At 39.3% G+C, this 60,948-nt stretch overlaps 2 protein-coding genes across 9 annotated transcripts; both read left to right on the top strand.

The window, feature by feature from the left end:
- The first annotated feature begins 812 nt into the window (after positions 1 to 812).
- Positions 813 to 17,856, top strand: LOC311282367 (kinetochore protein Nuf2). 5 transcript variants are annotated; one of them, XM_084396082.1, is made up of 14 exons: positions 813 to 1,201; positions 1,410 to 1,543; positions 2,811 to 2,885; positions 3,280 to 3,356; positions 3,440 to 3,501; positions 4,160 to 4,257; positions 5,295 to 5,368; positions 5,442 to 5,535; positions 13,216 to 13,278; positions 13,566 to 13,703; positions 13,907 to 14,047; positions 15,038 to 15,213; positions 16,756 to 16,891; positions 17,628 to 17,856. In XM_084396082.1, the coding sequence occupies exons 2-14, from the start codon at positions 1,421 to 1,423 to the stop codon at positions 17,733 to 17,735; spliced, it is 1,365 nt and encodes a 454-aa protein (XP_084252208.1). In that variant the 5' UTR covers positions 813 to 1,201; positions 1,410 to 1,420; the 3' UTR covers positions 17,736 to 17,856. The 5 variants fall into 5 exon arrangements, with proteins under 5 accessions (XP_084252208.1, XP_084252209.1, XP_084252206.1 ...); XM_084396083.1 differs by having other exon boundaries at positions 1,114 to 1,201; positions 1,413 to 1,543; XM_084396080.1 differs by having other exon boundaries at positions 1,155 to 1,263.
- A 6,633-nt stretch (positions 17,857 to 24,489) lies between these two features.
- LOC311282366 (kinetochore protein Nuf2) lies at positions 24,490 to 41,990 on the top strand. Of its 4 annotated transcripts, none has more exons than XM_084396077.1 (14): positions 24,490 to 24,679; positions 24,888 to 25,021; positions 26,677 to 26,751; positions 27,668 to 27,744; positions 27,828 to 27,889; positions 28,579 to 28,676; positions 29,736 to 29,809; positions 29,885 to 29,978; positions 36,986 to 37,048; positions 37,336 to 37,473; positions 37,602 to 37,742; positions 38,726 to 38,901; positions 40,899 to 41,034; positions 41,765 to 41,990. In XM_084396077.1, the coding sequence occupies exons 2-14, from the start codon at positions 24,899 to 24,901 to the stop codon at positions 41,870 to 41,872; spliced, it is 1,365 nt and encodes a 454-aa protein (XP_084252203.1). In that variant the 5' UTR covers positions 24,490 to 24,679; positions 24,888 to 24,898; the 3' UTR covers positions 41,873 to 41,990. The 4 variants fall into 4 exon arrangements, with proteins under 4 accessions (XP_084252203.1, XP_084252204.1, XP_084252202.1 ...); XM_084396078.1 differs by having other exon boundaries at positions 24,618 to 24,679; positions 24,891 to 25,021; XM_084396076.1 differs by having other exon boundaries at positions 24,667 to 24,741; positions 24,891 to 25,021.
- The last annotated feature ends 18,958 nt before the right edge of the window (positions 41,991 to 60,948 follow it).

Raw genomic sequence — 60,948 nt, 5'->3', positions numbered from 1 at the left:
CACATTATAACTGTGGAAGGAGTTCTGACGTCAACATCCAGCCAACCAATCATCAGCCTGCATTTCAAAATGAAATGCGTTTGATCGTTAGTTTGATTATTATTATTATATCAACTTTCCCCTCACAATTCTGCTCTAATGAGGCTTTTATTCAGCTCTTTTTAAAATTAAATTGTAGTGTAAAAGGCATTTGCTTTTGTTGCACTTCTATATTTCTCTGTTGCACTACATAATATGAATAGATTTCACTTGTTCAAGAAATTAATTGGATGATTTCTGCGTTGATCAGCGGATCAGGGGCCGTGGAAACGTGTAGAGAAAAGCAGTGTAAAAATAAATACAATAAAATAAAATAAAAATATCTTTATTCAAATAAATAAATAAATAAATACAATAAATAGATCAAAATAAAATATGTTTTAATGACATAGTAAATAATGAAAGAAACATTTATACATTATTATATACATATATACAAACTTAATACATGATTTAAATAAATGACTAAAACTTGATTTAAATAAACAGAAATAAAAATGCAGAGTAAAATGTAAAAGTAAATAAATAAAATAAATGTAAACTAAATAAATATGTTGAATTCAAATAAATAAGTGACATTTGATTTAAATAATAAATTAATACATTGTATTAAATCAGGGGTGTCCAAACTCGGTCCTGGAGGGCCACTGTCCTGCAGAGTTTAGCTCCAACCCCAATTAAACACACCTGACCTGAACCAGCTAATCAAGATCTTACTAGGACTTGATTATCTGGTTCAGGTGTGTTTAATTGGGGTTGGAGCTAAACTCTGCAGGACAGTGGCCCTCCAGGACCGAGTTTGGACACCCCTGTATTAAATAATTAACAAACAATAAATAAATGAATAGAAAAATTACTAGAAAAACCGCAATGCTGAAATGTAATTAAAACAAAATCTTTTACACATTTATAATATTAATTTTCAACAGTATTAATTGGGTCTTTATACATGAAAATAAATCATTAAACTTTAGGATGTTGAGGGTTTGAAAACCCGCTGCACTAGTGGACACGTACTGCGCATGTCCAGTAGAGGGCGCCGCACGCGCTGCTTTTGTGATGACACGTGACGACGTGAGGAACGTATGGCGGAAGTGACGATAGAGGCGCGTAAAGTTTAAATTTGCTCCAGTTGACGACGAGGGACGTGAGCCTGAACTTGGTTAGTACAATAGTTTGGCATTAGTTGTTGAATAATGTCGGACCAACAGTGTGGAAAAGAGGGTAATATATAGTTCTTTGTCTCTGAATGGTGTATAATGTGGCGGTGACCGTTACTGTCCGTGACGGGATCTGTCGACGCTTCTGCTGTAAACATCGCCTGCCTGACCGGATACATGTGCTTATTAATGCCGTTTCTTCTTGTGCAGCAGCAGCAGCGATGAGCGAGAACACGTTCCCGGTGTATAAGGTGGACGTTATCGTGCAGTTCTACCGAACCGAAGTTCTGACTGGACAAGAGGCGAAACACTTCACCAAGAATGACATCACTCCCAACCCAAAGGTGATCACGTGATTACAATGTATTTAAGTGATGTTGTTACAGTGCTGTATATTATCATAATGTAAATCAGCTGTTTTCTATGTGAATATACAGTAAAGTGTAATTTATTCCTGTGATCAAAGCTGAATTTATCATCATTACTCCAGTCTTCAGTGTCACGTGATCCTCCACAAATCTCCCTAATCAGACACACCTGATTCAACTCATCAGCTCATTAACCCGTGTGATAAAGAGAACCACTGCTCTAATATGAGGATTTATGATCAAGAAACATTAATGATTATTATCAGTGTTGAAAACAGCTTCATATTTTTGTGAAAACTGTCAAACTTTTTGTTTTTCCGGATTCTTTGATGAATAGAAAGTTCTAAAGAACAGCATTTATTTGAAATATAATTCTTGTAACATTATAAATGTCTTCACTGTCGCATTAATGTAATTTAATGCATCCTTGATTAATGAAAGTATTAATTTCTTTCAAGAGAAAATGACTGAACCACCAAGAGTACTTAATGAGGAAGAGTTGTTGTTACCTGGTAATATGGCAAGTCGTTTGAACTTTTATTAATTTCCCGGATATGAATTCTTGATATCAACAATTAAATTTGATCGGCTGCCTCTGGTGATATTACACTAGTGAAAATACAATTACAGATATCAAGAATTAGCATTGTTACTAGTATAAATCTAATTCCTGATATTAATAACTATAATTTGAACTAGTGAAAATTAAATTGTTGATATCAAGAATTCATATCCTGGAACTAATACTAATAAAAGTTAAACGGCTTGCCATATGGTAATGCATAACTGGCAAACATGTAAAGTCCTCTGTAGTCAGTGATTGTATCCCTTAAAACTCCTCTTTGACACATTTAAACATTTTATCCTTGAAAAAATGTCTTCATGTCTTAAAATATCTTGACTGTAACTCGACACCCTTGCCTCATTTAGTATGTGCGGTTCTATGAATATGCAAATGAGCCCCGCCTCCACTCACTCACTCAGCTCAGAGATCCACTGGTTGACGATCACATGTTGATCTGATTGGTTACAAGGTAGTTTGTGACGTCAGAAACACCAGTGATTTCAAAGCGTGTGTTTGAGACTGTCTTTGGTTCACTGCAGTTTTAAGGAGGAAATACTCAGCAATGGTGTCGACTTATGAACTTACACATGCTTTGTCTTAAAGCAGATTAAAAACACCACATAGACACATAAACAACATTAAAAGCTGGATTTTCTTTAAAATCTGTTTGTTTTTCAGGCCGAATCCATTCAGAGACTCTACATGAGAGTTTTGCAGCTGCTGTTTCGGTTCAGACCCGAGTGCCATTACACGGTGAGTGTTTATATGCATCATCAGATCTGAGAGTCTTGGGGCCCGATCTCTCTCTCCCAGCGCAATTGACTTTGTACAGCGACGCATGTGTCATTCCTATTTTGCTGTGAACCGCTCCTGGCAAATCCGCCGTTATAATAGCAATCCGCCATGGAACAAGCGCGCCTGCTCTTAAAGGGAATGTCACGTTACGCCCAAACCACACCTATGAGTAATGAAGCTCTTCAGACCAACACATTTTAGATTAGCGTCGGGCACAAGAGTCATTTATCCCGCCGGTATAATAGCCGGAGATCCGCACACAGTTACTTGTGTTTCGCGTTTGATACTTGCGTTTCACATCGTTAAATTAGAGCCCTCTGTGTTTAATTAATGATGCTCCTGTGTTCCGCAGGTGCCGTTGTGTGAAAACGTCCAGTTCCCGATGCTGTACGAGTGGGTTGCTCCGATCATGAGTGTGTACAGGCGCATGTGAGTGAGAAGACTGCAGTGTGTTGTTCAGCATCTCTTCTGAAAGATCGCATGTTTACGTCACTGATCTGCGTGTCTTTCAGGTGCCAGTTCTTACCGCTCTGTCGTGTATATGATTTTTCCCTGAATGACTTGCTCAACCCCAGTGAGTATCTCGTTCTCTCTCTCAGGGAGAATTATTCCTGCTGGTGTTTAGGGTTTGCCCCGACAGCATTTTCATTGGCCGAGCCGCAGGAGAATGAGGATGTGGGGAATGTGTGGATGCTTTATTTTTAACGATGTTCTGGATTGCGTCAGACGAGGGTTTTTTACATTTCTGCAGTCAGTGAACCAGGCACACTTTACTGCAGGGCTCACAGAGAAACTCTTTAGAAAGATGGACAATTTCATAATGCTCTCTGTGTAAATAACAGTTTTATAACTTTTTTAAACACTCACATGATATCAGGGTTATTATCGTAAACTAAAACTATTAAAAAATATTATTTGAAAAACACTTAAATGAAAATTAGAAATGTTGCCTTGGCAGAAAACAGAAATAAGCTGTAAGTAGGGCTGCACGATTATGACAATCATAATTCTCGATTATTTCCTTTGAAATTGTAATTATGATTATTAATATATATATATATGGCAAGTTTAAACTGTGCTGTAAAGCAGCTCTGCAGAAGACAGTGTTGTTCAGCACTAGAGCGAAAGCTGTTCTGTCCTGAGACAGTTTCACGTTTTTATTGCATGAAGTTTAAAGCTGATATGAAGGTCAAGCTGAGCTGATCGTTGGTTTTTCTCACACCTTCTGCCAGAGCTGAAGCGAACGATCACTATTCTCAGCGCAATCCAAAACTTCCTCCACTTCCGGAAGCAGAGGCTGGAAATGACGGCCGTCCACCAGCAAAGTTTTGTAAGTTGCTGCTTGTCTTCAACGTTTAAAAGGAATGTTCATGTCGTATTTTTGATGTCCACAAATTCCTAATTAATTCAGCTGAAAATGCTTAACGTGTTACAATCATCTTCCAGAACTGTAGTCTTAGTTGTGCTAAACCTCTCTTATGTCAAGCTGAGATTTGAGGATCTACCGTGATGAATACTTGACTGCTAATCCCTTTGTGGGAGACTGAGCTTTGTGACAGACCCGTTACACACAGAAGGTCAAGATTAAAAGCATCATATGACCCGTTTAAGCACATATGTGTCAATGGCAACGTTTACATGCAACCAAATAATCCATTAGAAAAGCCTTCATGTGGTTTATTCCTTTTCTAATCCGATCGAGAGAACATGTAAACACTTGGTCGGATCGAAAACCGAAACTGAAAGGACTGCGCATGTGCAATGACGTGGAAATAGCGTAATGATGTAGAAATAGTGTAATGACGTGGAAATAGCGGAATGATGTAGAAATAGTGTAATGATGTATGACGCGCTGAACGAGCTGTTCTCCTGATGAATAAAGTGTGGTATAAACGAGTGTCTCGTCCTCCTATAATCCTCCTCTTCTGCGTGTGTGAAGTGGAGCAGGACAACAGCCCACCAGTGCTGCTCAGACGCTCATCCACACACCACTGGTTCTGGGCATTTTTACTGCGTGATCAATATAAGCAGCGGCACAACGGGTCATATGATCATTATCTCCAAATTATGACCAGAATTGGATAAATATTAAGTCTGCTGTTTTAAACAAATAAAGAACTGTAGGAGAATAGTTATTATGCGCAGACATCAGGAAACTCTGTATATTCGTGCAGTGAGCGCATGTCAAACAATCTATCCCGATCTGAAGCTTGTGATACAAACACACACATCAACCCGATCACATGTTTAGCTTTCATGTAAACACTATGTTCAGATTCATCGATCAGGATGAGTTCAGTCGGATTGAAACAAGAGTTGTGCATGTAAAGGTAGCCGGTGTGATTTAGGTGTTTTGTTTGTCAACAGCGGTGTGATATGGACCGACTCCAGACGTACACGAGAGAAATCAAGGAAGCTGAGAAGAAGATTGAGAAACTGACGTAAGTGCAGTGGTTTATTTAAAGGTCTTACTAAAGATGCTTCTCTCTGAGCGTATCCATCCTCCCTTCACAGGACCATTCCTCCGGAGCAGCAAGCGGAGGCTAGAGAGCTAGCGTCTGCCCTGGCAGAGCTCGGCGCTAACACACAGCGGGAATACCAGGAAGTGGTGAGACCTCAATGATTTCAGTTTACTAATGAAATATCACCTAAGGGTGTTTACACACACACGGCTCGCTTCAGAACCTGCTGTGTTTTCTCCCTCGGTTCAGTTCGTTTAGGCCTCTGAACACAGCAGTCGCTCTTGGCTCTTAGTGCTGGGCGGTATGACCAAAAATTCATATTACGGTGTTTTTCAAAATTATACTGGTTTTTTTGCGATTATATGACGGTATTTTTTATTTATTTTTTCAAGCATGTCTGGTTATTAACTACATTTTCTACTGATTGAGAGAGGAAATGCTGCAGTAGATTGACTTAGAATGCCCCAATTTTACTGTCATGAGGGAATATAGAGTTCGGGATCGTCACGTCACAATGCATTGTGGGAATCACGGTACGGAAGCAGATTTGCTGTATAGTAGCGTATAGTAGGCAGTAGGTAACGTTGGTCATTTGGTCATTAATTTAGGTTATTTTTTGAAAAATGGTTCAGTATTGCTGTATTGTGAACTGCTGTAATCGGTCTCATGATTGACAGGGCAAACGCCTCATAAATCATATTAGTTTTCCCCATTTTCGTCGGATGGCTTGGGTCGCCGCTGGTCGTCAGTATACTACCGGACGAAAACAGTGGATTATTGCACGTATGATAAATTACTCCTGAAGTGTAACAAACCCGCATAGACAAGCTTCATAGCTCACAGAATCAAGTGTGTGTGTCACCACTGATGCTTGGTTAACGATTGTTTTCTCCGCGTTTACTTTGAGGATCTGCAGATCTTGCACTCATCCATTTGTGAACTGCAAGTGAGCCTCCAGTGACAACTTTTTAAATTGATCGGAGCAGAGACTTCAAACAGAGAGCACAAAGTCTTTCAAAGTGAATTTCGTTTTGCATTAATTTGTATTTTAATTTTAATAAATGTTTCATCAACCAATTGCCTGGATTTAATAAATAAGAACTTAGCAGAGAGGTGTCGGCGCGTGAACTGGAGGTCTTATAAATTAACCGAAACTTAAGGTAGTCTTGCCTCACAGACCTGAAAAATATATCTATATTGAAATGTCTACTTTTAAACAAACAATTCTAAACGAAAGAAAACAGATCTGCTCTCTGCTTATATGTAATCCGTTTGAAATGTGCATTTCTCTGGCGAATGATGTTGCCGAGGGCACAGGAAATTGCTAATCCGTCCCTGGATCGGAGGTGTAAGCGCTCACTCCACCAGGTAGGAGAAAATATCAGGGAAACTGAGGCTTGGTAAACTTTCATAATTATTACTCCATACTTTGTTCATAGGGATCGATTCCGCCTATAAACTTATTTTTTTTTTTTTTTTTTTTTTTTTTAAGCACTGTTGTTTGGATTCATTTATGAAGTTTGTCCGTATATGGTATAGCCAACTTTTTTTTGTCACGGTCCATAACTCTTTCTGGAGACCGGCCGGCTACGCTCATGTCTTATTATAAACCGGCTTTTGTGGTGCCTCTAAAATGGCCACCGTTACCCACAATGCACCATTCCATAACATCTACGCCCGAGCTCTATTGTAGAAAAAATCCACACTAGTATTAAAGGGTTAGTTCACCCAAAAATGAAAATTCTGTCAGTAATTACTCACCCTCATGTTGTTCCAACCATGTAAGTCTTTCGTTCATCTTCGGAACACAAATTAAGATATTTTTGATGAAATCTGACAGAATTTTGACTCCTCCATAGGCTTCCAGTGTGACCGAAACTCACCGGCCCAGAATAGTTATTAAAACATCGTTAAAATAGTCCAAGTAACTACAGTGGCACTACATTAAGTTTATCATGCGACGAGAATACTTTTTGTGTGCAAAAACAAACAAAAATAACGACTTTATTCCACTTTTCATTTCCTTCTCTCTGGGCCTCGTAGTGTGTTTGTGCTGCGCGTCTGTGTTGCACGTCATCACGCAACACACACATGACCGGCGTCGGCCAATAGTGAGCCTACGTGGTGACGTGTAACACAGACGCGCTGCGCAAAAACACTACGCGAACCAACTAGAGGTCCAGAGAGAAGGAAATGAATAGTGGAATAAAGTCGTTATTTTTGTTTGTTTTTGCGCACAAAAAGTATTCTCGTCGCATGATAAACTTAAGATTGAGCCACTGGAGTCACTTGGACTATATTAACGATCTCTTTAATAACTTTTCTGGGCCAGCAAGTTTGGGCCACCTAGCAGCCTATGGAGGAGTGATCAGCTCTCAGATTTCATCAAAAAGATCTTAATTTGTGTTCCGAAGATGAACGAAGGTCTTACGCGGTTGGAACATGAGGGTGAGTAATTACTGACAGAATTTTAATTTTTGGGTGAACTAACCCTTTAATACAGGTTTGCAAGGCGGTTTATAAAGAGCTCCAGCAGGAGGCGCTGTAGGAGCGGCAGAAACAGCGGTTTCCACGGTAACGGCTGAACACAAAGCGGTTTCCACGGTATTGGCTGGACACAAACCAGTACATAAACGCTGCTTTATCAGGAGAGATAAAGAAAGATTCAATTGAAATAACATCGAAACAAGACCGTCAGTTCGCTTCAGAAACATTCTTATACAAACACCCGCCGCGGGACTGTGAAACGTGCAGTGCTCATGTTTATTCAACGATGTCAAAGCCAAACACAAATAGATTTTCCAAAAGGCAGTGTTGATATTGTGAACCAATGTATGGGAAACACTGTAATATAATGTAACAGCTATTAATTATAGTTTAACCTCTCCATCTTCACCGTCTCAGTAACGCACACAGCTGAGCATCACCAGTGAACAGTGAAGACCCTCTCACTCAGTGTCGCGCCGCGTTCCCAGCGCTGTTAAAGTGATATATGCTGGTTTATTACATTCATATCATAACAAAAATAAACACCGGTATGAACCGGTGTACCGCACAGCATTATTGATTCTGCACCAATAAAATCACTTCAATGCCTTTTGTGGTGAGAAGGCAACCTAACGAACCAGGCCCGTATCACAGTGCATGATGGGTAAATGCGCATGTTGCATGTAAAGCAGCAGTGTTTGTTCTGCTAATGCCTCTCAAAATGAACCGTAGGCTAACCCAGAGGTGAAGACCAAGTGAAAGCCTATTTGATATTTGGTCAGACTAACACATTTCAGAAAAATATGTTTTTGTTGCTTAAGTGACATCTGAATTATACAGTTCTGACCAGTTGGTCCACCAGTAGGGTTGGGAACCGTTAGTCTTTTTGAAAAACTCCTAAGTTCTGGTTCTGAAACCGGTGCGGTGTGTGTGTGGGCGACGTGCTGGGAGCTTATCCTTGAACAGCGACGTCTCATGAATATTACAATAGTAATGAATGCACTGAAAAGCCACTACTGACCCTCGCGCTACTGACCTCGCGCTACTGACCTCGCGCTACTGACCTCGCGCTACTGATAGACATTTTGCGTCCGATATCAACGCAGAGAGAGAGAGAGTATAAAGACAGTAGAGCTGCACCATTAATCTTTAAACAATCTCGATTCTTATTCCTAAATAACAAAACACCACACCGGAACATTATTACAATTTATTAGGATTAACCCCTTGAGATGTATCATCTCGTTTTCGAGGGGGTCCTTACAATGAAACACAATTACAACTTAAAGAACATAAGATTACAATTAACAATACATCAACAAACAAGCAAACAATAAAACACCAACAATAATAAAAAAAAAATATATATATATACACAGTATCAGTCAAAAGTTTGGAAACACTACTATTTTTAATGTTTTTGAAAGAAGTCTCTTATGCTCATCAAGCCTGCAGTAAAAAAAAAAAAAAAAAACAGTAATATTATGAAATAATATTACAATTTAAAATAATGGTTCTCTTTTTTTAATATATTTTAAAATGTAATTTATTTTTGTGATGCAAAGCTGAATTTTCATCAGCAAGTACTCCAGTCTTTGGTGTCTTATGATCCTTCAGAAATCATTCTAATATGATGATTTGATACTCAGTTATTATCAATGATGGAAACAGTTGTGCTGTTTAATATATTTTTTTGGAATACTTTTTTCAGGATTCATTGAGTAAAACGTTAACAGCATTTATTCATAAAAACAGCATTTATTCAAAATAAAAACATTTCTAACAATATAAATCGTTACCATCACCTTTTATCAATTTAACGCATCCTTGTTGAATTAAAGTACTAATTTCTTTAAAAAAGTTATTGTTCCCAAACTTTTGAACGGTAGTGTATATTGTTACAAAAGATTTCTATTCTAAATAAATACAGTTCTTTATAACTTTTTATTCATCAAATAATCCTGAAAAAAGTATCTCAGGTTATAAAAAAATATTAAGCAGCACAACTGTTTCCAACATTGATCATAAATCAGCATATTAGAATGATTTCTGAAGGATCATAAGACACCAAAGACTGGAGTACTTGCTGATGAAAATTCAGCTTTGCATCACAAAAATAAATTACATTTTAAAGTATATTAAAAAAGAGAACCATTATTTTAAATTGTAATAATATTTCATAATATTACTTTTTTTTTTTTTTTTTTTTTAACTGCAGGCTTGATGAGCATAAGAGACTTCTTTCAAAAGCATTAAAAATAGTAATGTTTCCAAACTTTTGACTGGTACTGTATATAACAATAAAAAAAGCAACAGTACACATAACAACGACAGTTTCAGTGATGGCTTGTGCAATCTACTTTAAAATAAGATAATAAAGATTGTTTAAACAACCGAAATGAAGTAATGGATCTAATATCTACAGGCAAATTATTCCAGTCTAATACGGCTTTAAACATAAATGCTCTCTTACCAATTGTTTTTTTAACACGAGGAACGAGAAAGTAAGTCTGGACAGAATGCCTAACTTGGTGGTTTGAAGAAAAGAGTACAAGGTATTGTTGTAGATCACTAGGATAATCAAAGTAAATACATTTAAATATAAATTGGAGCCAGTGAATCTGCCTTCTCACATTCAAAGATGGCCACTGAAGTGCATCATGCATACAGTGGTGAGTGGGAAAAGAACATCCTAAAACGAATCTGCAAATTCTATTATATGCCGAATTAAGTGAGACAAGATCAGACTTTAAGGCCGTCTGATAAACCACATCACAGTAATCAAAAACCGGAAATATTAATTGAGCAACTAGTTTCTTACGAACACTATAAGAGAAGCAATTTCGAGATCGATGCAAAATACTCATTCCAACATTGACTTTTCGTAAAACATGATTAATGTGTGTTCTAAAGGAAAGTCTAGAATCAAGCCATATTTAATAGTGTCAACTCTATGCAGAGGAGTACTGTCTTTACATGATATAACACAAGAACAGGTTTAGGAATTAAGTTTATGTCTAGAACCAAAAATCATAGTATATGACTTGGTTTTATTAAGCTAATAATAATTTATTAGCCAAAAGCCAGTCTTGTAAACTATTAAAATCCGATTGAAGAGATAATTGAAATTGTATAGGGTCAGAATTAAATGTATATATGACAGTATCATCCGCATAAAGTTGAACCTGACAGTTTTTAAGAAGTAATGGTAGACTATTTACATAAACTGAGCCCTGTGGCACACCTCTTTGCTGAATCAGAAAGTCAGATTTAGTCCCATTTAGGGCAACACTGTTTCCTGTTGTGCAGATATGAATTAAACCACAATTTTATTTTTTGAAAAACCAATCGCATGAAGTTTATCTAAAAGCAAATAACGATCAACCAAATCAAAAGCTTTAGTCAAATCAAGAAAAATAGCACCTGTGAGCTTGCCATTATCTGAGGCTGAAAACACATCATCTGTAAACTTAAGTAATGCAGTAGTTGTGGAATGATTAGACCTAAAACCAGATTGAGATGATGATGGAATATTAATACATAAATAATTTGAAAGTTGTTTATAAATTAATTTTTCAAAAACTTGAGATATAGAATATATAATAGATATTGGTCTATAATTATTGAGATCAAGTACATCACCTCCCTTATAAAGCGGAGTAATGCGTGCACGTTTCCAGATCACCGGCAGCTCACATGTAGACTAAAGAAAGATTAAATAAATCAGCTAGTGGATACATAAGAATATGTGAAGTTAATTTAAGATACCTATTTTCAATTCCATCTAATCCTTCAGCACTAGTCACTTCTGATTCATCAATGGCACTCTGAACATCAGTTGGAGCAATCTTCCCAAATGAAAATGAACTATTACATGATGCAGTCTCATTACAAATATCAGCATTCAAGTAAGAGGCCGATACTAAAGTAGACCAAACTGAAGAACAATGCTGATTACATTATTGCGCAATAGATAAGGAGTCATGAAGTATTGTATTATCAACTCTAATTTGATTAACTGAATGTTTATTTGATGTATTAATAATGTTTTTAATTTTATTCCAGAATTGTTTAGGATTTTTATAATGAAAAGACATTCTTTATAATAATTAGTCTTTGCATTTCGTGTTTTTGTCTTGCTCAAATTTCTCTAATGCCTATAGACTTCCCAATCAGCATTACTTCCTGTCTGACGGCATGTTGTCCATGCTTTGACCCTTTGCCTAAAGAGACTAATAAGTTCCGAGTTAATCCAAGGAAGATGATTGCCCTTAACCCTATCAATTTTCCAAGGTGCATGCTTGTCTACAACACTTATAAACTCAGTATTAAAAAATCCCAAGCGTCTTGTACATTAGGAATTAAATGATAGCTATTCCAATTAATAGAAATCAGATCATGGATAAATACATCTAAAATCAGTTTTATATTGTCTGATTTTAATTAATTTTGGTGGCAATTTAGGTACTTTAATTTCCCATTCACAGAATATAATCGAATGATCACTAAAGCAATCAGACATCACACCTGACCTTAAATCTATTTGGGTGTGAAACAAGTATCCAATCAAGAAGAGATTGTGTGCGAGAAGTAATTCTAGTAGGCTCAGTAATTAATTGGGTATTACATTTATTTTTCTCTTTATTATATGACGTATCCAACCAATTCTTATTGAAGTCGCCTAATAAGATTAACTGCCTGATATCCACTATCAATTCAGTTTTTGGTAAAAATGAGTTAAAGGAGTCCACTGGTGAAGAGGCTGGTCTGTATATGCTCCCGATGATTATACATTTATTTAAATGGAAAACCACCTTAACAAAAATACATTCAAAATATAAAGGATCAATCGAAGGTATAATTAATTCAGATACAAGACCTGTAGAAACACATATAGCCACACCTCCACCCCCGGAGCACCTATCCGATCTGTAAACTACATTATTGGTTAAGTTGATTTCATTATCTGAATAAGATAGGATAATAATAATAGGAGTGTGTATTTTCCCTCAGAAAATTGTATTCTTTTTGCAAAAATTGCTAAATATGTTGAATTTGTTGACATTGCCAGTCTGTTAAACTCATTTAAATAGTATCTGAAATAAACACAAAAAGGATTGTGCATTTTTCCCTTACTACAATTTCTAATAATTTTTATTGAATGAAAACCGAAACCAGAATCCTTTGGCGGAACCGGAAGATTTCTTACAATTCCCAACCCTGTCCACCAACATGATGCATTAACTGTTGTCACATGATGCATTAACTGTTGTCACGTGACCCAGTGTTTTTCAGGCCTTTTTTTCATGTCATATTAATCTTCAGTGTCCTCTCTTTAGACTGCGATGAATGAAACCGTTGCACAGTGGAAGACGGAGATTGCTGAGATCTCACAGAAGCTGGTATGTATCAGATAATGTGTTTGTTTAATCTACCACACTTCTAGTTTGGATGAGGGTTAGTCACCGTGTAGTGGAAGTAGAGACTGATATATGTCATATTACAGAAGAAGAGATCTGAGTAAAACAGATTAATGAGAAAGAAAAAAATGAAGGGCTGGTAATTGGTTTTAATCCATGTGTTATTGGTTGTATGGAGGCAGATCTGGCTGAGTGTGCTGTAGGTGTACTTCTGTGCTGGCAGTGCTGTAGAGTGACTGTTGTAATCAGACATGTGTCTTACAATCCAGACTCAAAGGAAAGTGGATGTGGTGACGCTGAAGGATGAGATCTCCAAGCTCAAGTCTCAGATCGTGGAGTCGCCCGAAGAGCTGAAGAACGAGATGGAAAGGATGAAGGAGAACGTGAAGAGCATTAAGATGTCAAAGGTATGTGTCGTTTGCATGTTGCTTAAGGTGTTTAACTGCCCAGATCAGCAGGTCTCTGTTCTGTCACTGAGTGTTGGTGGTGTTATCAGCAGCTGACCGTGTGTGTGTGTGTGTGTGTGTGTGTGTGTGTGTGTGTGTGTGTGTGTGTGTGTGTGTGTGTGTGTGTGTGTGTGTGTGTGTGTGTGTGTGTGTGTGTGTGACAGGATCTGGCTGACGAGAGGCTGGTGGAGCTGCAGATGCTGGTCCAGTGTGCTGGTCAGGTGGAGGCAGAACTACAGGTCCTGCTCAAACAACTGCAGGACTTACAGATTAGCATGTGCAAGACCAACCAGCAGAAAGAGGAGGTAAAGATCATCATACGTTTGCAAGGAGTTCTGACTTTTGATTGGAGAGTCACAGCAGCAAATATTGTTCAGTCTTAAAATACAGTCAAAAAAAGTGCATTTCTTCAACTGTACACACTAATGGGCAACAGAGAAGAGTCGACTTTAAGATGTCATTGGCATCAAGGAGAGCTGCACGATTCTGGATAGCCAACTAAACAAAATAATGTAATTTACTAAAGGTTCTGACAAAATGTTAATTACTGCAGTTTATTTAAGTGACCGTAAACAGTAGAGAAAGAAACCGTGCATCAGTATAGCGGATCCGTGTGCAGCAGATCCAGTTCTGTACATGAGATAATCCACACAGCAGACAGCAGGAGGGCTTCACAACCACTGGACTTACTGACCCTGGAGACACATGGGACAATTTGATCACAATACTATCCGTTGCGCAGACCTCTTTCCACGTTATACACTATTAACTGGAAAGAGCCTCGCCAGCGTCCATTTGCGATCTGAGGCTGATATAGCTCACGCACTCTCTAAAGGCATAGCGCGCAACACTGATAAGCGTCCCACTTAACCAAACACCTTAATTGATAGTTCCTAACCACAATAAAATTGCATGACTCACTCATACAAGTATTTAATACAAAATGAAACCGAAAGTCTTTTACTTAATAGGAGAATAGTTTTGGGAAGTTCATCATATAAAAATAAGATACAATTGATATTTCTCTCTCCCCGACTCGCTACATGTGCATCCGGTCTTAAAGTGACAGCAGCCTAATAAACCTGCTGACAAATTATGAGATATTATAAAACACATCTATATGGCAGTCCTATGGTATCGATGTCAGAATTGTGGCCAGTGAAAATGCTGAGTGGCTAGTAACTTTGGTAAACCAGTGGACACAGTGACTGGAGAACATATGAGTACAGTCGTTGTTTAAGGAAGGCATTTCCTGAGGTGTTTTTTCACCGTTTTAAATGATGGTTCCTGCACAGGTCCAGAGATTAGCAGCCATGAATGAAGCCTTGCAGAAAGAGCTGAAGAGCCTGAGCAGTGAAGAAGCCCAGATGAAGAGGGGGTTCGCCATGAAACTCGACAAGCAGTCGAAGCATCAGATCCGGCGGCAGAAGAAGAAAGAGGTCAAAGATCAGCAGGTCAAAAATATTTATGGGTAAGTAAAAAACAAAACAGATTCTACCTTTTTTAAAGGATCCTTTTGTACGACAATGCATTTGATAATACACTTCCTGTGCTTAATATGAGAAGATTTTTAAAATAATTTATGCAACTCCAGCGGTACTGGTGGATTTCTGCGGGAAATTTGAGCATTCCGTCACATCTGTCCACATCTGTCCACATAAAGAGGAGTCTCGGCTAGTCGGCTACGAGTGTGAGGATGCTGGAGATTTATAGTGTTTTCTCACAGCACTTGATATCATTAAACTACGCAATTTGATGGCGGATCCAGAAAGGCTCAAACGACAATCACCAACTGGAGATTCACCCGCTGTAAAACGCAGAAGACTTCGGAGTGACTACAGGAAACAGAGACTCTATGCGGAAACAAGGATGATATCGGAAGGGCAGTAAATGTAGTCACGCAATGCTGGTGTTGTTAACATTAACAATTGGAGAACAGTATAATTTGCACGGTTTGACGTGATATGATAAGCGATCGTTAGATTTAATCCGCATGATTTACTGCAGTGCTTTTTGCCCCTTCAGTGTGTCAGAACAAAAGTGGATGTTACTGGTTCACATTTTCCAGTGAAAATTTCTTATGCTGGTCAGACTTCCCAAAAGTATAATCTGTGATTGCGAATGCCAGGATCCACACCAGCGACTGACAGCCGCACATTCTCCTCTAAACACTGGATTCATCCGTGCCGAGCCGAGGCACAAACCCACGTCAAGCTGATCAAACCATGAATAACTGCAGATTTCGAACAGAGATGGCGACAGAGAGGACAAACCACAGACTGCAGCTTTAAGTGAACATTCTTTTTTTTCAACAATGTGAAAATTACTTTTGAATGTTCTCTGAACGTTCTGAAACATCTTGTAATATTTAAACAGAACAAAAATGTCAGAAGATCATTCAACTAAACACTTCAGAAAGAAAGGTTGGATCCGTGTGTAAATACTGTTTGTGTGCTAACTGCTAACGTTTTGAGACAATTATTTAAGACGAGATTAGTATTAACTGGAAGAACAGTTTTTGTACAGCTAAAATAACTAAGCGAATGATACTGAGAGCCTCGACACATCACGAGGGTGCAAACATGACGGAATTATTATTATTATTTTGTGTGAACTGACCCTTTCAGTGTCCTAAACATCGATCCCTCTGTGATCTACAGCATCGGTCCTCAACCTGCGGCTCACCAATGCTAACGCGGACACGTGTAAACAATAAAATCCAGCTTTACAATTTACTGTTGTTTTTAAATTCAATTCAAATGGATAAAACAAATATAAGTTTGAACTATAAAATAATATAATCATATAATGATTAAAAAATGTGTTTTTGGATTAAGGATCTGAAACTTACAGGATATTCTTATAGTATGATGACCTTTAATATGTCTTTAGCTCAAGGAAAATTATGACCCCTTTAAAGTGTCCTCATCACACTCGGCATGCATCATCACACTCGGCTCTGTTTCTTCTGATTGAGAAACACTGCTCTAATTTTCTCATTTATTTTATTCAGGCAATATGACAAAATCCACCAGAAACGAGAGGAGTTTGTGAAGAAAATGGAAGAAAGCAACCGTGAAACTAAACGGTTCAAGGAAAAGATGCAGGAGCTTCGAGCAAAGTGCAACCAGCACACACAGAAAGCCCAGGTGTGTTTCACCAGCACCTCTGAAGTCCGTCTCGTGCTCTGGACCCTTACAGAGCTGACTGTGTTGGGGAACATCTAGTGTTTGGTCTTCATTTAAATGGCCTAGTTTAACATTAAAGGGATATTCACCCAAACATTTAAATCAGCCCATGATTTACTCTCCCTCAAGCCATCCTAGGTGTATATGACTTTCTTCTCTCAGACAAACACAGAGTTGTCCTGGCCTTGCACACACTTACTGGCTCTTCCGAGCTTTATAATGGCAGTGTATGGCTGTTTCTGTTTTGAAGTTCATAATAGTGCATCTATTCATCATAATAGTGCATCCACGGCTCTAGGGGGTTAATAAAGGCCTTCTGAAGCAAAGTGATGCGTTTTTGCGTTGATTTATGATGGACAGATGCACTTTTATGGACTTCAAAACAGAAAGAGCCATTCACTGCCATTATAAAGCTCGGAGGAGTCAGGACATTTATTAATATGTCTGACAGGAGAATATCGTGTGAGATGTGGAGAGGCGTCTGCTAAATGCATTTTCTGTAAAGCTGCTTTGAAACCAGATGTATTGTGAAAAGCGCTATACAAATACATTTGAACTGAATTGAATTGAATTAAATGAGTAGTAAATGTCATATCCACCTAGCCTGACTTGAGGGCGAGTAACTCATGGGCTAATGTTTGTGTGAGCACCCCTGTAAAGCCGTGTTGAGCGTGTGCTAACGTCTGCTCCTCTGCAGGAGATCTACGAGCGCCTCCTCACCACACTGGAGCAGTACAACAAGCGCATCGAGAGCATCGTGGTGGAGACCAACGCAGACACCCTGAAGATGAAGGCACACTTCTAGAGTCCTCAACGTCCTGCATGTGTTGAAAGTCTGTCTTGTTTCATTGTAAATGTATGTATTTTTTTATTAATTTCCCCTGACTTACAGCTATAATAAAATTGTATTTAACTGCTTGAACAGACCAGTGTCGATCTTGAATATATTATTGGGTCCTGCTTTTTCTTTTTTTTCTTTTATTCTCTTTATTGAGGTTTTTTACATATCAAATACAGAAAGACAAAAACACAATAACAAACAACATGCATCAGAGGGCATCATTTCTATTTCCATGCTAAGACAATCAATTAAACATTCTCACCAAAGTAATCTATGAAAGTTTGCCACATTGAATAAAATATTTCAGACTTCCCCCTTAACAAGTATTTAATTTTCTCCAATTTCAAATGACCCATTATGTCTTTCATTAAGGCTGAGTGAGCGGGGGGGCATTTTCTGTTTCCAACACAAGAGAATCAGTCTCCGTGCTAACAAGGTCACAAAACAAACCATGCTGTTTGGGGTGTCCGAAAGTTGTACATTGACTGGTTTCACACCAAAAAGAGCCCAGATTGGATCTGGCTTAAGCTGCTTTTTCAAAATCTTGGAAAGGGTTTGAAATCTAGTGTTCCAGTAGGTCGTAATGTGAGGAATATTCCCAAACATGTGCAAGAGAAGCTGGCCCTGGTGAACATCTGTCACAAGAAGGACTAATGGAAGGAAGCATCTTTGACAACTTTAATTTGGATAAATGCACTCTGTGTAGCACCTTGAACTGCAAAAGACCATGTCTAATACAAACAGAGGTAGAATGAACATTTCTTTGGGCTTTTGACCACTGATTGTCTGTAATAGACACCCCTAGGTCATCTTGCCAGGCTCTTTTCAAATGGTCCAATGTAGGTGTTGTTTCTTCCTGTGATAGCACATTGTGGATTTTAGCAATTAGCCCTCTTTGAAATGGATTAGACAAAAACACTGTTTCCATTGCAGAGTTTGGGGGCTGATTAGGGAAAGACGGAAATAAGCCCGTAACAAAACTTCGGATCTGTAGGTATTTAAAGAAATCTTTACTTTCCAATCTGTATTTGCTCTGTAATTGTTTAAATGTGGGAAATATATTTTCAATAAATAAATCTTTTAAACATCGAATACCTTTATGTTCCCACTGAAGAAATGTCATATTTAAGACTGATGGAGGAAATGTATGATTATTAATCAATGGACTTAAAGCTGACGCACCCCTCCATCCGTAATGCATCCTAATCTGGGACCAGATTTTAACTGAATGAGAAACTACTGGGTTCTCAAGTTTTTGTTTTGAAATAGGCGAGGCTGAATAAAGTAATGCTTTTAACGAGGTGGGATAACAGCTTTCATTTTCCATCCTACTCCAATCAGCCCCCGGAGTGGACAACCAAAACCACATTGAGCGGATATTACATGACCAGTAGTAACGTCGGAAACAGGGTAATCCCATTCCTCCCTGGCCAGTTGGTCTTTGCAAGAACATTTTCTTGATTCTTGGAGTTTTTCCATTCCATATAAAATATGACGTGAGGGAATCTATTAAAAAATGCCTTGGCTATCCAAATAGGAATACATTGGAACAAGAACAAAAACTTGGGCAGAACATTCATTCTAATAATATTTATTCGACCTGCTAATGAAAGTGGTAGATTTTTCCATGAATCTATATCTTTTTTCGTTTGATCATATCATTTCAAAAAGTTGTGCTTAACCTGTTAACCGTTGCCAGTGCGCCCGCGCACTGAAGCGTTATTTATTTATTTAATTCAAAATTACTATCAGATTTAATGTTATACCTTGACAAACTATACATAATTAAAAAGATATAATACTCAAGTTTCAGTATTTGACCACTATTGTATTCTGAGAAACTCGTAGTGACAGTTATGTCTTAATTTGTGTCAGGAGTTATGAAATGAAAAAATGAGTCGATACCTTTAATATGAATTATGCGCGTCAGCCGCTTTCATTCATAAAAAACTCCGTGCTGTCGTCATGACAGCGATACACAAAACAACGTCCTTCAGGGCTTTAGCTCAAAACTGTGCAGATTTGGAGAAATATTGATAGATTCTCATAGATTTACATCATATTTCTATAGACAGGAATAATATTTATTGAATTTATACCCAAATGCGTCGATGTAATCTTTATGAGCATTTGGTATTCCGATACTGTGTTTTTTAATTAATTGTAAGTGTTTTAATGACGCGGAAAAGCGCCCGTTACAAAGCAGAATGGGGCATCAGTTTACTGTCGGAGATTTGTCGCTCGCATTTTTATCAATGTTTCATCAACCAATTGCCTGGATTTAATAAATAAGAAGTAAATATAGCAGACAATATAATCAGGACTTCTCAGCTGCGGGCTTGCAATAGTCACAAGCTCACACAATACGTGACAGAGGCTGGTAGCAGAGAAATCAATTCTGTGAATTACACTGCGCAAATCAAAAGTAATAGGCTACTACCCACCGGATGAAGAAGGGTTGGCTCTCAACAGAACATAAAATATTCATTTTATTTTATTTTTCGTGTTCGCATTTATGAGGAAACAAGTAATAAAAACTGTGTGAGTGTTTTAGCGCAATTTTCTCACGTCATGGGATCACAACACTCAAAATTCAATTTTTGAAGCATAAAGGATAGATTTTTGATCAAATCTTTTTTTCTAATATTATTGTAAATTTTAGAAGCTATTGATTGCAATTTGTTTCAACTCGATAGCTATTATGGTTGCCGAGAAATTTGCAAAAAACGGAATTTTTTCTGGAATTTCCAGGAAATCCAAAATCTTTTCCTGGATTTTTTTTGTGCGTTCCCGAGATTAGACCTTCCTTGACATAATGCCGAAAACCCGAAGTCTCTAGGTGGTCTGGTTGAGGAGTAGATAGAAGTGCAAGATTGGTGCGCACAGACAGAACAGAAATCATGAGTTAACAATCGCAATTTTGTCCGGTGGAAAATTGCGCTAAAAACAATGTTACGGACGTGACAAGCTCTGAAAGCGGCACTAAAGTGCTTTAAAACTTTCACAGAGACCTCAAACAGAAAGCACAAAGCCTTTCATTAAAGTGAATTTCATTTTGTATAAATTGTACCTTAATTTTCATCAATGTTTCATCAACCAATTGCCTGGAAATAAGAAGTAAATATAGCGGACAATAGATAATCTCGACACGGAGACGCCGTGAACTGCAACTGGTCTCATAAATGAACCGAAACTCAGCGTATAGACCTGAGAAATATATCTATATTGAAATGTCTACTTTTAAACAGAACAATTCAAACCGAAAGACAGACTGCTCTCTGCTTATGTAATCCGTATGAAATGTGCATTTCTCTCTGGCGTGTTCACTGAAGATCGCGAGTCAGCGTCGTCAACTTTGCAGCCGACACTGACTGAAAACACTTGTTTATTAATAAACAATTAAAATGTCTCCTTGCTATATTTGATGTATTCATAATCATTACTTTTGCCAGTTCTTTGTGACAGCTTTTAGGTGCTTTATTGGCAGCGCCATCCTTACATAAATCACCGCCCCCCGCATTTTTAAAAATATTCATTTATCGGCCATTATAAATGCCGATACCGATAGTTAGGAAAATGCCGATATATCGGTCGGGCTCTAGTCTGAAGTCAACAGGTTTTACACACAGACATTAATGATGATGCTGCCATCTTTCTGAAGGCCTTTCCCCTCCTGTTCTCGGTCATTCTGACTCCACAAAACACTGGATTACTCCGTAAATATTCATCCATGGCATTTAATATTCTGTCTTTCATCAGCAGGATCCGAGATGCTCCAAGCTAACAACTCTGGATATTACAACAGGGTTTAACAGAATATAAACGTAGTTTTAAAAGTCCAATAGATTCAATTTCGTTTAGACATTGTTTACTGCTTAAAGGGATACTTCTCCCAAAAATGTACATTTTCCCATAATTTATTTTCCCTCAAGCCATCCTAGTGTTTATGACTTTCTTCTTTCAACCAAACACAATCTGAGTTTTATTAAAACAAATATCCGGGCTCTTCCCAGCTTTATAATGGGAGTGAAGGGAGCCTGAGATTCTGAAGAACAAAAAGAGCATCCATCATCATAACAGACCATAATACTCCAGGGTCATAAAGCTGGGAAGAGCGTTTATGGTTTTTAAAAGTTTTTTATTTTTATGGAAAAGTAAAATGTTGGGGTGAACTAACCATTTAAGCAGTAAACAATGTCTAAACGAAATTACTCATAAACACTAGGATGGCTTGAGGGCGAGTAAATTACGGGATAATGAGCACGTGTGGGTGAACTATCCCTTTAACAGTAGCCTAATCGTGGATATTGCATAACTGTGCAACTTTAAGCCCTAAACCAACAAAACTAAACTAACTTCCCAGAGTTTCGCTTATTCGCTCCACGTCATGAGTGTCAACGTCGACAGGAAAGAGTATGAACCGGGAACAGTCCCAGATATGATTATAAAGCTGATGAATTATTCCTCACAGAAGAAGAACATTAAACATTTCCTGAAAGCTGCTGACCCGACTCGGGAATGAGGTTTGCGGTTAGGGTGACCACCCGTCCCGCGTAGCGCGTGCGCGCACAGCGTTTGAAGCCCAATTCATGCGTCCCGCAAATTGAGACCGTGTCACGCATAATCTATGCTTGCTAAAAAAAAAAGTTGGTCGCTCTATATCCTCGATCCCCAGGCAGCCAAACGAACATTACTTGACAGTTCAGAACGCTACTGTTGCCACACCCACCCCTCAGTTGAACTGCTAACTAGGTTGTCGTCAACTTTTTCGTTGTTGTCATGACAGCGCACGCACGTGCATACCAGACACAATGGGAAGGAACTTTTATGGAGAAAGAGACTGAGTCTGAGAGGCACCGCCATCATCAATTAAAAATAGAAGGTGTGGGTACAAGAAAGACTGGGAAAATGAATATTTATGGCTGAAAGGTGTTGAGGGGGATACCGAGAGGGCTTTTTGTGACCTTTGCAAAACGTCCTTCTCAATCGGACATGGAGGGGAATAGGCTACGATGTCAATCGTATTTTTTTTTTAATACTTTTTTTTTTTTTACTGTTCCTGTGGTGTTGAGCAACTACAATTCCTGTTAATCCTATACTTTTATATTATAATTTATTTAAAGTGAATAAATTGTAATGAAAAATAAATAAAATTAAATAGTAAATCGTAAGTGTAAGTGTAAGTGCATCTGTCAATTCATTGAATGTTCAAAATATTATGAATCTTTATTTAGAAAAAAAAATCGTAGCTTTCATCAGAATCCTGCGATGACATCTCTGTGCTCGTGCTCGTGCTGACTGACGTGTGGAGACTACATCGGCGGCGCGCCTTTAGGTGTCTCAGTGCAGCGCCTGATAGCAATGGGACGTTCGGATCTTTTATTGACTCGGATCTTTGAATCTCGTTCATCAAAATGAACGAATCTTTTCTCGAATCATTTCAGCAGAATTGTTACATGATGTAATAGCCAAATTCCTAAACACATGAAATGTTTACACTTATAATATAGTTTATCAGAATGCAGAACAAGAAAAAAACAAGGCTAAATTATGGGAAACAGAATTATGAATTCGTTGCTTATCTGGGTCTTTGCTTTGCGATTATACTGAATAACACACACACACACACACACACACACACACACACACACACACACACACACACACACACACAGGTTATATTTCAAATATTTTCACCAGAACGCGCACATTATAACTGTGGAAGGAGTTCTGACGTCAACATCCAGCCAACCAATCATCAGCCTGCATTTCAAAATGAAATGCGTTTGATCGTTAGTTTGATTATTATTATTATATCAACTTTCCCCTCACAATTCTGCTCTAATGAGGCTTTTATTCAGCTCTTTTTAAAATTAAATTGTAGTGTAAAAGGCATTTGCTTTTGTTGCACTTCTATATTTCTCTGTTGCACTACATAATATGAATAGATTTCACTTGTTCAAGAAATTAATTGGATGATTTCATTTTCTGCGTTGATCAGCGGATCAGGGGCCGTGGAAACGTGTAGAGAAAAGCAGTGTAAAAATAAATACAATAAAATAAAATAAAAATATCTTTATTCAAATAAATAAATAAATAAATACAATAAATAGATCAAAATAAAATATGTTTTAATGACATAGTAAATAATGAAAGAAACATTTATACATTATTATATACATATATACAAACTTAATACATGATTTAAATAAATGACTAAAACTTGATTTAAATAAACAGAAATAAAAATGCAGAGTAAAATGTAAAAGTAAATAAATAAAATAAATGTAAACTAAATAAATATGTTGAATTCAAATAAATAAGTGACATTTGATTTAAATAATAAATTAATACATTGTATTAAATCAGGGGTGTCCAAACTCGGTCCTGGAGGGCCACTGTCCTGCAGAGTTTAGCTCCAACCCCAATTAAACACACCTGAACCAGCTAATCAAGATCTTACTAGGACTTGATTATCTGGTTCAGGTGTGTTTAATTGGGGTTGGAGCTAAACTCTGCAGGACAGTGGCCCTCCAGGACCGAGTTTGGACACCCCTGTATTAAATAATTAACAAACAATAAATAAATGAATAGAAAAATTACTAGAAAAACCGCAATGCTGAAATGTAATTAAAACAAAATCTTTTACACATTTATAATATTAATTTTCAACAGTATTAATTGGGTCTTTATACATGAAAATAAATCATTAAACTTTAGGATGTTGAGGGTTTGAAAACCCGCTGCACTAGTGGACACGTACTGCGCATGTCCAGTAGAGGGCGCCGCACGCGCTGCTTTTGTGATGACACGTGACGACGTGAGGAACGTATGGCGGAAGTGACGATAGAGGCGCGTAAAGTTTAAATTTGCTCCAGTTGACGACGAGGGACGTGAGCCTGAACTTGGTTAGTACAATAGTTTGGCATTAGTTGTTGAATAATGTCGGACCAACAGTCTGGAAAAGAGGGTAATATATAGTTCTTTGTCTCTGAATGGTGTATAATGTGGCGGTGACCGTTACTGTCCGTGACGGGATCTGTCGACGCTTCTGCTGTAAACATCGCCTGCCTGACCGGATACATGTGCTTATTAATGCCGTTTCTTCTTGTGCAGCAGCAGCAGCGATGAGTGAGAACACGTTCCCGGTGTATAAGGTGGACGTTATCGTGCAGTTCTACCGAACCGAAGTTCTGACTGGACAAGAGGCGAAACACTTCACCAAGAATGACATCACTCCCAACCCAAAGGTGATCACGTGATTACAATGTATTTAAGTGATGTTGTTACAGTGCTGTAAATCAGCTGTTTTCTATGTGAATATACAGTAAAGTGTAATTTATTCCTGTGATCAAAGCTGAATTTATCATCATTACTCCAGTCTTCAGTGTCACGTGATCCTCCACAAATCTCCCTGATCAAACTCACCTGATTCAACTCATCAGCTCATTAACCCGTGTGATAAAGAGAACCACTGCTCTAATATGAGGATTTATGATCAAGAAACATTAATGATTATTATCAGTGTTGAAAACAGCTTCATATTTTTGTGAAAACTGTCAAACATTTTGTTTTTCCGGATTCTTTGATGAATAGAAAGTTCTAAAGAACAGCATTTATTTGAAATATAATTCTTGTAACATTATAAATGTCTTCACTGTCGCATTAATGTAATTTAATGCATCCTTGATTAATGAAAGTATTAATTTCTTTCAAGAGAAAATGACTGAACCACCAAGAGTACTTAATGAGGAAGAGTTGTTGTTACCTGGTAATATGGCAAGTCGTTTGAACTTTTATTAATTTCCAGGATATGAATTCTTGATATCAACAATTTAACTTTCACTAGTTCAGATTATAGTTATTGATATCAGGAATTAGATTTATACTATAACAATGCTAATTCTTGATATCAAGAATTGATTTCTTACTAGTTGAAATTCCGAATACACACATCAGCTTTGTATTTCTTACTATTAGGAATATCATTTTTGATATCAATAATTACATTGTTAATAGTAAAAATGTCTATTCTAGATATCAACAATTGAGTTGCTACTGGTAAAAATGTTAATTTTTGATATCAATATAGTTTCAGATATCTAAAATGGCTTTCTTACCAGTAACAATCACATTCATGATATCAGTAATTAATATTGTTACTAGTAAGCAATTCAGTTGTTGATATCAATAATAGACATTTCAACTAGTGACGATTGAATTCTTGATATCAACAATTGATTTTGATTGGCAGCCTCTGGTGACATTTCACTAGTGAAAATACAATTACAGATATCAAGAATTAGCATTGTTACTAGTATAAATCTAATTCCTGATATTAATAACTATAATTTGAACTAGTGAAAATTAAATTGTTGATATCAAGAATTCATATCCTGGAACTAATACTAATAAAAGTTAAACGGCTTGCCATATGGTAATGCATAACTGGCAAACATGTAAAGTCCTCTGTAGTCAGTGATTGTATCCCTTAAAACTCCTCTTTGACACATTTAAACATTTTATCCTTGAAAAAATGTCTTCATGTCTTAAAATATCTTGACTGTAACTCGACACCCTTGCCTCATTTAGTATGTGCGGTTCTATGAATATGCAAATGAGCCCCGCCTCCACTCACTCACTCAGCTCAGAGATCCACTGGTTGACGATCACATGTTGATCTGATTGGTTACAAGGTAGTTTGTGACGTCAGAAACACCAGCGATTTCAAAGCGTGTGTTTGAGACTGTCTTTGGTTCACTGCAGTTTTAAGGAGGAAATACTCAGCAATGGTGTCGACTTATGAACTTACACATGCTTTGTCTTAAAGCAGATTAAAAACACCACATAGACACATAAACAACATTAAAAGCTGGATTTTCTTTAAAATCTGTTTGTTTTTCAGGCCGAATCCATTCAGAGACTCTACATGAGAGTTTTGCAGCTGCTGTTTCGGTTCAGACCCGAGTGCCATTACACGGTGAGTGTTTATATGCATCATCAGATCTGAGAGTCTTGGGGCCCGATCTCTCTCTCCCAGCGCAATTGACTTTGTACAGCGACGCATGTGTCATTCCTATTTTGCTCCCGCGCACAGCGGACTTTTCCCTCCACAGACGCACGTCGGTAAATTAGGGAATGAACTTGCGCTCCCGGGGGCGGTTCAGGGAAGAGAGGAGGCGTGTTCCGGCGCAAACGTTCCCTGGTGCTATTTTGCAGTTTCAGAAAACAATTCCTCCACAGACCAGGAGAAACCTCGTCTAAAGTCAGTGGCGTGTTATTCAGATGCTATTTTAAGGGCGCATGCTTGGCCATAATGTAGCGTGTGCACAACACACACACACTTTGCTTCTCTCATCTACACAGACACAGAAGTTCACATTTAGAAAACCATACATTATTATAAGGAAATCATTGTGGTGTCCATGAAGATGTGAAAGAATAGGCATAAATCTAGCTTACACATTTACCCACATTATTATACGCCTGTTTAAGCGAAGCTAATCTGTGTGTGTTTCTCCATCCCCAATGTCACTTCTCTGTGTTTTACGGCCCTGACGAGAACGTCGGTCTCCTCGGCTGTGAACCGCTCCTGGATAATCCGCCGTTATAATAGCAATCCGCCATGGAACAAGCGCTCCTGCTCTTAAAGGGAATGTGAGATGACGCTCTGATTGGTTTATTTCACGTTATGCCCAAACCACACCTATGAGTAATGAAGCGACTTCAGACCAACACATTTTAGATTAGCGTCGGGCGCAAGAGTAATTTATCCCGCCGGTATAATAGCCGGAGATCCGCACACAGTTACTTGTGTTTCGCGTTTGATACTTGCGTTTCACATCGTTAAATTAGAGCCCTCTGTGTTTAATTAATGATGCTCCTGTGTTCCGCAGGTGCCGTTGTGTGAAAACGTCCAGTTCCCGATGCTGTACGAGTGGGTTGCTCCGATCATGAGTGTGTACAGGCGCATGTGAGTGAGAAGACTGCAGTGTGTTGTTCAGCATCTCTTCTGAAAGATCTCATGTTTACGTCACTGATCTGCGTGTCTTTCAGGTGCCAGTTCTTACCGCTCTGTCGTGTATATGATTTTTCCCTGAATGACTTGCTCAACCCCAGTGAGTATCTCGTTCTCTCTCTCAGGGAGAATTATTCCTGCTGGTGTTTAGGGTTTGCCCCGACAGCTTTTTCATTGGCCGAGCCGCAGGAGAATGAGGATGTGGGGAATGTGTGGATGCTTTATTTTTAACGATGTTCTGGATTGCGTCAGACGAGGGTTTTTTACATTACTGCAGTCAGTGAACCAGGCACACTTTACTGCAGGGCTCACAGAGAAACTCTTTAGAAAGATGGACAATTTCATAATGCTCTCTGTGTAAATAACAGTTTTATAACTTTTTTTAAACACTCACATGATATCAGGGTTATTATCGTAAACTAAAACTATTAACAACATTCATGTAAATTGAAATAAAGCTGTGAAAAAATATTATTTGAAAAACATTTAAATGAAAATTAGAAATGTTGCCTTGGCAGAAAACAGAAATACGTTGTAAGGCTGCACGATTATGACAATCATAATTCTCGATTATTTCCTTTGAAATTGTAATTATGATTATTAATATATAATATATATGGCAAGTTTAAACTGTGCTGTAAAGCAGCTCTGCAGAAGACAGTGTTGTTCAGCACTAGAGCGACAGCTGTTCTGTCCTGAGACAGTTTCACGTTTTTATTGCATGAAGTTTAAAGCTGATATGAAGGTCAAGCTGAGCTGATCGTTGGTTTTTCTCACACCTTCTGCCAGAGCTGAAGCGAACGATCACTATTCTCAGCGCAATCCAAAACTTCCTCCACTTCCGGAAGCAGAGGCTGGAAATGACGGCCGTCCACCAGCAAAGTTTTGTAAGTTGCTGCTTGTCTTCAACGTTTAAAAGGAATGTTCATGTCGTATTTTTGATGCCCACAAATTCCTAATTAATTCAGCTGAAAATGCTTAACGTGTTACAATCATCTTCCAGAACTGTAGTCTTAGTTGTGCTAAACCTCTCTTATGTCAAGCTGAGATTTGAGGATCTACCGTGATGAATACTTGACTGCTAATCCCTTTGTGGGAGACTGAGCTTTGTGACAGACCCGTTACACACAGAAGGTCAAGATTAAAAGCATCATATGACCCGTTTAAGCACATATGTGTCAATGGCAACGTTTACATGCAACCAAATAATCCATTAGAAAAGCCTTCATGTGGTTTATTCCTTTTCTAATCCGATCGAGAGAACATGTAAACACTTGATCGGATCGAAAACCGAAACTGAAAGGACTGCGCATGTGCAATGACGTGGAAATAGCGTAATGATGTAGAAATAGTGTAATGATGTAGAAATAGCGCAATGAGGTAGAAATAGAGTAATGATGTAGAAATAGTGTAATGATGTATGACGCGCTGAACGAGCTGTTCTCCTGATGAATAAAGTGTGGTATAAACGAGTGTCTCGTCCTCCTATAATCCTCCTCTTCTGCGTGTGTGAAGTGGAGCAGGACAACGGCCCACCAGTGCTGCTTCAGACGCTCATCCACACACCACTGGTTCTGGGCATTTTTACTGCGTGATCAATATAAGCAGCGGCACAACGGCTCATATGATCATTATCTCCAAATTATGACCAGAATTGGATAAATATTAAGTCTGCTGTTTTAAACAAATAAAGAACTGTAGGAGAATAGTTATTATGCGCAGACATCAGGAAACTCTGTATATTCGTGCAGTGAGCGCATGTCAAACAATCTATCCCGATCTGAAGCTTGTGACACATAAACACACACATCAACCCGATCACATGTTTAGCTTTCATGTAAACACTATGTTCAGATTCATCGATCAGGATGAGTTCAGTCGGATTGAAACATAAGTTGTGCATGTAAAGGTAGCCGGTGTGATTTAGGTGTTTTGTTTGTCAACAGCGGTGTGATATGGACCGACTCCAGACGTACACGAGAGAAATCAAGGAAGCTGAGAAGAAGATTGAGAAGCTGACGTAAGTGCAGTGGTTTATTTAAAGGTCTTACTAAAGATGCTTCTCTCTCTGAGCGTATCCATCCTCCCTTCACAGGACCATTCCTCCGGAGCAGCAAGCGGAGGCTAGAGAGCTAGCGTCTGCCCTGGCAGAGCTCGGCGCTAACACACAGCGGGAATACCAGGAAGTGGTGAGACCTCGATGATTTCAGTTTACTAATGAAATATCACCTAAGGGTGTTTACACACACGGCTCGCTTCAGAACCTGCTGTGTTTTCTCCCTCGGTTCAGTTCGTTTAGGCCTCTGAACACAGCAGTCGCTCTTGGCTCTTAGTTCCTGGGCGGTATGACCAAAAATTCATATTACGGTATTTTTCAAAATTATACTGGTTTTGCGATTATATGACGGTATTTTTTATTTATTTATTTTTTCAAGCATGTCTGGTTATTAACTACATTTTCTACTGATTGAGAGAGGAAATGCTGCAGTAGATTGACTTAGAATGCCCCAATTTTACTGTCATGAGGGAATATAGAGTTCGGGATCGTCACGTCACAATGCATTGTGGGAATCACGGTACGGAAGCAGATTTGCTGTATAGTAGCATATAGTAGGCAGTAGGTAACGTTGGTCATTTGGTCATTAATTTAGGTTATTTTTTGAAAAATGGTTCAGTATTGCTGTATTGTGAACTGCTGTAATCGGTCTCATGATCGACAGGGCAAACGCCTCATAAATCATATTAGTTTTCCCCATTTTCGTCGGATGGCTTGGGTCGCCGCTGGTCGTCAGTATACTACCGGACGAAAACAGTGGATTATTGCACGTATGATAAATTACTCCTGAAGTGTAACAAACCCGCATAGACAAGCTTCATAGCTCACAGAATCAAGTGTGTGTGTCACCACTGATGCTTGGTTAACGATTGTTTTCTCCGCGTTTACTTTGAGGATCTGCAGATCTTGCACTCATCCATTTGTGAACTGCAAGTGAGCCTCCAGTGACAACTTTTTAAATTGATCGGAGCAGAGACTTCAAACAGAGAGCACAAAGTCTTTCAAAGTGAATTTCGTTTTGCATTAATTTGTATTTTAATTTGAATAAATGTTTCATCAACCAATTGCCTGGATTTAATAAATAAGAACTTAGCAGAGAGGTGTCGGCGCGTGAACTGGAGGTCTCATAAATTAACCGAAACACAGCATTTAAGGTAGTCTTGCCTCACAGACCTGAAAAATATATCTATATTGAAATGTCTACTTTTAAACAAACAATTCAAAACGAAAGAAAACAGATCTGCTCTCTGCTTATATGTAATCCGTTTGAAATGTGCATTTCTCTGGCGAATGTTGTTGCCGAGGGCACAGGAAATTGCTAATCCGGCCCTGGATCGGAGGTGTAAGCGCTCACTCCACCAGGTAGGAGAAAATATCAGGGAAACTGAGGCTTGGTAAACTTTCATAATTATTACTCCATACTTTGTTCATAGGGATCGATTCCGCCTATAATTATTATTTTTTTTTTTTTTTTTTTTTTTTTTTTTTTTTATTTTTTTTTTTTAAGCACTGTTGTTTGGATTCATTTATGAAGTTTGTCCGTATATGGTATAGCCAACTTTTTTTTGTCACGGTCCATAACTCTTTCTGGAGACCGGCCGGCTACGCTCATGTCTTATTATAAACCGGCTTTTGTGGTGCCTCTAAAATGGCCACCGTTACCCACAATGCACCATTCCATAACATCTACGCCCGAGCTCTATTGTAGAAAAAATCCACACTAGTATTAATACAGGTTTGCAAGGCTGTTTATAAAGAGCTCCAGCAGGAGGCGATGTAGGAGCGGCAGAAACAGCGGTTTCCACGGTAACGGCTGAACACAAAGCGGTTTCCACGGTATTGGCTGGACACAAACCAGTACATAAACGCTGCTTTATCAGGAGAGATAAAGAAAGATTCAATTGAAATAACATCGAAACAAGACCGTCAGTTCGCTTCAGAAACATTCTTATACAAACACCCGTCGCGGGACTGTGAAACGTGCAGTGCTCATGTTTATTCAACGATGTCAAAGCCAAACACAAATAGATTTTCCAAAAGGCAGTGTTGATATTGTGAACCAATGTATGGGAAACACTGTAATATAATGTAACAGCTATTAATTATAGTTTAACCTCTCCATCTTCACCGTCTCAGTAACGCACACAGCTGAGCATCACCAGTGAACAGTGAAGACCCTCTCACTCAGTGTCCCGCCGTGTTCCCAGCGCTGTTAAAGTGACATATGCTGGTTTATTACATTCATATCATAACAAAAATAAACACCGGTATGAACCGGTGTACCGCACAGCATTATTGATTCTGCACCAATAAAATCACTTCAATGCCTTTTGTGGTGAGAAGGCAATCTAACGAACCAGGCCCGTATCACAGTGCATGATGGGTAAATGCGCATGTTGCATGTAAAGCAGCAGTGTTTGTTCTGCTAATGCCTCTCAAAATGAACCGTAGGCTAACCCAGAGGTGAAGACCAAGTGAAAGCCTATTTGATATTTGGTCAGACTAACACATTTCAGAAAAATATGTTTTTGTTGCTTAAGTGACATCTGAATTATACAGTTCTGACCAGTTGGTCCACCAGTAGGTTTGGGAACCGTTAGTCTTTTTGAAAAACTCCTAAGTTCTGGTTCTGAAACCGGTGCGGTGTGTGTGGGCGACGTGCCCCCAGCTTATCCTTGAACAGCGACGTCTCATGAATATTACAATAGTAATGAATGCACTGAAAAGCCACTACTGACCTCGCGCTACTGACCTCGCGCTACTGATTGACATTTTGCGTCCGATATCAACGCAGAGAGAGAGAGAGTATAAAGACAGTAGAGCTGCACCATTAATCTTTAAACAATCTCGATTCTTATTCCTAAATAACAAAACACCACACCGGAACATTATTACAATTTATTAGGATTAACCCCTTGAGATGTATCATCTCGTTTTCGAGGGGGTCCTTACAATGAAACACAATTACAACTTAAAGAACATAAGATTACAATTAACAATACATCAACAAACAAGCAAACAATAAAACACCAACAATAATAATAAAAAAAAATATATATATATATACACAGTATCAGTCAAAAGTTTGGAAACACTACTATTTTTAATGCTTTTGCAAGAAGTCTCTTATGCTCATCAAGCCTGCAGTAAAAAAAACAAAAAAAACAGTAATATTATGAAATATTATTACAATTTAAAATAATGGTTCTCTTTTTTAATATACTTTAAAATGTAATTTATTTTTGTGATGCAAAGCTGAATTTTCATCAGCAAGTACTCCAGTCTTTGGTGTCTTATGATCCTTCAGAAATCATTCTAATATGATGATTTGATACTCAGTTATTATCAATGATGGAAACAGTTGTGCTGTTTAATATATTTTTTTGGAATACTTTTTTCAGGATTCATTGATGAGTAAAACGTTAACAGCATTTATTCATAAAAACAGCATTTATTCAAAATAAAAACATTTCTAACAATATAAATCGTTACCATCACCTTTTATCAATTTAACGCATCCTTGTTGAATTAAAGTACTAATTTCTTTAAAAAAGTTATTGTTCCCAAACTTTTGAACGGTAGTGTATATTGTTACAAAAGATTTCTATTCTAAATAAATACAGTTCTTTTTAACTTTTTATTCATCAAATAATCCTGAAAAAAGTATCTCAGGTTATAAAAAAATATTAAGCAGCACAACTGTTTCCAACATTGATCATAAATCAGCATATTAGAATGATTTCTGAAGGATCATAAGACACCAAAGACTGGAGTACTTGCTGATGAAAATTCAGCTTTGCATCACAAAAATAAATTACATTTTAAAGTATATTAAAAAAGAGAACCATTATTTTAAATTGTAATAATATTTCATAATATTACTTTTTTTTTTTTTTTTTTTTTAACTGCAGGCTTGATGAGCATAAGAGACTTCTTTCAAAAGCATTAAAAATAGTAATGTTTCCAAACTTTTGACTGGTACTGTATATAACAATAAAAAAAGCAACAGTACACATAACAACGACAGTTTCAGTGATGGCTTGTGCAATCTACTTTAAAATAAGATAATAAAGATTGTTTAAACAACCGAAATGAAGTAATGGATCTAATATCTACAGGCAAATTATTCCAGTCTAATACGGCTTTAAACATAAATGCTCTCTTACCAATTGTTTTTTTAACACGAGGAACGAGAAAGTAAGTCTGGACAGAATGCCTAACTTGGTGGTTTGAAGAAAAGAGTACAAGGTATTGTTGTAGATCACTAGGATAATCAAAGTAAATACATTTAAATATAAATTGGAGCCAGTGAATCTGCCTTCTCACATTCAAAGATGGCCACTGAAGTGCATCATGCGTTGTACAGTGGTGAGTGGGAAAAGAACATCCTAAAACGAATCTGCAAATTCTATTATATGCCGAATTAAGTGAGACAAGATCAGACTTTAAGGCCGTCTGATAAACCACATCACAGTAATCAAAAAACGGAAATATTAATTGAGCAACTAGTTTCTTACGAACACTATAAGAGAAGCAATTTCAAGATCGATGCAAAATACTCATTCCAACATTGACTTTTCGTAAAACATGATTAATGTGTGGTCTAAAGGAAAGTCTAGAATCAAGCCATATTTAATAGTGTCAACTCTATGCAGAGGAGTACTGTCTTTACATGATATAACACAAGAACAGGTTTAGGAATTAAGTTTATGTCTAGAACCAAAAATCATAGTATATGACTTGGTTTTATTAAGCACTAATTTATTAGCCAAAAGCCAGTCTTGTAAACTATTAAAATCCGATTGAAGAGATAATTGAGATTGTATAGGGTCAGAATTAAATGTATATATGACAGTATCATCCGCATAAAGTTGAACCTGACAGTTTTTAAGAAGTAATGGTAGACTATTTACATAAATAGAAAAAAGAAGTGGTCCCAGAACTGAGCCTTGAGGCACACCTCTTTGCTGAATCAGAAAGTCAGATTTAGTCCCATTTAGGGCAACACATTGTTTCCTGTTGTGCAGATATGAATTAAACCACAATTTAATTTTTTGAAAAACCAATAGCATGAAGTTTATCTAAAAGCAAATAACGATCAACCAAATCAAAAGCTTTAGTCAAATCAAGAAAAATAGCACCTGTGAGCTTGCCATTATCTGAGGCTGAAAACACATCATCTGTAAACTTAAGTAATGCAGTAGTTGTGGAATGATTAGACCTAAAACCAGATTGAGATGATGATGGAATATTATTAATACATAAATAATTTGAAAGTTGTTTATAAATTAATTTTTCAAAAACTTTAGATATAAAACATATAGATATTGGTCTATAATTATTGAGATCAAGTACATCACCTCCCTTATAAAGCGGAGTAATGCGTGCACGTTTCCAGATCACCGGCAGCTCACATGTAGACTAAAGAAAGATTAAATAAATCAGCTAGTGGATACATAAGAATATGTGAAGTTAATTTAAGATACCTATTTTCAATTCCATCTAATCCTTCAGCACTAGTCACTTCTGATTCATCAATAGCACTCTGGACATCAGTTGGAGCAATCTTCCCAAATGAAAATGAACTATTACATGATGCAGTCTCATTACAAATATCAGCATTCAAGTAAGAGGCCGATACTAAAGTAGACCAAACTGAAGAACAATGCTGATTACATTCTTACGCAATAGATAAGGAGTCATGAAGTATTGTATTATCAACTCTAATTTGATTAACTGAATGTTTATTTGATGTATTAATAATGTTTTTAATTTTATTCCAGAATTGTTTAGGATTTTTATAATGAAAAGACATTCTTTATAATAATTAGACTTTGCATTTCGTGTTTTTGTCTTGCTCAAATTTCTCTAATGCCTATAGACTTCCCAATCAGCATTACTTCCTGTCTGACGGCATGTTGTCCATGCTTTGACCCTTTGCCTAAAGAGACTAATAAGTTCCGAGTTAATCCAAGGAAGATGATTGCCCTTAACCCTATCAATTTTCCAAGGTGCATGCTTGTCTACAACACTTATAAACTCAGTATTAAAAAATCCCAAGCGTCTTGTACATTAGGAATTAAATGATAGCTATTCCAATTAATAGAAATCAGATCATGGATAAATACATCTAAAATCAGTTTTATATTGTCTGATTTTAATTAATTTTGGTGGCAATTTAGGTAATTTCCCATACACTGACTGCTTTAGTGATCATTCGATTATATTCTGACATCACACCGGACCTTAAATCTATTTGGGTGTGAAACAAGTATCCAATCAAGAAGAGATTGTGTGCGAGAAGTAATTCTAGTAGGCTCAGTAATTAATTGGGTATTACATTTATTTTTCTCTTTATTACATGACGTATCCAACCAATTCTTATTGAAGTCGCCTAATAAGATTAACTGCCTGATATCCACTATCAATTCAGTTTTTGGTAAAAATGAGTTAAAGCAGTCCACTGGTGAAGAGGCTGGTCTGTATATGCTCCCGATGATTATACATTTATTTAAATGGAAAACCACCTTAACAAAAATACATTCAAAATATAAAGGATCAATCGAAGGTATAATTAATTCAGATACAAGACCTGTAGAAACACATATAGCCACACCTCCACCCCCGGAGCACCTATCCGATCTGTAAACTACATTATTGGTTAAGTTGATTTCATTATCTGAATAAGATAGGATAATAATAATAGGAGTGTGTATTTTCCCTCAGAAAATTGTATTCTTTTTGCAAAAATTGCTAAATATGTTGAATTTGTTGACATTGCCAGTCTGTTAAACTCATTTAAATAGTATCTGAAATAAACACAAAAAGGATTGTGCATTTTTCCCTTACTACAATTTCTAATAATTTTTATTGAATGAAAACCGAAACCAGAATCCTTTGGCGGAACCGGAAGATTTCTTACAATTCCCAACCCTGTCCACCAACATGATGCATTAACTGTTGTCACGTGATGCATTAACTGTTGTCACATGATGCATTAACTGTTGTCACATGATGCATTAACTGTTGTCACGTGATGCATTAACTGTTGTCACGTGATGCATTAACTGTTGTCACGTGACCCAGTGTTTTTCAGGCCTTTTTTTCATGTCATATTAATCTTCAGTGTTCTCTCTTTAGACTGCGATGAATGAAACCGTTGCACAGTGGAAGACGGAGATTGCTGAGATCTCACAGAAGCTGGTATGTATCAGATAATGTGTTTGTTTAATCTACCACACTTCTAGTTTGGATGAGGGTTAGTCACCGTGTAGTGGAAGTAGAGACTGATATATGTCATATTACAGAAGAAGAGATCTGAGTAAAACAGATTAATGAGAAAGAAAAAAATGAAGGGCTGGTAATTGGTTTTAATCCATGTGTTATTGGTTGTATGGAGGCAGATCTGGCTGAGTGTGCTGTAGGTGTACTTCTGTGCTGGCAGTGCTGTAGAGTGACTGTCGTAATCAGACATGTGTCTTACAATCCAGACTCAAAGGAAAGTGGATGTGGTGACGCTGAAGGATGAGATCTCCAAGCTCAAGTCTCAGATCGTGGAGTCGCCCGAAGAGCTGAAGAACGAGATGGAAAGGATGAAGGAGAACGTGAAGAGCATTAAGATGTCAAAGGTATGTGTCGTTTGCATGTTGCTTAAGGTGTTGTTTAACTGCCCAGATCAGCAGGTCTCTGTTCTGTCACTGAGTGTTGGTGGTGTTATCAGCAGCTGACCGTGTGTGTGTGTGTGTGTGTGTGACAGGATCTGGCTGACGAGAGGCTGGTGGAGCTGCAGATGCTGGTCCAGTGTGCTGGTCAGGTGGAGGCAGAACTACAGGTCCTGCTCAAACAACTGCAGGACTTACAGATTAGCATGTGCAAGACCAACCAGCAGAAAGAGGAGGTAAAGATCATCATACGTTTGCAAGGAGTTCTGACTTTTGATTGGAGAGTCACAGCAGCAAATATTGTTCAGTCTTAAAATAGTCAAAAAAGTGCATTTCTTCAACTGTACACACTAATGGGCAACAGAGAAGAGTCGACTTTAAGATGTCATTGGCATCAAGGAGAGCTGCACGATTCTGGATAGCCAACTAAACAAAATAATGTAATTTACTAAAGGTTCTGACAAAATGTTAATTGCTGCAGTTTATTTAAGTGACCGTAAACAGTAGAGAAAGAAACCGTGCATCAGTATAGCGGATCCGTGTGCAGCAGATCCAGTTCTGTACATGAGATAATCCACACAGCAGACAGCAGGAGGGCTTCACAACCACTGGACTTACTGACCCTGGAGACACATGGGACAATTTGATCACAATACTATCCGTTGCGCAGACCTCTTTCCACGTTATACACTATTAACTGTAAAGAGCCTCGCCAGCGTCCATTTGCGATCTGAGGCTGACGTAGCTCACGCACTCTCTAAAGGCATAGCGCGCAACACTGATAAGCGTCCCACTTAACCAAACACCTTAATTGATAGTTCCTAACCACAATAAAATTGCATGACTCACTCGTACAAGTTTTTAATACAAAATGAAACCGAAAGTCTTTTACTTAATAGGAAAATAGTTTTGGGAAGTTCATCATATAAAAATAAGATACAATTGATATTTCTCTCTCCCCGACTCGCTACATGTGCATCCGGTCTTAAAGTGACAGCAGCCTAATAAACCTGCTGACAAATTATGAGATATTATAAAACACATCTATATGGCAGTCCTATGGTATCGATGTCAGAATTGTGGCCAGTGAAAATGCTGAGTGGCTAGTAACTTTGGTAAACCAGTGGACACAGTGACTGGAGAACGAGTACAGTCGTTGTTTAAGGAAGGCATTTCCTGAGGTGTTTTTTCACCGTTTTAAATGATGGTTCCTGCACAGGTCCAGAGATTAGCAGCCATGAATGAAGCCTTGCAGAAAGAGCTGAAGAGCCTGAGCAGTGAAGAAGCCCAGATGAAGAGGGGGTTCGCCATGAAACTCGACAAGCAGTCGAAGCATCAGATCCGGCGGCAGAAGAAGAAAGAGGTCAAAGATCAGCAGGTCAAAAATATTTATGGGTAAGTAAAAAAACAAAACAGATTCTACCTTTTTTAAAGGATCCTTTTGTACGACAATGCATTTGATAATACACTTCCTGTGCTTAATATGAGAAGATTTTTTAAATAATTTATGCATTTATACAGTCGTGTGTGTGTGAAGAATTGGAAACTTTCACTTGAATCAAATGTATGTCTGCTATTATTAATAAGTGAACTCCAGATGAAGCGTCTCATGTTTGGTCCCCTCGTGCTTTGCATTTTAAGCCACTTTCAGTTTGAAAGGTAGTTCAGAAGTTCTCAGCATTGCTAATACTCTATAGCTCATACTTCAGCAGTTTAACCCTCTTTAACCCTGTTCTACCAGTGTTTCTGGACTAACCAGACTATTCAATTATGACAACATTATTTCTGAATGTTCAAAATCTCCAAGATTGTTTTTTCTTGGTTATTCTAATGTTTAAAGCTGCAGTCCGTAACTTTTTGGGGGGATAAAAATGATCCAAAATAAATTGAGCAAGTACATAACCAGCCAGTGTTCAGAACTCTCTGCTTGCCGTAGCTCGACTCACACCGCTGAGCTTGTAGAGGTACTGGTGGATTTCTGTGGGAAATTTGAGCATTGCGTCATTCCGTCACATCTGTCCACATAAAGAGGAGTCTCGGCTAGTCGGCTACGAGTGTGAGGATGCTGGAGATTTATAGCCTTTTCTCACAGCACTTGATATCATTAAACTACGCAGTTTGATGGCGGATCCAGAAAGGCTCAAACGACAATCACCAACTGGAGATTCACCCGCTGTAAAACACAGAAGACTTCGGAGTGACTACAGGAAACAGAGACTCTATGCGGAAACAAGGATGATATCGGAAGGGCAGTAAATGTAGTCACGCAATGCTGGTGTTGTTAACATTAATAATTGGAGAACAGTATAATTTGCACGGTTTGACGTGATATGATAAGCGATCGTTAGATTTAATCCGCATGATTTACTGCAGTGCTTTTTGCCCCTTAGTGTGTCAGAACAAAAGTGGATGTAACTTGTTCACATTTTCCAGTGGGAATTCTTATGCTGGTCAGACTTCCCAAAAGTATAATCTGTGATTGCGAATGCCAGGATCCACACCAGCGACTGACAGCCGCACATTCTCCTCTAAACACTGGATTCATCCGTGCCGAGCCGAGGCACAAACCCACGTCAAGCTGATCAAACCATGAATAACTGCAATTGCAGATTCCGAACAGAGATGGCGACAGAGAGGACAAACCACAGACTGCAGCTTTAAGTGAACATTCTTTTTTTTCAACAATGTGAAAATTACTTTTGAATGTTCTCTGAACGTTCTGAAACATCTTGTAATATTTAAACAAAACAAATGTCAGAAGATCATTCAACTAAACACTTCAGAAAGAAAGGTTGGATCCGTGTGTAAATACTGTTTGTGTGCTAACTGCTAACGTTTTGAGACAATTATTTAAGACGAGATTAGTATTAACTGGAAGAACAGTTTTTGTACAGCTAAAATAACTGTAAGCGAATGATACTGAGAGCCTCGACACATCACGAGGGTGCAAACATGACGGAATTATTATTATTATTATTTTGTGTGAACTGACCCTTTCAGTGTCATAAACATCGATCCCTCTGTGATCTACAGCTTCGGTCCTCAACCTGCGGCTCACCGATGCAAACGCGGACACGTTTAAACAATAAAATCCAGTTTTACAATTTACTTTTGTTTTTAAATTCAATTAAAATGGATAAAACAAATATAAGTACTTTTGAACTATAAAATAATATAATCATATAATGATTAAAAAAATTATGTTTTTGGATTAAGGATCTGAAACTTACAGGATATTCTTATAGTATGATGACCTTTAATATGTCTTTAGCTCAAGGAAAATTATGACCCCTTTAAAGTGTCCTCATCACACTCGGCATGCATCATCACACTCGGCTCTGTTTCTTCTGATTGAGAAACACTTCTCTAATTTTCTCATTTATTTTATTCAGGCAATATGACAAAATCCACCAGAAACGAGAGGAGTTTGTGAAGAAGATGGAAGAAAGCAACCGTGAAACTAAACGGTTCAAGGAAAAGATGCAGGAGCTTCGAGCAAAGTGCAACCAGCACACACAGAAAGCCCAGGTGTGTTTCACCAGCACCTCTGAAGTCCGTCTCGTGCTCTGGACCCTTACAGAGCTGACTGTGTTGGGGAACATCTAGTGTTTGGTCTTCATTTAAATGGCCTAGTTTAACATTAAAGGGATATTCACCCAATAATTTAAATCAGCCCATGATTTACTCTCCCTCAAGCCATCCTAGGTGTTTATGACTTTCTTCTCTCAGACAAACACAATCAGAGTTGTCCTGGCCTTGCACACACTTACTGGCTCTTCCGAGCTTTATAATGGCAGTGTATGGCTGTTTCTGTTTTGAAGTTCATAATAGTGCACCCGTCCATCATAATAGTGCATCCACGGCTCTAGGGGGTTAATAAAGGCCTTCTGAAGCAAAGTGATGCGTTTTTGCGTTGATTTATGATGGACAGATGCACTTTTATGGACTTCAAAACAGAAACAGCCATTATAAAGCTCGGAGGAGTCAGGACATTTATTAATATGTCTGAAAGGAGAATATCGTGAGAGATGTGGAGAGGCGTCTGCTAAATGCACTTTCTGTAAAGCTGCTTTGAAACCAGATGTATTGTGAAAAGCGCTATACAAATACATTTGAACTGAATTGAATTGAATTAAATGAGTAGTAAATGTCATATCCACCTAGCCTGACTTGAGGGCGAGTAACTCATGGGCTAATGTTTGTGTGAGCACCCCTGTAAGGCCGTGTTGAGCGTGTGGTAACGTCTGCTCCTCTGCAGGAGATCTACGAGCGCCTCCTCACCACACTGGAGCAGTACAACAAGCGCATCGAGAGCATCGTGGTGGAGACCAACGCAGACACCCTGAAGATGAAGGCACACTTCTAGAGTCCTCAACGTCCTGCATGTGTTGAAAGTCTGTCTTGTTTCATTGTAAATGTGTGTATTTTTTTTATTAACTTCCCCTGACTTACAGCTATAATAAAATTGTATTTAACTGCTCGAACAGACCAGTGTCGATCTTGAATATATTATTGGGTCCTGCTTTTTCTTTTTTTTTCTTTAATTCTCTTTGAGGTTTTTTACATATCAAATACAGAAAGACAAAAACACAATAACAAACAACATGCATCAGAGGGCATCATTTCTATTTCCATGCTAAGACAATCAATTAAACATTCTCACCAAAGTAATCTATGAACGTTTGCCACATTGAATAAAATATTTCAGACTTCCCCCTTAACAAGTATTTAATTTTCTCCAATTTCAAATGACCCATTATGTCTTTCATTAAGGCTGAGTGAGCGGGGGGGCATTTTCTGTTTCCAACACAAGAGAATCAGTCTCCGTGCTAACAAGGTCACAAAACAAACCATGCTGTTTGGGGTGTCCGAAAGTTGTACATTGACTGGTTTCACACCAAGAAGAGCCCAGATTGGATCTGGCTTAAGCTGCTTTTTCAAAATCTTGGAAAGGGTTTGAAATCTAGTGTTCCAGTAGGTCGTAATGTGAGGAATATTCCCAAACATGTGCAAGAGAAGCTGGCCCTGGTGAACATCTGTCACAAGAAGGACTAATGGAAGGAAGCATCTTTGACAACTTTAATTTGGATAAATGCACCTTGAACTGCAAAAGACCATGTCTAATACAAACAGAGGTAGAATGAACATTTCTTTGGGCTTTTGACCGTTGATTGGCTGTAATAGACACCCCTAGGTCATCTTGCCAGGCTCTTTTCAAATGGTCCAATGTAGGTGTTGTTTCTTCCTGTGATCGCACATTGTGGATTTTAGCAATTAGCCCTCTTTGAAATGGATTAGACAAAAACACTGTTTCCATTGCGGAGTTTGGGGGCTGATTAGGGAAAGACGGAAATAAGCCCTTAACAAAACTTCGGATCTGTAGGTATTTAAAGAAATCTTTACTTTCCAATCTGTATTTGCTCTGTAATTGTTTAAATGTGGGAAATATATTTTCAATAAATAAATCTTTTAAACATCGAATACCTTTATGTTCCCACTGAAGAAATGTCATATTTAAGACTGATGGAGGAAATGTATGATTATTAATCAATGGACTTAAAGCTGGCCCACCCCTCCATCCGTAATGCATCCTAATCTGGGACCAGATTTTAACTGAATGAGAAACTACTGGGTTCTCAAGTTTTTGTTTTGAAATAGGCAAGGCTGAATAAAGTAATGCTTTTAACGAGGTGGGATAACAGCTTTCATTTTCCATCCTACTCCAATCAGCCCCCTGAGTGGACAACCAAAACCACATTGAGCGGATATTACATGACCAGTAGTAACGTCGGAAACAGGGTAATCCCATTCCTCCCTGGCAAGCTGGTCTTTGCAAGAACATTTTCTTGATTCTTGGAGTTTTTCCATTCCATATAAAATATGACGTGAGGGAATCTAGTTTATTAAAAAATGCCTTGGCTATCCAAATAGGAATACATTGGAACAAGAACAAAAACTTGGGCAGAACATTCATTCTAATAATATTTATTCGACCTGCTAATGAAAGTGGTAGATTTTTCCATGAATCTATATCTTTTTTCGTTTGATCATATAATTTCAAAAAGTTGTGCTTAAAGAGGCCGTTATATTCCTGCGTAATATTTATCCCAAGATATTTAAATTCAGTTGAGATTGAAAAGGGAAAGATATTAAACACATTAGTATTCATACGGGCTTTAGAATTAATTGGAAATAAGACACGTTTTGATAAGTTGAATTTGTAACCTGATACTGCTCCAAATTCTTTCAAAATGTCCATTATCGCAGGAACAGATTTAACAGGGTTTGAAATATATAGTAACAGATCGTCCGCGTACAAAGAAACCTTATGTTCCATTTTTCCCCTTTTAATCCCAATGAACTCCTCCGTTGCCCGTAATAAAAGAGCCAGGGGTTCAATGGCTAATGCTAAGTAATGGCGAGAGCGGGCAGCCTTGTCTAGTCGCGCGGCTGAGAGGGAAATAACTTGAATGCATATTGTTAGTCCGCACTGATGCATGGGGTTGGGCATATAATAATTTTACCAAAGATATAATTTTTGGGCCAAATCCGAACTTTGACAGGGTCGAAAAGAGATAATCCCATTCGACCCTGTCAAAAGCTTTTTCCGCATCCAAGGAAAGTAAAATTTCAGGGTGTAGATTTTTTTTATCCTGAGTGTGAATTATATTTAGTAATCTTCTAATATTAAAAAACAACTGTCTGTTTTTGATAAACCAGGTTTGGTCCTGTGAAATGATTGTCGGTAAGATTGTTTCGTGTAGCTACAATTTTTGCAAGTATTTTATTGTCCACGTTGAGTATAAGCTCACCGGTCTATAAGAGGTTTGTCTTTTTTGTGAATAAGAGAAATGCTTGCATGGTAAAATGTTGGAGGTAGAGAGCCCCTATGTAAGGCTTCATGGAATACATCTAACAGCAATATCTGCTCTTTAAAGGCTTTGTAAAATTCTGAAGTGTAGCCGTCTGGACCAGGCGCTTTAGAATTTTGTATAGGGTAGAGTGGGGGAAAACGCCCCCCTTAAGGAAAATGTGACATTACAGTGAAACAAAACATAAATGTGACTAGAATTGCCATCCCGGTTTTGAGTGACTATGGCAGGAGTTATTCACCAAATATAAAAATAGCTTAGCCTTCATAATTAATTAGCATTTTGACTGAAAATATTTTTGTACAAAGGGGGCGTTTTGCCCCAGCGGTGGGGTAAAACGCCCCCCAAGGTGGGGTAAAATGCCCCCTTTCTTACAAACCAGTTTGCTTGATAGATCAACAGCAAAATTAACAGACAATAGTTTTTAATCTCTAAAAGTAAAAGGCAAGTAATGTATAAACATGTATATTAATATTTATTTCAGCAATGTCCAAAATAGCCAAATTTAACAACCTTCCATCAGTGAACTTTGCTAGCAAGCTAGCTAGTTAATGTTCACTTGAGGTAATTTTTTCATGTTTTGTTCAAATATTTTGATTTTACCACCTAGTTATACTGCATTAAGTGTAAAACAAAGGATTTGATAGACAGAAATATTTTACTATAGTAATTATGATAGAGAGAAACTATGCCCCCAGGGGGGCGTTTTACCCCTCAGCGTAGGGGGCGTTTTACCCCACAAGCTATGACTTTTTTTAAAAATGTTTAATTTTTTTTATATAATTATATTCCTTATAAATAACATATGATCTCAAACTTCACTATTCATCTATCATACATCACTGCGATATCCTGCAGAACAATATTCTCTTAAACACTTGTTTACTAATATCTGAAAATTATAGCATTTACCCTGTAATCCTCTTCTCTTAAAATATGTCGCTGGTGTCAGCTTCTCCGTAGAGATTTGTATATCCCCGTTATCAACGTAGTGCATAGCAACAGTGAAAACCTATATTGACTACTTTTAGTGGTTATTTTGGGAAAAACAGGTGGGGGGCGTTTTCCCCCACTCTACCCTACTGTTTATAGCTTGTTCAATTTCTTGCTTTGTTATGGGTTTTTCCAGTTGTTCTAGATTTTCTAAACTAATTGTTGGAATAGACATTTTATCAAAAAACATATCTATGAGTGTGGGGTTTTTCCTGGATTCTGAAGTTTATAGTTTTTTATAGAAACATTATCATTTATCATGTCTCTTGTAACTTGGCCTGAATCCGTGCGGATTTCCGTAATCATCCTTTATGCAGTTTGTTTTTTAATTTGTTGAGCCAAAATCTTGCCCATTCTTTCCCCTTGTTCATAATATCTATGCCTTGCTTTGGTCAACATTTTAACTGTTCTTGAAGTGTATATTAATTCCAGTTCTGTCTGCAAAGCCAGCTTTTTCTTATGTAGAATTACTGAGGGACTAGATGAATGTTGTCTATCCGTTTCTGTTATTTCTTTTTTTTAGTTGAGTTTCTTTTTCCCTTTGTTGCTTGTTTTTCAGGCTTTTCCATGAAATTACCTGGCCTCTAATGAATGCCTTTAGCGCTTCCCAGAGGGTGGATTGTGTGACGTCTGGAGTGTCATTAAATGATAAATACAAATTTATGTGCTTTTTTATTTCTTCTATTCCTTCTTTGCTTGATAGTATGCTGTTATCAAACCTCCAGATCCTCTGTGTTTGATTATATCCGAAAGTTAAATGCAGAGTTAGAGGACTATGGTCTGACAACATTAATGTTTCATAATTGCAATGTTTCGTTTGTTGAAGGAGTTTACTATCTATTAAAAAGTAATCTATTCTGGTATAAGTCTGATGAACTGGGGAATAATACGAACATTGCCGTGTGTTGGGGTGCAGGGTTCTCCATGGATCTATTATTTTGTAAGTATTCATGAATTTCTTAACACTTTTTGCCATTTTAGTCACAGTAACCGGTCTCTGTGACGACCTATCCAGGTCAGAGTCAAGCACTAAATTAAAATCTCCCCCAGTTTTGAGTTGGTGAGAGTCCATGTCAGGTATTTTTAATAACAATGAGTTTATAAATTGTTCGTCATCAACATTGGGGGCATATATATTTACTAATGTGATCAAATTATCATAAAGTTTACCAGTGACAATGATGAATCTGCCTTGAGAGTCTGGTATTATCTTTGAAGCGATAAACGGTACTGTTTTTTTAATTAATATTGCTGTACCCCTACTCTTTGCCCCGAAACTAGAGTGAAATATCTGTCCAATCCATTTATTGCGTAACCTGTTGTGATCTTGATTTTTCAAGTGCGTTTCTTGTAGAAAGCAAATCCTAGTTTTTTCAAATGTGTTAAAATATTACACCGTTTTATGGTTCCATTAAGACCTTTGCAATTCCAAGTCACAAATTTGACCAAGTTGTGCGGAATTGTTTTATCCAACATGGTGTTAACCTTGGTCATATTTAATTAATGCATGGCAGTGAAAACTATCTTGTGTGACATCCTCTGAAGTAGAACAAAGTCTGAACATATGAACTTCTTCAACATCCCTAAACTAAACGTGCTAGGGTAAAAACAAAGAACAAGAAAGATCTTCATAAAGATCCCTAAGTTCCTAATCCCTAAGTCCGTGGACACTTGACTTACCGCTTAACTCCTAAAGTTGTATACTATATACTCCTGGGTCAGATCTCTTGTAGTTGTGGCCCACTCTTATTGAATAAAAGTAAACACGAATCAAATCTAGTATAGTAATTAAATTTGACTCCTTACTCCATTCCCTAAACATGAAATTTAAATCAGATTGTTTTCCAATACGCATAAAAAAATAGATAAATAAAAAAGAAATAAATGATAAACAAAACTTTAAAGGGGTAGGAGAAAAAATTAAATAGAATACAGTAAAATAAATATACATATGCATATACCTACACACACCCACACATACACACACACCCCCACATCAGCTATTCCACCCGTCAACACAATTTTTCTTCCCCTTCCTTTTCTCTCTGTCAAATCAACCTTACTCCAATATCCTCTAAAACAAGTGGTTCCCAAACCTGTCCTGGAGTACCCCCAACACTGCATGTTTTCTTTGTCTCCCTAATCAAACACACCTGATTCAACTCATAAGCTCATTAACCCATGTGATAATGAGCTGATGAGTTGAATCAGGTGTGTTTGATTAGGGAGACAAAGAAAACATGCAGTGTTGGGGGTACTCCAGGACAGGTTTGGGAACCACTGCTCTAAAACATGTGTTACAGGCAAAAGAGAAATGTCTTTTAGCATGTTTTCCTTGGTGGCATCACAACTGTATGTTGAAAGGAATACTCAAATACCTTTAATCCTCTACTCCCTGTACAGTTGTTGCGGCCTGGGTTTAGATAAAGTTTCCAGCTGCCCGTGGGTCAGTGAACGAATGTTTGGTGCTGCCCATCGTTATGATCAACTTTGCCGGGTAGTACAGACTGTAGGGTATTCCAGCGTTGCGTAGTTTCACCTTAACCGGGTTGAAAGAAGCTCGCAGCTTGCTGACCTCTGGCCTCATATCCGGAAAAATATGTACAGGTGATCCTTTGTAAAATAAGTTGCCTTTGCTCCTGGATAGTTGCAGAATCTTCTCCCTGTCTGTGTAGTAACGTAGGCGAGCTATCATCGCTCTCGGGCGTTCTCCTGCTCGGGGCTTAGGGGCCAGGGTTCTATGAGCTCGATCTATCAAGATTGGTGATTCAAAGTTTTCTTCGCCGAGCACTTCTGAAAAAAACTCTGCTATGAAGCGGCTTGGGTTCCCTGCCTCCATCTCTTCGCTAATTCCCACCACGCGTAGGTTTTGCCTGCGGCTTCTGTTCTCCAGGTCCATGTATTTTTCCTGCAGTTTATTGTAGTCCTTCTGTGAGGTTGCGTGTGCTTTGTCCATGGCGGTTATTTTGTCCGAAACATCACAGAGAGATCTTTCCATCCCTCTCTGTGTGTCTGCCGTTTCAGTGTGGGCCCTGTGCAATGTTTCTATTTTCTGTGAAAGTTCGTTTCGGAGCGTGTTGATGTCCGCTTTAGCTTCCTCCCGTAGCGATGTGATGTCTTTGCGTATATCTTGATGCATAATCTCGATTTCCGCTTTAATATCATTCTTTAAATTTTCGCGGGAGGCACGTAGTTCACTTCGAAATATTCCCACAGAAAGAGGCGTTTCTTCTTCCGCCATCATGCCCTCATCTTGTGAGCAGGCCAGAGCTTCACTAGCTGGAGCAGTGTTAAGGCCTCATTATACTTCTGCGTCGGACCTACGCCGGAGCCTATACGCCGTAGGCAACGTGTTGGTTTTAATTTATACTTCTGTGTCGTTGTCCGCGTTGACACGTACCTAGGGAGCGTGTGAAACCCAGAGGGAGGGGTTCTGGCAGACCAATCACAGCGCTTGTGTTCGCGTAGAATTGACGCGTTGTTACATTTTTGGAGAGGTGCACGTCAGGGTACGCCGTAGGGTACGCGCGCTACACACAGCCTACGACGTAGCTACGGCGGCAGTTCGACGCAGAAGCATAAAACAGGCTTTAGCCGGGGCTTTGTCAGCCTGTGCTGCGATAGCATTCGCAGTGCCGGTTGAGGCCTTGTTAGCGGAGTCGTTAACCGGAGCAGTGCCAGCCGGTGCGGGTGTGGCTTGTAGAGTTTTTTGTGTGTATTTCCGAGTGCCCTTCATATCAAATATTGTCCTAAATTATTTTTATAAGTGAATTGCTGACAAAGGGCGATGTTCGTTGACCCAGGATATTTAAATTGTTAAAACTTTTGCGGAGCTGCCTAACTTCGCTGCTCACTCCATTCGGCCGGAAGCGGAAGTCCTGGGTCCTGCTTATTCAAACGAAGCGTTGAATGACTGAGCACACGATGACGTCTCCGGTGTAACCCCACGGCTCTGGTCACGAGCGTCTTCCAGCATCAGGTGGTCTACCTCTGCAACACCAGTCAGACATGCTCTTCATCAGCTCAGGGTTTGGGTTTCGCTGAGTGAACTGGGCTAACTGGACTCCAGTGAGAGGCTCTTGATCAGATGTTCGAGACCACTAAACCCTCTGGTGCTCTTCGGCATCGTTAGGGGCTTTCGCACCGGAGGAACCTCTTCATCGTTCCCAGCACTATTGGCGGAACGTCCCGGATTTTGGCGTGTTCGCACCGCAGGAACTGGGAACCATTTTAGTTCTAGGAACTCCTTCTGGAGGAGCTAATTTACTCCTCCTTCAGAGTCGGCCTACATTCTATCTGATGATGTATTAGACAGGACTGTTGGACCGATCGTACACTAATGAACAGGAGAATGCGAGCACTGTTTGCTCAGGCTCAGTCGTTCTCAGCGCCGTCAAAATAAAAGTCACAACAACCACTTCAGACTTACGCCAGACCACCGTCTTACGCCACTTCAGAGTTCCTACTGCCGGTGCGAATGCAACCAGGAAAACGTTCCGAGAGGAACCATTAGTTCTCGGAGAATCCTGGGGGATAGTTCCTATAGCTGAGTTCCTAGAACTATCCGTAGCGGAAGCCTCTATTGACCGAGGAATTTTACCGTGTGTTTTTTGTAGAAGTGTTTACTTCATGGGAATGGTATCAAACTTTTGGTTTTGGCACTTGCTGTGTGAACACACACACACAACAAACAAAAGCAAATCATGGACATGATTGACATCATAGAAGGTTAAATGCTCCTGAAAAAAAGTCTCACTTTATTGTTTGTGGTCAAAATTGGAAATGACTGTGAGAGGAAGTTCCTCTAGTGGAAGCGTTCGGGACTGCAGCCGAACAACATCTCACTGAAACATCATTTTACACGATATTAAGCTCAAATTTGGAACATAACTAGTTTAGATTTGTGGTTTTGATTTTCTTGCAGTTCTCGACTAAAACATGTTTTTGAAAATATATAATTCATTTAAAAATGTAAAAAAAAAAAAAAAAAAAGTGCATTTTTCATGCCAATAAACGTAAAACTAGTTCACTTTTTAAAACTTCTTCCACTTCTGCAATAATCTGCCACGTGTCCTCTTTAAAAAGAGATAAGCATTCAAGATTTACGACAGTTTTCATGTTCAGGTCTATGCTCAAAAAGTGAATAAATAGATTATAAATACAGTATAAATATAATTTCGTACCATAAAATCGCCCAAAAATATTAAAAACAAAACACATTCAACAAATAGGGATGTTCGCCGGAGTCAAATGTGACGTCACGATATGGGCGTGGCCGCGAACTGGTTGGCAGAAAGAACCAACAAGTCGCAGCAGTCTACCTGTGTTTTGTCAGCATAATGTTAATTCTTTGTCCGAAGAAGCTAAAAAGAGATATAATTAAGCTTTTATAACCAGGGTTCATGTTCTCTGCCTGATCCATATCACCTGAGTGAGAATTTTTTGTTGTTCTTTGACTAACGAAGTCAGCAAATTCGTTGGATTTACAGCTAAAAAATGTGGCGGCACATTAGTAAAGAAAGCATCTGTGAAAGCAGCGCAGTTTGAGTGTTTCGGAACGTATATGTGATCGGAGAGCAAGATGAGGCCCTTCTCTGACTGCGTTTGAATGTGTGAGTTAAGTATTAAACTGTTGGTGAGATGAGATGCGATAATGCAACGCTGACATAAACTACAGTACAATGACAGTTGCACAGGTGTTGGGAACCGGTGAGAAAATGTCCGGTAGCCTACCCGGTCACTTTACCAGTAATAACAATATTAATTTAGTTCTGCTTAACGGTTCCTGAACGCTGTAACTAACAGCTTCCCAGCCATCAACACAGCTGCGTGTGATTTGTTTACATGCGAGCTGCACTAGGTCTATATCTGTATTCTAAGAGTTATTATTACTTGTATGGATCTCGTTAATAAATTGACAGAACTTAAATGTGTATTCTTACAAGTTAAAGAAGAAATGTTTGTGCAATTCCTTTTTTCACCTTTTATGAGGCCAAAAAAAAAACTGTCTGGTAAAAAGTCACAGTGGCTGGTGGTCAAAAAAGTTAACTTCAGGCCCTGTATATAACATTGGTTGACACGTAAAAATGTATTAAAATACAATAATTTGCCCTTAATATATAAGGGTATGTACACAGATGATACACACAGTACAGTACCCAATCTTGCCGATCACACAGCACGATACAACCATTTTTCTTCTGTGTTTGCGCTGCGCAGCAAGCGGCCATTACTTTTCTTCTGCCAACCAGAGCGCGTCGTGACGTCACGGCGAAGATCCCTATATAACATTGAATAGAAAAATCGGTAATGTTTGACCGACAGTGAGGCACCAGAGGGTTAAGAAAATAAACAAATGTTCTTTGTTATGACTGTTGATAGATGGCACATATATTACTGATATTAGAATTATCCAAAGCACTCGTTTACTGGGTTAAATCGTGTTGGTTGTGTGAAATCGTGTCAAGCGTGTGAAAAATCGCTTTCTATTGAATGATATTCGTTATCTCACGGCAAAGACAGCCTTGTCTTGGACTGTCAGATTACAGAAGTAATAAATAAATGCTAAAACAGATGTATTTTAATCTGTCTAGTTTAGATGGTGTGCTCGTGCGACAAACGTCAGACCAAAAAAAAAGATGCGCGCGCAGCTCTGAATGCAAATGGAGTAAAAGTCGGGAGGTTTGCCTTGTTTTGAAGGGGTGTGTGTATGTGTGAAAACATCTCCTTCGAGCCGGAGTCGAACCAGCGACCTAAGGATTGCTAATAATCCACTACAGTCCTCCGCTCTACCAACTCCGCCAAAGCTGGGGAACAATTGTCTGTATAAGATGGGGAAGAATTGAGGGGGAGGGGCGCGAGGAGAGGAGAAAATATCACAGAGATACGGGTTCGATCCCCAGCAAGAACATGCGTTTTCTTGCTGGGTCTATTGTCTTTTTTATTCATTTCAAGATTTATTTAGTGCAATATAAGGAATGCAGTTCAGCTTGCAGGCAATTAACCATGTATTTAATTATTAACACATTGCATTTTAATCCAATTTTTTTTTTCTTTTGATCAAAAGGAGGTACTGAACCACATTTTTAGGGACTTCCCAATGATCTAACTTTATAAGCACTCTGCATTGATGACCCAGTATTATTATTAGAATGGAAGAACATTTAGTGTACTGATATACTGCAGGATTTGCAGGAGTATCTAATAATGATTAATAGTAAACTACCACCTATTATTGTAACCTTGATTGAAAAAATAAATATATGGGCATTCTGCATGTATCTTTTCTTTTATGTAATTTGACTCCACCTAAGCCTGCTATATCACATCACTGTCACTATCAGCCATTAACAAAACAATAAACATAAAACAGATCAATAAAATATTTAAAAAAATATTTTTTATTCTTTTCACGTCGAAATATACAACATATAATGTACACTTTATAATATACATACAAATATACAACATTCAACAAAATATGTACAAACAAATCACGTTTGGTATAGTATTTACAATAAATCACTATTTACAAGTAAAAAGAAAACAAACAAACAGAACTGAACTAAACTATAGACAACACATTAACCTAGAACAAATACAACATTGTGTATATTTTGTGGGCAGCACAATGAATCACAATCAAATTGAATAAAAAATAAATAAATAAAATAAAATCAAAAATAGTGCAATTATTTCGGTATTAGTTTTGCAAAACAACTAAATAGTTTACTATAATGAAAACAAAATCTTCACAACATAAAATACAATGATGTACTATTTTCTCATCATTCTCAGCCACTGCTCTTTGGTTAGGGTCTCCCTGTTTGGGCAGTAAATTCTGCCTTTGAACTGGCTATGGCCGGTGTCTGTGGTGCGTGGCTCTCCACATTTAGTGCATCTGTTGGATGTGACTGTTCTAGTGTATTTACGCTTTTCTTTTTGTGGCGTGTCTTGCATTTGACAAGGGCCAGTTGTGCTCTCAGAATGTGGTGTGCAAACTCTACTGGGTGCAGTGGTCTGGGGTGGCGGCAGAAGCAGAATGCTACTTGCTGTAGGGGTTGGTGGCACTAGGAGTGGCATGTAAAAAACTGCTGGCTGAGCTGTATGTTGTTTTGGCTGTATGGTTCTCAGCTCAGCTCTATCTTTGACAACTAGCTTGGTTTTTGCCCACCCAGCCGTGTCAAGTGGCATGTTGTAAGTGTGTTCATGCATGTGTGGTGTGACTTGAGTGGGCCTAGTGTTTACTCGGAGTAGTGGTTCACTGGCAACAGGGCGTTCATCAGGCAGTACCAACCCTTGCATCAGAATTGCAACTTCTTGTGCCTTGAATCTTTTGTTATGCCACTGTATCAACGTGGTCTGATTTACAGTAACAAGTTGCAGAGTTGTATCTTTCATAATAATGCCGTTGATTAAAATGAGCTGTCGAATCTTTTTATAATCATTTAGAATTAGTGACCATCTTGAAAGGGTTTGGTGTCCAATTTTCTTGGGGCTATTATGAATGTTGCACAATCTGATAAATATTGTTTCTACAAGACGGCTGCAGTTTGGCCACTGAGCAGCTGAACCAGTAGAACCAAGTACACACCTTTTTGTACTTTCAACTCCTGCAAATACAGCCTTCTTTTTCGGAGACCTAAACCGACCAGTGAGCAGTCTCTCCTGATGTCGAGCAGCATAAGAAATCCGGTCCTTATCGTGTTGCTCCAAGTTCTGCCAAAGACCCACAATGGTGCTGGCCTGCTGATTGGTAAGAGTGAGGCCTTTTTCATTTCTTAGCTCCACCAAGTATTCCGCAAGCTCATCAACACGATCCATTCCTGCCAAACTCTGTTCATCCACGGCCTAGGAGGAAGTATTACATTAGATTTGAAGTATTTCAAGAAGGTCAAACATCAATAAATATAAAGCATACTGGTATTTCTTACAACTTGCTCTGAAGATGTAGATTGTCCAGGTAACCCAGACGGGACCCCCAGCAGGTGAGTGGACTGGACAGGAGGAGCGGGTGCAGACGGGACCCCCAGCAGGTGAGTGGACTGGACAGGAGGAGCGGGTGCAGACGGGACCCCCAGCAGGTGAGTGGACTGGACAGGAGGAGCGGGCGCAGGTTGGACCCCCAGCAGGTGAGTGGACTGGACAGGAGGAGCGGGCGCAGGTTGGACCCCCAGCAGGTGAGTGGACTGGACAGGAGGAGCGGGCGCAGGTTGGACCCCCAGCAGGTGAGTGGACTGGACAGGAGGAGCGGGCGCAGGTTGGACCCCCAGCAGGTGAGTGGACTGGACAGGAGGAGCGGGCGCAGGTTGGACCCCCAGCAGGTGAGTGGACTGGACAGGAGGAGCGGGTGCAGACGGGACCCCCAGCAGGTGAGTGGACTGGACAGGAGGAGCGGGCGCAGGTTGGACCCCCAGCAGGTGAGTGGACTGGACAGGAGGAGCGGGCGCAGGTTGGACCCCCAGCAGGTGAGTGGACTGGACAGGAGGAGCGGGTGCAGACGGGACCCCCAGCAGGTGAGTGGACTGGACAGGAGGAGCGGGTGCAGACGGGACCCCCAGCAGGTGAGTGGACTGGACAGGAGGAGCGGGCGCAGGTTGGACCCCCAGCAGGTGAGTGGACTGGACAGGAGGAGCGGGCGCAGGTTGGACCCCCAGCAGGTGAGTGGACTGGACAGGAGGAGCGGGTGCAGACGGGACCCCCAGCAGGTGAGTGGACTGGACAGGAGGAGCGGGCGCAGGTTGGACCCCCAGCAGGTGAGTGGACTGGACAGGAGGAGCGGGCGCAGGTTGGACCCCCAGCAGGTGAGTGGACTGGACAGGAGGAGCGGGTGCAGACGGGACCCCCAGCAGGTGAGTGGACTGGACAGGAGGAGCGGGTGCAGACGGGACCCCCAGCAGGTGAGTGGACTGGACAGGAGGAGCGGGCGCAGGTTGGACCCCCAGCAGGTGAGTGGACTGGACAGGAGGAGCGGGCGCAGGTTGGACCCCCAGCAGGTGAGTGGACTGGACAGGAGGAGCGGGTGCAGACGGGACCCCCAGCAGGTGAGTGGACTGGACAGGAGGAGCGGGCGCAGGTTGGACCCCCAGCAGGTGAGTGGACTGGACAGGAGGAGCGGGCGCAGGTTGGACCCCCAGCAGGTGAGTGGACTGGACAGGAGGAGCGGGTGCAGACGGGACCCCCAGCAGGTGAGTGGACTGGACAGGAGGAGCGGGTGCAGACGGGACCCCCAGCAGGTGAGTGGACTGGACAGGAGGAGCGGGCGCAGGTTGGACCCCCAGCAGGTGAGTGGACTGGACAGGAGGAGCGGGTGCAGGTTGGACCCCCAGCAGGTGAGTGGACTGGACAGGAGGAGCGGACTGACCAGAAAGCTCAGGAGCACAAGAAGCCGGTAGCACTGAGATCATATCAGATGTGTCCAAAAGTAAATCGGCAAGAGTGACCTCAATATGTTCAAGTTCTTCAAAGCCCTCATCAGTCTCTACTGGCTCTTCCAACTGCTCCAGCAATGTATTTGCCTCCTCGGAGTCTGACGCCATACACTGTAGAGGTTCATTGTTCTGCCTCAACAGGTACTGCACTCCAATCAGTTCACCTGAAAATGCAAAACCAATTTTGAAAAAAAAAAAAAAAAAAAACTACATAGAAACAGAGACAGAACTATGAGCATAAACATACAATATTAAATATGAATACCTGTGTACTTTGCGGGTGGTGTAAAAGAAGGAATCAGCTTCCTGCCAAAAACCTTCTCATAATCTTTATTCACACTGTGAACCAGCTCGCCCGAGTATGTGCGCAGGCCAGAGGCCTCTGCCTCCAGAGCAGCTGCTGCCCTGTTGTGGTTCCAGCGATGTAGCCCATCTAGTAGGTAGATCTGGAAGTTAAGCGAGTTTGCACTGTTTCCTAAAGTAAATACAAAAAAATGACAAAAAGGAATAAGGTAAAGTATTTCTGTTAAACATAAACATTATTGAGTTGCACGTACCTGGAATGAACCGGTTTAAGTGACAGTGGAATGACTCCAAAGATGTAGAACCTCTGGCACAGCGCAGTGTCTGCAGTTGCACTCCTCCCTTGGTGATGGTGCCAGTCTGTGTGTACAGCGCCACACCAGGTGGGTCCTGAATACACTTAACATGTCTCTTCTGAACACGCCAGATGTGCTGCATTCTGATGGGGTCCAGAAGAGGAACACCAAGGGCATCCTTACCCTTGTCACTGATGAGCTCACTGATGAGCTGATCCAACAGCCGGATGGTTTGCTCTTCTCCACGAGTCCTCCTCCTGCAGTGCAGCTCTAACTCTTCTTTTGTTATGTGCCGATCTAGCTGCTTCTCCGTCAGAGCCATCAGGCCTTGCTCTTTTAGCTGTGCTCTTTTTGCCTCTCTCAGCTTGTTGACATCAGCAGCATCCCACTCAAAAATACATGCTGACATGCGAGCCATGAAAGTGGGGTAGAGCTGGTGTGCATCAGTGGTGCATCCCACAGCCAGGCGTCGCATAAAGTGCCAGATGTCGAGGCGAACAATCAAGTTAGGCCATCCACCAAATCTGGCCTTCAGCTTGGTCTCACCCACATCCTTGCAGCAGCCACAGTCCACATAGAGAGCAACAGGAGGGTCTACACCTGCAGCTTTATACCTGCGAGAAATAATTATCAAAAATAATTAAAGAATTTCATCATCAAACAACAGTAAATTACAAATGAAAATTGTAAATAGTAAATTCTAAACTAAGGACAAGTTAAATTACATGTAACTGAAAATGTATTACAGGTAACATACCTGTCTACCAAGCCAGCTGCCATAAGATCCAAACCTGGTCCCTCACCAGCAGTCAAGACACTGATGAGCACTTGACCCATCTCGTTACCAACGGATGTCAGCCACTGTGCAGTGCCTTTTGCCGGTCCTGAGAGCTTTTTGGTGATCTAAAACAAACATATATATTAAACCAACAGTAGCAACTCCTTCAATGGTTCTATTGCATGAATATAGAGCTTATGCGTGTAATGTCATAAAAAAAATTGAGTGGCTATCTCTGCAATGTTATTCTTGTTTTAATCTTTGAATTGTCCCTCAATTTGACATTCCATCTTATGTTATTAAGTTGTTCATTCATTTGAGGTTCCATTTCTATTTAGATTTAAATAGAAATAGAATCTGCATAACCTCAATACAATAATAATTAAAGATGTACCTTTCTGGTGGAATCCAGTTTTAAGATGGATCCATAAGTGGAGGTGATACTAGCCTTGATATCCTCCAGCCTGAACAGGATGTCTTGGCTGTACACCACTGAAAGCCACTTATAGCTGGGAATTGCCACAGGTTGGGGAGGCTCTTCAAATGTTGGCGGCATCAGGCAACTTTTGCTGATAAAAGAAGCACACTCGCTGGTATACCGCGCAACCCTTTTCAGCCACTCTTCACTGTGGTTCTCTTTCAACTGGCCAATCAGTCGGACAGGGCCATTCCCCAGACCACGTTCCCGTAGGAGGCGTATCACCCTGATGTCACAGGCATATCTGTAATAAGAAATAAATTATATATACATGGATAAGCAACTGACAAAAATCACACAATAATGCAACATACCGGCGGGTAAGAATGACCCTAAACTCAGAACGGTGGGCCACGTCCAGCTGCTCAAGTATTTCCCTATTCCAAGACAGGTAGCTGCGGCGGCACTTGGAGCAAATCAGAGTCTCTGTGACCAGGTTGTAAAAGCGGTCAATGTCAAGGACCTGACGCACCCGCCTGTGAAGACCTCCACTAGTCAGAGGGCTTTTACAGGCTTGGTCCGCACACAGCAGCCTGACTTTCCACAGCCTATACGGCATCCACAGCAGTAAGGGATGGGCAAAAAATCTGGCTGATGTTGGTGCCTGGTGGTAAATAAGGGATGGCTGTGGAGGGAAATACCACAACTGGAGATGGTCCTGGAGCTCCAAATTCCCACGAGCACCAACTCTGAACAATCCTGTGGAGACCCATTGGTGATCCTCCTGGGGCATGGTTTTAGGCCACAGGAGAGGAACTGCAGCAGAGTGCTCAGGCTGGAATGCGCTCTGTAGACACAGAAAAGGACAGGTCAAATAAAGACAAAAAAATACTAACCAAACATAGTAACAAGTGCAATGTTTTACCACATTCACTCCTAAACTCTGCCCCTCCACTGGCCGATGCCGTTGTTTTGGAGGCGGTAATGGAGGAGCAAGAAAAAATGATTCTGCACTTGGAGGCTGTGGTGGAGAGATGGTTTGAGGAGGACCACCTGCTAGCACTGGAGCCTCACACACATGGGCAGCTGCATTTGTAGCAGTGGTTGAATGAGTCTAAAAATACAAGGTATAAAAAAATTGTATCATTGGAAATTTTTTTTTCAGCAAAGAATTAATAATTATTCATTACTTACATGAGCTTTCCGTCCAACATTTAAATTTGGCTTTGCACTCTCCACATGCTTTCCACCAAATCTGGACCTTTTAAACTTTAAAGAGAGAAGTATTAATATGACAATTGTGAACCATTTTAAAACACATGCCATCATATGTACCGAAGAAAGGGTGAGCTTGGGCCTTTTCACCAAACTTGCGGGTGTAGTGTCAGCCGTGGGATGCTCTACTGGAGCAGTGGTTGGGAGCTGAAATATGACAAGAATATAAAATATTTGAATTTGTTATGAATTCTCTCTCACATAAAGCTATAAAATCTACCTACCATTAAGGAGCTACATTGACCACTAGTTGATTGGTCTGCACTGCTTGTGGGTCTAGATGAGGCTGTAGGCACTTGCTGCTGCATAACAAAAATGTATAAAACAGTGCATATATATACAGTATGAAATAAAATTTCCAAGAAAGTCTGACTTAGAAAGATGATGGACAAAATCACCAGTGATTTAAAGAAAGCACAATATTACTGTTCTATTCTATGTTAATAGTATAAACAATAATGTATAAGAACCCCTTTCATGCAAATGACGTGACAAATTTAGATTTGGGTTTTTTATTCAGTTATTAGTGATGTAGTTAGTTTTAACCTTATGACCTTCTTTTACCTGCTACGCAATTTCCTCTGCTGTGGAACAGACCTTTTGCCAAACCAACCCAGATAGAAACAACAGAAATTGTCCAAGAATACATTAATATTAAGAAATACCACATTTTTATATTGTGTGCACACTGCATCAACTGTAGTTAAACTGAAAGAGCCCAAATTAGCCTACCTTATGAGGATGAAATCCACACAAACACATCTGTGGCTGGGAGAAAAGCGTCCGCTGGCCTCTCAGCTGCAGAGGGCACTTCTCTATCTGTAAACAAAACAAAAGATGCCACTTACTTACCAAATTTTGTCTTGTACAAGTTCTTGTTTTATGCTCATACTGTACATACTGAAAATATAATATGTCTACTACTCAAAATTAATATATCTATATATCTATATATATCTATATATATATATATATATATATATATATATATTCCTTTTGATACTTTTCCTACATACCTTCTGATACAGACTGTACCACTTCTTTTGCCTTGGAGCAGGTCGGTTACCTGCATCTGATGGCCAGACACCAGTGGAGGCAAAAGACCTGAGCCGCGAGACCCACTCAATATCATCCATAGCCTTGTGGCTTTTTGATTGTTGTTTGGACATTTTCTGTAATGACAGATAAGCAGTTGTATTCATGTTATAGTGTAATTACATTAAGTCATCATGGCAAGGGCCCAAAATGAGGGATTACAGAGACATGCACCGAACATGTATGCAACACATGATATGTACCACACCAGCTCAATCCTGTTAATAACCAGGGCTTGACATTAACTCTAACCAACTAGTCAAACACTATTAGATTTCTATTGTATTCTACTCTCACAAGCCCCTTTGTTCAGATGAGTGCACATTTGATTTTGTATGCTATAAAAAGAACTAGTTGTACCATGTTTTTACTGTTTTGTTTTCATAGATTGTATAGATATATAACCTTTGATAGTTTCATATCAAGCCCTGCTTGCCTAGAAAAGGCGGATTATTTTGGCGCAAAAGTGCACTCCTTTGCATATGCCTACAAATAAACCATGAATATGGTACCAACACATGCTCAATTGTATTTGGTGACAGCGTAAAGTGTTACATTTGTCATAAAGTTAATATGAAGCTACTGATGGTAGTAGTGCGAACCTAGCGTAAAAGTTTGTTTACAACATTGGCTGATCGATAATGACAAAAGCCGCATTTAGCGGCAGCAAACAGGCTAGCAAAATCCTATATGAAAATAGAAACAATTGAATATCCAATAATACACATAAAAGTTCTTACCGGAATCGTCAAGAGTACAAGGAGCAAGAAGGATGAGTTCAGAGTTCAGCGTTCAGCATTCTGCATTCAAAGAAACAGCATCGGCAGCTTCAGCATCCACCTGTCGTGCGATTGGCCAGCAAAAAATGGACGCCTCTAGATGATAGGCTATTGAATTATTGACCCACCCGCCTGATTGGCCAGCGAAAGATTGAATCTCTAAGGTGATTGGTCGCCATATACAGTCCTACGGCCGTCGGGTA

The sequence above is a fragment of the Rutilus rutilus genome (assembly GCF_951802725.1).
Source record: "Rutilus rutilus genome assembly, chromosome: 22".
In the NCBI taxonomy this organism is placed as follows: domain Eukaryota; kingdom Metazoa; phylum Chordata; class Actinopteri; order Cypriniformes; family Leuciscidae; genus Rutilus; species Rutilus rutilus.
Note: the sequence above shows the minus strand (reverse complement) of the source record. Positions and strands in the feature narration are given on the sequence as shown.

Excerpts from the sequence above, each read along its gene's own strand:
- LOC311282367 (XM_084396079.1), top strand. The coding sequence starts at position 1,236 with ATGTCGGACCAACAGTGTGGAAAAGAGG. Across the intron at positions 1,544-2,810 it reads ACATCACTCCCAACCCAAAG|GCCGAATCCATTCAGAGACT; the intron begins GTGATCACGTGA and ends TTTGTTTTTCAG. Across the intron at positions 2,886-3,279 it reads GACCCGAGTGCCATTACACG|GTGCCGTTGTGTGAAAACGT; the intron begins GTGAGTGTTTAT and ends TGTGTTCCGCAG.
- LOC311282366 (XM_084396075.1), top strand. The coding sequence starts at position 24,714 with ATGTCGGACCAACAGTCTGGAAAAGAGG. Across the intron at positions 25,022-26,676 it reads ACATCACTCCCAACCCAAAG|GCCGAATCCATTCAGAGACT; the intron begins GTGATCACGTGA and ends TTTGTTTTTCAG. Across the intron at positions 27,745-27,827 it reads ATGAGTGTGTACAGGCGCAT|GTGCCAGTTCTTACCGCTCT; the intron begins GTGAGTGAGAAG and ends CGTGTCTTTCAG.